We start from the raw sequence: 60,948 nt of genomic DNA, 5'->3' as shown, positions 1-60,948 counted from the left end.
TTCTGTTTCTATTTCTATCATTAAAATCCTCCCCTCTTCATATATATTTTTTGTGTTTATCCATTCTTTAATGCATATTGCAATTCCTCTTTTGGTGTGTGCTAGCTTTCCTAACTTTGGATATTCTAGTAGCTTGTTATATTGGCTTTTGATATGTACCTCTTGAAGGCACACTATGTCGATATTCATTTTTTGTAATCTGGTCAAAGTTTGCCTTCTTTTTTCCGGTGAGTTTAATCCATTTATATTTGGTGAGAGTAACTTAATTTCTTGTTCCATTGTGTTATTTGTGTGCCACCCTTAGTTTCCTTGCGTTTCTTGTCTCTGTTCCTATTCTACTACCTTCTTGTTCTATTTGTTCTCCTTCCTGTCTTCTTCTTTCTTCTCTTTCTCCCTCCCTATTTTCAACTGGCTGTTCTTCTTGGCTTCTACTCTCTCGTTCCTCTCTACTCTCTTGTTCTTCCTCAACGGTGAAGTGATGTTCAGAGAACTCATGCGCTTTCTCGACTGTGTCTATTTTATATCTTTTATCCTGCCAGGTAATCATCACTCCCTCTGGTTTTTAGCCATCTGAACATTACATTGTACCTTATTAATTGTTGTGTAAGGAACTGATATTATTAATTGTTGTGTAAGGAACTGATATTATTAATTGTTGTGTAAGGAACTGATATTATTAATTGTTGTGTAAGGAACTGATATTAGTCAGGCACATTTTGATAATGTTGCATGGTGATCCATTCTGTTGAAAGATGTATAGGCAGTCTGTTTCCTTTTTCCGGTATTCTGGGTTAATGCAGTGTATTTGTACTCATCTGAATAATGTTCTTATACAGCTTCTCTTGTGGGACATTGGTTGTTACCTTGGCAATAGAGCACTTGGTGAGTACGGCTTATTTTTTAATTGGCTTGTTTTACTAATTTGCTGTCATTTCTTCTGCTGGTCAGGATATGTAGGGAGGGTAGTAGTGAATTGTTGCTTTTATTCATTTCAAAATGCTGTTGATTGCTTTTATTATTTATTTATTATTATTTATAAAATTTATATGCCGCCCAATCCCGAAGGACTCCGGGCGGCTTACAAAAAAAGAGAGAAAAAAACGGTTTAAAATCGCATCACTACATACATTCATTCTAATCGGGGCTGGACCTCAACAGTGAGGTCAACAGCCCCAGGCCTGCTGGAACAGCCAGGTTTTTACAGCTTTCCTGAAAGCCATGAGAGTGGGTATGGTCTGGATCTCTGGGGGTAGCTGATTCCAAAGAGTCGGCGCAGCCACAGAGAAGGCTCTCCTCCAGGGGCCTGCCAGCCGACACTGTCTGGCTGACGGCATCTGAAGGAGGCCCAATCTGTGGGATCTTACTGGCCGCTGGGAGGTATGTGGCAGTAGGCAGTCTCGAAGGTACGCTGGCCCTAAGCCGTGTAGGGCTTTAAAGCTAATAACCAATACCTTGAATTGCGTCTGGAGACCAATTGGTAGCCAGTGCAGCTCACGGAGGACAGGTGTCACGTGGGTGTACCTCGGTGCACCCAATATCACTCGCGCGGCAGCATTCTGGATTAACTGCAGTCTCCGAATGCTTTTCAAGGGTAGCCCATGTAGAGCGCGTTGCAATAATCCAGCCTTGAGGTGACAAGGGCATGAGTAGCCGTTTGAAGTGCCTCCCGATCCAAATAGGGCCGCAATTGGTGCACCAGACGAACCTGGGCAAAGGCCCCCCCTGGGCCTTTCTGTATCTTTTCCAGTTGTTCTTTTATTATTATGAGGGAGAGGTCATCAACATACTGGATGTATCATCTACATACTGGATCCATATTTTTAGTTGCACGTGTTGGAGTGCTAGTTTCTTTCTTTTTTTAAAAAAATAGCAATTATAAGAATGTTTATTTAAGAATGAATTTGAAAGGAAAAATAAAAACCTTTTTTACACACACAAAAAAAAGAAAGACTGCACGAGACAATGAGGTGCCTAGAACTGAAAATCAGTAGATCACAAGACAGATGATTGTCTGACAGAAAGCAGAATGACATGTTGTGTTACACGTAAATGTTGTGCACGAAGATATCTTAAGATGTGAAATGCTGCTGTTAGAAGCGCAGAAAAATTAGTTTTGCTGTTGTTAGTTGCACAGTCGTGTCCGACCCATCGCAACACCTTGGACAACATTCTTCCAAGCCTTCCTGTCCTCTACCATTCTCTGGAGTCCATTGAAGCTCATGCCTACTGCTTTGATAACTCCATCCAGCCACCTCATTCTCTGCCATCCCCTTCTTCTTTTGCCCTCCATCGTTCCCAGCATGAGTGTAATGGCTCCTCTCCTAACTTGAGAAAGTAAAGACTCTCGAAACAGATTATTTCAAAAGGAACCTTTAATCAGGCAGGATGGAAACCATTAGAGGCAAAGCAGGCAAGAAAAACCAAATGCACAGGTATAGAATAGGAGTGCTAGTTTCTTGATGTTGGATTATGGCCTCTGCTGAGCCTTAAATGTGATGATCCCATGGGCGTTGCTCTGATCTGTTGGTCTATTTGTCCATCAAACTGAAAGTTGGTAGTGAGTCAAAGATCGATGAGGCGTATGATTCTGGTTATTTCAGTCTTAGTGTATTGGACTAAGTTGGTTCCCAGACCAATGGGAATAAAGAAGGCTGTGACATCAAATGAAACCATACTTTCATTTTCTGTTTTTACATCTTTGATTTTTCTGGAGCCACTATAGTAGGGAGTCGATGGAATATTTGTTCCCCTCTATGAGATGTCCAAGCTTTGGACGTGTCCAAACTGCTGATTCTGCATTTGGGAAGAGAACAAAGAATGCTAATCTGAATACAAACAGAAAAGTAGTTAAGGTTTTTTTTCAGAGTTATTATTTAGAGCCTCACACCTTACCCCCAGGTGATTCCACTTTTAGCTGCTTGAGAAATACAGCTCCACCTCAGCGTGATGTGAAGTGGACTTAATGCATTTGGTATTCTAGGCTCGTATACATAAAATCGGTCTTCTTAACTTCTGGGCCTTTCACGGCTACATGGAATGTATGACGTTTTCTTGGCCTCATATAGAAGTGATTTGCTACTGGATATTTTTTCCACTTTGTTTTCCCTTAAAACTCCAGAAAGGTTATGCATTACTAAGCACTATTACTCTGCCTTTTATTTGTGATTTAATTCATAAAATGCTGAATGCTTGAACAGAGATCAATTGCTTAAGAATCATGGCGCCTTTTATTTGTAAATCCTGGATTGTTTACACCAAAATGCAAGGTGTAAACTAAAAAAAAAGTTTTAGTTTTGTATACCGGATATTAAACTGCTCCAGCATCCCAAAAAGAATACAACGAATTGCTTGGGCCACGACTGGTTCAAGATAAACAGTAGGACAAATAGAAGTGACTCCCTGTAGTTCCAAAATAAAGTTGTGTCTGTAATTAAATACACCCCATTTTTCAAAAGGAGGCAAGCAATTAAAACACATCTATACAATTAGCTAAAAGTTAATGTTGTATCTCAGACGCAGGGTGGAGTTTAACTTGAAATGGTAAGGTCCAGGGAAACCAATTTTGAACCTGTAGTAGTCCAGTATTACAAGTTTAACTTGAATAGTGTAAAATAAAAAAATCTGACTAGGCATGACCGCTGTTCCACACTTATTTTATAACCTTAAAATACTACAGCAAGAAGAAGCCACTTAGGGCATGGAGCCCAGCCCTTCTTCAATTTAGGAGAGAACAAAAAGAACAAAATTCTAACAGAAACTAATACAGAATAAAAGAGAACAAAGGGGGGGGGGGAGAAAACCCAATATACAAAAAGGAAGCCTCCAATTTCCTTTTCAGCAAATGAGTACAAAGCTATCTCTTACCTGATGATTACAAAAAAACCCCACCTTTTTCTATCATCCACTTTTTTCTTTTTTTAAAGTTTTTATTTTACACACATAAACACATCAACAAGAACAAACACATGACTTAAGACAACATAGGAACAAGAAGTTCCATCGTATATCATACCGCAGTTCCGTATCGGTTTCTTTGCAGTTAAGTGTTTTCCCTTTCTATAATTAGCTATTTATAACCAAATATTATTTATCTCTAATGTGCTATATGTATATACAATTCCAGGTAAACATTCACACGGTTCTTCTTTTTCTTTGCCAATCTTATACTATTGTTATTCCATTTAAGAGATTATAGAGTACAGTTTGGGTTGTATTGTTTACCATCCCAAGCATCTATTGTGACATCACCTTATTTTCTCTTTCTTTTCTCTCTCCCTTCCTTCTCTACTTCCTTCCTACCTCCTCCTTCCCCTTCTTTCTTCCCTTACCTCTCCTACTCTTCCCCTCTCTTCCCCCTCCTACTCTCTCTCCTCTTTTTTCTCCCTTCCTCCCTCCTCTCCTTCTCTTACTGTCCCTTCTACTCACCTTTCCTTATCTCTTTCTTCTTCCCTTACCTCTCCTCCACTCTTCCTCTTCCTTCCCTATCTCTCCTTCTTTCTCTCCCTTCCATCCTCCTCTCCTTTCCCTTCTTTCTTCCCTCTTTTCACTACTTCCTTCCTCCTCTCCTTCCTTCTTCCTTCCCTTTCTTTTTCTATTGTTATAGGTGTCTCTTTCAAATCTCAATTTATGTTTTCTTGGGGATGGTATTTCCACAATCCCATATAATTTCATATCATTTCTTTTTCTCTCTCTCTTTCATTCTATAGTCTACATGCCAGCATTCAGTCCATTCAAATTTATCGAGATAATTGTTGTTTCTTGATCATCTTTAACTAGGGTTAAAGGCTTTAACTAAGTGCATCCACTTTTTTCTAATAATCAAAACTGAAAATCAAAAGTACATTTTTTGTTTTATGCAAAAAAATTATGAGATTTTTAATCAGCCATAATTCAATTCAATTCATTAAATTTATATGCTGCTCTTTTCCCCCGAAGGGGGAAACACATAAATGTAGATAAATGTATTCCTCTAATCAAAAAAAAAATTAGTTAATTTAGCTGTCTCTGCAAGTTCCACCAGCATGTGATAATCTTGTTGCAAGTGTCATATATAAGAACGAAGATTCATGCCTTTTTTCTAGTTGCCTATTAGTTCCGAAAGAAAGCCTCTGGTCTCAATTGTATTTTAATCTTTAAAACATTCTTAATTAATGTACTGTATGAATTTTGTATCCAATTTTTTAAAGCTTTTTTACATGATAAAATGTCCCTTCCTGTCCTTCTTTCTGCTAGCTCTTTGTATATTCAGTTCTACTCTCACTGATTTATTAGGATATTTTTTCCTTCTAGAATTTAATGGTTATCTACCTTTCTATTGTTTAAATTGTTATTCCAGGTCTTACATGATGGAATAATCTGTGCGGCATTCTTTCAGTGTTTGAAGAATCCCTTCAGCCTTTCTTTAACCCTATAGGTCCTAAGTTTATTTTATCTTTTGACAGGATTCTGTTCTTAGTCCTCATTGCCCTTCTCTGTACTGATCCAATTCATCTAACACCTTATTTGAAACAAGGCATCCAGACTACAGGGGCTGAGGCTGGGGATCTGACCAAATACAGAATAAGTGGATGATTTATTATGTCTAAGAAACAGGTCTTCTGTTGATGCAGCCTAAAACTGCATTTTCTGCTTTGGCAACCTCTGTTCACTCACATTCAGTTTGTAATCAACTAGCATTCCAAGTTCTTCAAAAGTATTGTTAGGGAGTGAAATATTCCTGATCCTCTCTCAAGTATATTTCATTTGATTCTCCTCTCCCAAGACAAACAAACAAACAAAAATCCTTTACCTGTCAATGTTATGGCCATCTTTAGCTGCTTTTATGAGTAACCTCATAAAGAGAGAATTAGGAAGGAAATGAGTCTGAAATTATTCGGAGAATCAGATTGAAAAGTCGAAAGCTGCCTCTGCATTTTGAGAGAAGGCATTGTAACAAACGGCCTTCTGTTTCATTAGATTCAGATTTATTCTTAATTTCCAAAAAAGTAACATTTCAATATATCAAGTTTTATTGTGTTCAGTAATAAATACACTTCAATGAAAAAAAAAATACAGAAGTATATAAAGAAAATATTATCTATGTTTATATTATACAATATAAATAAATGTATGAACATTTTACAACATCCTTGGTATTGCATAGAAAAAAATAAACTTTGGTAGTCAGATCTCATCTTTTCTACAATTTAACTGATGAATGGATGTGCAAGATTCAGTTCAAACGTATTACTCATCCAAAAAATTCAGCTTGTAAACTCAGTTTGTATGAATCACAAGCTCAAAGGTTTCCCAAACTGGATGTTTAGGAAATGGGGGTCTTCCCAGTATTATGTGCATTTTGCGGAAAACTGTTATTTAACGAACTGGTTCATCTTTTACAAAATAAAGACTGCTAAGCAGGAAGAGACCTGAGAAAACAGAGGTAGCGTTCAAACTCATCACTGATTTTTTTTTTCCTTCACAAAGCTTGGTTATTAGATTGGGCATTTGATTTCTGAAGCTGACCTAAATGTAAACTTAATTGCAGACAGGATGCCTCTATCTTAACCCGATGATTTCCATGGAATTAATGAGACGGAGCATGAAACTTAACACGGATTATTTTTGGTTATCATAGGTCTTCATTACAATGGACACTGGTCTTATGACTTCTCACTTTTTTTGAATTTTGAATATTCTGGACTTCATATGCAATTTGGAATGAAACAGTTTATGTTCTATTGTAGATACTTCTTCATGGATGAGATAGGGCGGGACTCTCAGGAGGAAGGAAAACAGATCTAGCACAAAGCGATAGGTATGGGGGAAATCTGATTCATTGTACCGTCCGTGAGGACTGCGCGTCCTAACAAAGAAAGAAATAATGTGATAAGAAAAGTAGCACAAATGTATTCTAAAATTAAAAAGACTAAATCACAAATACTAATCACTTTATGGGCTTAAAATAAAGAAAGATTCCCAAGTCAATTTCCTTGGAGGAAAAGCAAAATATAAATACAAATAAATAACAGACAAGATAAGTTAATTAAGACTGAGCTATCTATTTGGGTCTTAGTTTTAATGTTTATGTAGTAATTCTGAAATCATAGGAATTATGTCCAAAATACCTGCCGATAAAAGACAATGGGGAAGATGGCTCTGTTCTCCTGTCCATGTTTATTAGCTTTTTGAATGCATCTGCTTAGACATAATGCTAGACCAGAGGGCCCTCAATGAAACCATTACAGATCATCTGATGTTCTTTACTGCAAAACACAGTAATACAACGAAGAGTAGCGTGGCACGACAAAACTGCGGTCCACTAAAGCGCGCCTGATTAAAGCGCGTACCTGACGTCATCAGCAGCGCGACAAATACGACCGCGGAGAAAAAAGGGCGCTTTAAAAAGCGCTTTTAAAGCAAGCCGATTTACGTTAAGGTAAGGGTTAGGTTTAGGTTTAGGTTAAGGGTTAGGTTTAGGGTTAGGTTAAGCGTTAGGGTTAGGTTTAGGGTTAGGTTAAGGGTTAGGTTTAGGGTTAGGTTAAGGGTTAGGTTTAGAGTTAGGTTTAGGGTTAGGTTTCGGGGGGTTAGGTTTAGGTTTACGCGTTAATTTTAGCTTTATCGCTCACAGCGTGCTTTTTTCGTCGCGCTGTGATGACGTCAGGTACGTGGTTTCGTCGAGCGCGCTTTAGTCGACCGCGGTTTTGTGGTGGAACTGAAGATAGAGTCAGATAGAGGTCATTCCATCAGTAGAACAAATCATAATTTCAGATTCATGTTTCTTCCCCTAAAATATACATTTTCCAAAGCAGAACTGGGATACATTTAGGAAATGAGTGAAGGTAAAGTGAGTAATCCATAATACTGGATGTAGTCTATAATCTTTTGCATTGTTTGCCTTCAAAATAAATCTGTAAAGTCATACAGTCCCTATCTACACATAGATTGTTGACACTCTGAGGAAGAAACTTAGATAAGGATCCAGAAACATAAATATTGAAGACTGTAACTTCAAGTCAGTCAGAGTCATATAAACTGGGGAAAAGACGGAGTGGTTGAGGAGTTGTTTGAAATTCAAACCACAAGGTAAATACTGCATATAATTAGCAATATTTAGCTGCTTTTGTGTAGAAGTTTTCATTCTCATTTTGGTACTGGAAAGTATAAGCTGTCATTGTCTCTAATGGCAAAAATAAAGGAAACGAAACTACGCGATTCTCCTTAAAAACTGAACCTAATGACTAATTGGATTGACAGAGTTGTGTGAGTCTGATTGATTTCCAACAGTCACCATACTATATTCACGTAGACGTATCACAGGCATGGCATTTTGGTAGGACTGTTCTAACCAGGCAACCCTGTAAATTTCTCAAATTCAAGAGCTGGTACACGCGCTGTTTTTCCAATATTTTGGGGCAGCCAAAAGTCATAAACCTTTGGTAAACCTTCTTCTGAAAAACTGTTTGTTAAGCCTTGCAGACTGTGAATGAAAGGAATTCAGAGTCATGTAAATAAAAGGGTTTTTCCTGGGACCAAGAATCTGCTTCTTGCTTTTTAAGGAAGCCTCGGTCAGAACAAGAACATGCATTTTCAACAAAAGCATTAAATATTTACCTCTTGCACTTTTTAACTGAACACAACCAATAGTCTCTGTTCAGAGGGGTGAAGATGTCCCCTTTCTGTTGCAAAAATGCTCCGAGACTGTGACTATGAAAACAGTCCTTTTTTGTGCTTTCTTCAGTCCAGTTGAACTGGAAAAGGGAAAGTTTTCGCTTCTCAGTTAGTTCCAAGCAGCCTGTCAGGGTACGAAACTGCCTCTGAAGATCCATTACCATCTCTGCACAAAACAAAATACTACAATAATAAAGTACAACCATTCAAGATTTGTTTTAGGTGCACCCAAACATTTCAGATTGTATGAAGGAACACCCTTCACATAACACATTCAAATCCTTTGTAAAAGTTGCCTCGAGATTCAATAGCAATAGCAATAGCAGTTAGACTTATATACCGCTTCATAGGGCTTTCAGCCCTCTCTAAGCGGTTTACAGAGTCAGCATATATTGCCCCCACAGTCTGGGGTCCTCATTTCACCCACCTCGGAAGGACGGAAGGCTGAGTCAACCTTGAGCCGGTGAGATTAGAACCGCTGAACTGCAGATAACAGTCAGCTGAAGTAACCTGCAGTACTGCACTCTACCCACTGCGCCACCTCAGCTCTTGGGGGAAATAAAAGGAAAAACCTACTTGGTAGAAGCTATTCAATGCTAGTTCTTATATGTTAAGGAATTAAGGAGATAGTCTTCTAAAGTGTTCTTACTAGGGCGCAGAATGAGAAAGAGAGCCTAGAAATGGATTCCCTGGAAGGAATAGTTCTAGGACATGCTTAATGTTATCTACTCAGAAAGATTAGGGTGAGTGATCTAGGTAGAGAGGATCTGCTTCTGTAATCCTGATATGTCGCACATAGTCTGGTAAATCACCTCGCAAGTCCCCTGTGTAAGAGGAGCAGTCATATAAATCATATAAATCAACAAATATGCAAATGAATAAAATTGATTTTATAAGGAAGGGGGGAAGGAAGGAGGGAAGGAAGGAAGAAAGGAGAGAAGGAGAGAAGAAAGGAGGGAAGGAGAGAAGAAAGGAGGGAGGGAAGGGGGAAGGAGGGAGGGAAGAAGGAGAGAAGAAAGGAGGGGAAGAAGGAGAGAAGAAAGGAGGGAGGGAAGGGGGAAGGAGGGAAGGAAGGAAGGAGGGAAGAAGAGAAGGAGGGAAGGAAGGAGGGAAGGGAGGAAGAAGAAGTAGGATTGTTGTATATTGTCAACTGTAGGGGAGAAAAATTGTTACAAATACATATTATTAATAACAGTTATGAGATCATATAATTGTGAATGTATATATGAGAAATAAAATTAAAAAAATTGATTTTATAATGGAAGAGCAAGTTATTTTGGCCTCTCATTCTCTGAACAAAAAAGAATATGATGTGTATTTTAGGAAAGGGAAGTAACAGTAAGTATACTCACGTTTCTTCTTGAGGACAACGTATTTTTCAGAGGCTGAATATAGTAGTGGCTTCTCACATCGCCATAAACGCCTAAAAATGAAATACTGGCTGTGAGTGCATGGAGGAAACATCTAAATATCCCCAAATGGCCATGCTGGCTGGGGAATTTTGGGAGTTGAAGTCCAGACATCTTCAAGTTGCCAAGGTTGAGAAACACTGTGTTACAATCAAACCGATGTACAGGTCTCCCTTCCCTTAAGTTCTGAGAGCTGAGATACACTCACAGCTTACATTATGTCACCCTCCCACATACCCAGTTTTACAGGACTTCTAACTTTACCGTTCTCTCTTTAGTAGCATTATTCTTTCCTCAAATGGAAAATGTTCCAACTCGACTAGTTGAACAGTACTGGCCTTAACTGTTAACAGGGAATATTGCATGAAGGCTGGATGCAACTCATTTCATTTCATTTATTGAATTTCTATGCCGCCCAATCCCGGAGGACTCCGGGCGGCTTACAGAAATGAAAAAAAGAATTAAAAATAATTATTAAAACAATGGGACACAACAAGTTCAAAAGGAACACAACAGACACCCAATCAGACAGGGCTGGACCACCACCAACAAGGGGTCAACAGCCCCAGGCCTGCCGGAAAAGCCAGGTTTTAATGGCTTTGCGAAAGGCCATGAGAGTGGGTAGGGCCCGGATCTCCGGGGGCAGCTCATTCCATAGGGCCGGAGCGGCAACAGAGAAGGCCCTACTCCTAGGCGTCGCCAGCCGGCATTGTCCTGCTGAAGGTAGCCGGAGAAGGCCCATCCTGTGCGATCTTATTGGTCTGAGGGAGGTATGTGGCAGAAGACGGTCCTGTAGGTACCCAGGTCCTAGGCCATGTAGGGCTCAAGCTTATAACTTAGGCTACACCCTTCCAAATCACTGGAAAATATTTGGGGAAAGTTTAATTGATTAAAGCCATGATACATGGTAGAGGCGAGTATTTAATGGTCTACCTGGTGACTATGGCAAATGGAAGATTACCACATAGATCAGAGGTCCACAACACCATCCCATGGCCCACTATCAACCTGTGAGCTCTTCAGAACAGGGCTGCCCAAAGCAGTGTACAAGCGCACGCACACCCGCACTTATGCAAGCAGCGTGCGAGCGAACGCATGCGTGTTCCATTTGCACAGGGAGCAGGCGCGCATGCCTGCCACTCACGCAAACGGAGCTGTGCATGCATGCAGGTGCTTGCCCGTTGCTCACGCAGAATTATTCCCTTCCCACACGTCCGCAAAGCCAAAAAGGTTGGGGAACTCTGACATAGAGAATAAGTGGACTCAATGATAAATACCATGAATTAACAGAAGAAATTAAAAACCATTTTGATATGTTGGATGTATGTGAAACTAAGGGAAACCAGAAGAATGTCAATCTGAATGATCTTGATATTAAAGTTGATAAAAACAGGCACAAAAGCAAAAGTATAGGTCTGATTACGAATGAAACAGCTAACCTGTGGTTTAGAGTAAAACTCCAGAAGACGAGAAAAGCTGTGCGTGTTAGGACATTTATTTTATTAGATTATATGAATGAGTGGATATGAACAAAATGAGGGAGGACAAAACAAAAGTGCTTTTGGCCGTTCAGAGACTCCAAAATGAATACCAATGGTGAGAATTTGATGAGCTCCTTCTGGGAAAAGTAATCTTGGCCTCCTCCGGGTGCCATCTACCAGCCAATGCCACCTGGCTATTACCCAGGGGAGGGCCTTCTCTGTGGCAGCTCCGGCCCTCTGGAACGAACTCCCCGCGGAGATCCCTCACCTCTCTCCAGGCCTTCCGGAAAGCCGTCAAAACCTGGCTTTGCCGGTAGGCCTGGGGTTGATGAGTTCCCCTCCCCTCTCGACTTGTATGGTTGTGTGACTGTTGTTTACTTTTATTATTTGTATTTTGTTTTTTATGTTCCCCTTTTTCCCCCTTGAATTGTTCGCCGCCCTGAGTCCTCCCGGAGAAGGGCAGCATACAAATAATAAAATTCTATTCTATTCTATTCTATTCTATTCTATCTTCAATAGCAATAGCAGTAGCGCTTAGAGTTATATACTGCTTCACAGTGCTTTACAGCCCTCTTTAAGTGGTTTAGTCAGTATATTGCCCCCAACAATCTGGGTCCTCATTTTACCAACCTCGGAAGAATGGAAGGCTGAGTCAACTTTGAGCCTGTGAGAATTAAACCTCTGGCAGTCAGCAGAGTTAGTCTGCAGTACTGCATTCTAACCACTGCGCCACCACGGCTCATGTCTGTTTAATTGTATGTATAGGAAAAGTCAATAAATAATAAAAGTGTATTAAAAAAAGACTGAGTGCATTAATGAAGGATACGAGAACAATGAGAGTTTAAAATGTTAGTTGATACATAGGGAAAAACATGGAAAAAAAGAAATGAAAAAAAAACCCAAAATGAAAATTGAAAGCCTGCAGGAAGATAAAATATTAACCCCCATATGAAAAGGGAGTAGCAATATAATTTCCCAACACAATAAATAGAAAATATATAGATGCAAAGAAGAGGAAACCCTTTGGAATAGACTGAAACAAATTATAGTGCAGAATACCGTAGAAGAGTTAACGCCATAGAGTTATAGATATGAAAAAGAATACTAGGCAGAATGACTAAGCGTAAGAGTCTTTTGTGGATGAGGAACAGAGCAGAACAGACAGACTAGAATCAGTGAGGGGAATTTGTGAACTTTTTAGAATTATCCATAATGCTGTATAATATTATGGCTTGCAGGAATTGGAATTCATCCAGTTCCTGCTAATAGATATTCTGTTTAAATAAACCTCACCGAAAGCAGTGCACTTCATTGTTTAAGCAGACTCTCAGATAACCTCTGACACAGTAGTACAATATTACGCATAGTTCTGAAGAATTTACACTATAGTATATTAGCTAATGATTGCTGCAAAATGATAAAAGAAGCATATAATATACTGTGAAATACTGTATACTGTAAATATAATGTGAAATACAGAAGGTTGCAATGAACAAAAACAAACAGAGCAAGAATTAGTTAAACAAGCTAATGCTTAAAGCAGGCTGGGTAATGGAAAACAATTTCGATTATAATAAAATATAGTTCTCCAAGTGAATGAAAATGGCCAATAAGGAATCTTCAGCAGAATGAGTTGAATTAAAAATAAAAAACATAAAATAATTTGGGATAAAACCGACATGAGGAAATATTTGGAATATTTTTGAGTTCCTTAGGGGAATGATAATGATTTGCCAAAAAAATGGGAACAAAATGCACATCCAGGCAACACACTGATGAAAAGGAAACATAAATATAGTGGGAATGTTGAGAAATCAGAAGACTACATGTGTAGAATGTATATTAAAGGAATGTGAAAATACAGACATGCTTGTGAGGTGGAGAGTTGACATGTACGTATTAAAGACTGTGCCTGAAAACTGAAATGTAACACCAACAATATGGTTCACCGGCAAATGCACACTAGTCAAAATCGCACCGACAAAACCGCGCTGACAAAACCGCGACGTCAAAATCGTGCGCCAATCAACAATCAACAAACTAGGACGTGAAAACAACCTTATAACCCATCCACCCTAACCCTCACCCTAACCCTAAGCCTCACCCTAACCCTCACCCTAATCGCGGTTTTGATGTTGCGGTTTTGTCGGCGCGGTTTTGTCGGCGCGCATTTGACTAGCGCGCATTTGTCGGGTCATGCAACAATATCTGATAGGGAACTTCAACTTAGAGAACAGCAGCAATGGCAAAACTAATAGCGCATATCCACAACAGAAGTCTAACATGAATCCATATATACAACTTAACATACAACTAGACAAATACAACCATTTACAGTATGGCTTCAAAGGAGCTCTAAATGTTTATACTCACTGCAAATTGGTCTGAGTGCCAAAAAAAGGGGGAGGTTAGAGTAAGGGGGGGAAATCACAGCAAACAGTTAAATGTAGTAATATGTATTAAAGATCGAAAGTGAAGACATTTTAAGATGAGCCAGTGATGTTGTGTGACGTTGTTGCAAGGAATAAACATTTGTTGAAAAAGTGAAATGGCTACATTTAGGGGAAGGCTTCTGTTCACTTTGTTACCAGGAAGTGAGAGTTGGGTGTGTCAGGGAAACAAGTGGAACGTGGTGGAAAGCGGGTGTTTAAGAAGGCTGACATGAAAAATAAGAAGAGATAAAAGTCAGGACTGAAGAAGAGGGACTAAATATTAAAAGTGAATGATGTACACTAAGCCGGTTTGGTCGTTCAAACAGAATGAATGAGGGTCGAGTTCCAAAAGAAATATATGAAGGAGGAATAGGTTGAGAGTAACAGGAAGACCGATAAAACTATTATTGATTGAAGTTGATGAGAAACTGAAGAAAAGGGAAGATTAAAGGACTGAAAAAATGGATGAAGCAGTGTATACATGTGAGGGAAGCAAGATTGGTTCACATGGATATAAAGATAATGGAGAGATGCAATGACTGGTGTTGATATAAACTACATTAAGCTGTATTTTCTTTTCCTATAATGCCCTATTTCCTTTGGCTCACTATTTCTTACTCCTTTGCTTTGTTTCGCATAACTAAGAGAATGTATTTAAGAAACATACCTGATTCTTTCTTCATTATATTTTTTCTGCTCCACATCCAGAATATTCTTTACAACCATGTACCATTTTCTAATATCAAAAATCTGACAACCTGTAGAACAAGACAACTTGTAACTCTTCTCTTAAAAGCATTCAACAGAGAAACAAACTCGGAAAGAGACAAGCCTTATTACACAAACAAACCAGGCTAACTCTTTCCACTTTGCAATTAAATGTGCTACACTGATTTTCCGATATCCTAAGATTAAGCGCATATATTAACTAATATAAACAAGTCTACTTCCTAATGCAGATTTTCAAAGATAATGATTTAATCCCAAACAACCTACACCGAAGCCTATAAAATGATTTCACCAGCTTTGTCACCCTGTGACAAAACCATCTTCATTAAACCATAATAGTTTATAGTTTACAGTTTTATTGATTTAAACCATAATAGCTCTCGGAAACACAGCGCCCCACTGACCCAAAACATGTAGGTCATCAAAAAAGTTTAATATGGATCACAGCTACGGACAGCAGGAACGTTTGAGGGAACCTGCATCAAAAGAATGAGAGACTGTGCAAAAGAAAAGCATAAACTTGCAGCCAGTCTGTGAATGCCTGTGACTGAATTTTTAACTTATTTATTGACATAATAAATTTCTACTGCTTTTAAATGGTGTGTGGTTTTCTTCATTGCGGTTTTGTCGTCGCGCTTATATCAACGCGGAGTTGTGGGCGCGATTATGACATCGCGTTGTAGTCGGCGCTATTTTGTCGATCGCTGTTTTGTCAGGTCATGAACTGAAGAACTGGTTGATTCATATGATCTCTGAATTCACTGACTCAAAACTTATATCCTATAAGTAGCAACTGTAAAAATTCAGGCAATCCCTTGAATATTTTTAAAGTCATCTGCCAACATATTATAAACCATGCAGAGATTTTTTCCTAATTTTGAATATTTTTCAGACAAGTCTTCACAATTATAGATACTTTAAGAGGAATGGTTGAAATTACAAAACTTAATCTATATTGCTATTTTTAAAAAGCTTGGTTACCTTCTTCATTTTTTTTGTTTCTTTCCTCCGTGTAGTTTGCTAGCAACCTGAAAGTATAAAATGCTAATCAGATTGGCTTCTTTATTGGAATCGTGACCCTGCGTTTAAACTTATCAAATGTATTTAATATTTGAATTACTACCACTGGGCTGTTTAAAAGTACTGTAGTCTGTCAGCCTTATATTTACCCTACGTACAAATGAGCATCTGCTGCCATCAAAGAGGGGCATCGCTAAATTTTCACATGTAGAAATTCAGGTTGCCAGCGCAGCCCAAATATTAAACTTCACTGCGTCAAAACAATTTTTATCTGCCTGCACATAAGATAAATAATACTTTGATTAATACTAGGTTCAATAAATTCTGACGCTATTAGAGCTTTAATGAACACAATTTGTCGTAGGAAAATGGCAAAGGGAAATGCAAGTTGCAATTAATTTTTTTTATTTATTATATTTATTAGGTTTGCGTATTGTCTCTTGTATAGGAGCTCAAGACGGTACTTAGTGCTGACTCCCTTTTTCCAAACAACAACAATCTGGGGAAGAAGGCTGGGCTGAGAGAAACTGACTCACCCAAAGGTATCCGGTGAAGAGGCATGGGTGAAAATTAATATTAACCAAACAAGAAGCTATCTTTTATCTAAACCATTTTCAATTCTTAAAGATTTTTTTTATAATTAAGAACATTTGACTAATAACTTTACAATTCAGAGTTGCAAAGTTAAATATTCTCTTTTTTTAAAAAAAATAAAGATAAGGACACTTACCACTCATATTCATCATCCAACAAGAATAGAATTTTCAGCACTACTATAATAATAGCTACGGCAAGTATATCGTATTTCACTTTCCAAGTGGATTTATTGCCAGGATGAAGCGTCAGAAAGTCTGTTTCACCAACACCAATTTTTTTTATCACTTTACAAGTCCATTTATTCATTTCATCTGAATGGGAAAAAAAAATTGGGAGCAGCCTCAAATAGCAGTTAGACTTATAGCAGTTAGACTTATATACCGCTTCATAGGGCTTTCAGCCCTCTCTAAGCGGTTTACAGAGTCAGCATATTGCCCCCAACAATCCGGGTCCTCATTTTACCCACCTCGGAAGGATGGAAGGCTGAGTCAACCTTGAGCCGGTGAGATTTGAACAGCCGAACTGCAGAACTGCAGTCAGCTGAAGTAGCCTGCAGTGCTGCACTCTAACCACTGCGCCACCTCGGCTCTTATGTTACAGAATGCAACATTCTGAAATAGTCACACCAACCAATAAGCTACATATTGTCTCTCTGAAATAGTTACGTAGTTGCAAGTAAACATGTTTAGCCTTTAGGAATCAGTATTTCAGATAAAATGGAAAATCGTATTAGAATATCTCCTAGTACAAAGTAGACCAGGCTCAGTAAAAATAAAACTCTTTAACAACTGATTATTTTGGCATTACAAAACTAAAGTAAAACTCCATAAACTTCCAACGATTTTGTTAGAAAGTATAAGCAATCAGAAACTTAATACACTAAGTAAAATTAAATTACAGTTCATGGTCAGGTCAAAAATTAAATTTAAAAAAGTATGTGTTGAGGTTTTATAGATTGATAGTATGATTAACTTAAGTGTTCTTGGTTTTCTTTTTAAGTTATTACACTAAATTCAGAGCATAATGTAAGAATCTTTCTGACTTTTCGAGTTAGCAAGGATGTCACAAACCTTCACTAGATGCAGTGATTGTCTGAATAAATGTGATAGATGATAGACAGACAGACAAATATCTTTATTTTTGTTTTGTAAAGGTCCAATTGCTTGTTCATTGTACCCATTATCTTGTTTTACTATAGGACCCTCTGTTTCAAAAAATAAGGTTTTGACCAGAGGTGGGTTCCTACCAGTTCGCACCTATTCGGTAGAACCGGTTCGTCAAATCTACCGAACCGGTTAGAAGAGGTTCCACCAGTGGACCCGGAAAGCAGGCCACACCTACAGAAGAGGTTCCAATTTTTATTGAAACCCACCACTGGCAAGGATCTTGTAACTTGACAGCTTTAAGACTTGCATGCTTCAATGCCAGAGTTTCTGAATAGCTACTTGGACCGACCTAAGTACTAATTCATAATTTCATATCCGGTCACATGGGCAGCAAGCCACTCCCATCCAGTCACATGGGTGGCAAGCCACTCCCACAAAGGAGGCCACACCCACAGAGTAGGTTCCAACAATTTTTGAAACCTACCACTAGTTTTGACCAAGAACATATAAACAACTAGAAGATACTAAAGTAGACTACTAAATATTCCCTTACCAGGCAAGTTGATTTCCATCATGTATTTCATGCAAAGAATATTTGGATGAAGAAAGCTGCCCTCTGTTATATCTGGAAAACAAGGCAGATCGATGAAATCTGCAAGGGCATGCATTTTTTTATAAATATCCTCATACTTAGGCCAAGACTGAAAAACAAAATATGTTAACAAATATTAGAATGGACAAACTCATTTTCTACAGGATCTTTTCCTCATCTTGCTCAAAACAGATGCCCATGTTTTCTTAGCTACCCTACAGAGCCCCAAGTATTATGCAGAATTCCTCCAGCATCAACTTTAATTCATTATGCTCTTTTGAAAAATACATAGCCAAAACATAAATATCACAGGAACAAATTAAACTTTAATTTTAAATTATTTGTTCGCAATAGCTTCAGACTATATAATCATTATTATCATGCACTTACTGATATATACTATAGAAACATACATAGATACATTTACACACACAGAGGAACAAATTAAATAACTTTAATTTTAAATTATTTGTTCACAAATAATTGACTATATAATCATTATCATGCACTTACTGATATATACTGTAGAAACATACATACATTTACACACACACACACACACACTTTATATATACATATACATAGAGAGAGAGAGAAAGAGAGAGAGAGAGAGAGAGAGAGAGAGAGAGAGAGAGAGAGAGAGAGAGAGAGAGAGAGAGAGAAAGCAGGATAAATGTAATATTATTGTTCGTCATAGAGATGTTTAAACTGGATTTTGAATTTTTGTCTACCTGTCCAGGGAAAGGAAACCTTATAGGATAGATCCAGATTAGCTTAATTTCACAAAGGTAGAAGAGTTAGAATAGGAAAAATATCCCATGGATATTCACAAATGTTGCTTTTGTGTTTTTAGACACTTATTTTTTGTGTTGTCACACCATTTCTCCTTTTTTCTCTGACATATCTAGAGGGCTTCGGACACACAAGCGACCTGTTATTATAGTTGTGCTGGTCAGTGGACATGATAAAAACTCCTGAATTTCACAACACATGGACAGACTTAACATACTTTCCACTTGGAAACTCTGAGCATCTTACGCCAAGCCAACTTTCAAAATGCTAGAGAATTTCTGGAAACCTGGTGCTCAGACAAATTGGCCATCAACAGACACATAGAAATAAATAACATCTACATACCATTCAAGAGAGGCAACCAAAAAGCCATAAAGGAAACAAAGACCAAAATACTTTCTCACTAGCAATTAGTATCCAGATGAACAGACATTAACGCCGAGATTAACACTAGACAAAAATCAATACTCCAATCAAGGAAGCACAAAGTAGAAAATACTATTCCTAGCGACACTGGCAGTCAACCACTAGTACATAAAACAAGAGAAAACCCCATTCCCTTCTAGAACCGATGATGTTACCCAGCATGATAATGAAACATCTACAAGGAAACAACCAAGCTTAAAGAGCATCAAGGACCTTATAAGAGCCAGCTTCCCCTGGCCTTTTCCTACTCAAAAGATACGTATTGGTGTAGGATAAGCAGCAACGGAATAGAAGGCATTTCACTAAAGAATCTTCCATGTGCTGAAGATTCTTCATTCCCGTTTTACAAATTATTTGACTGAACAAAATAGTTACATTACTAAATTGGACCAAAAATGGGGAAACAATGCAAAAACGGGGTAAATATTTTTATCTTTGGCATAACAGTTTTTCTTCCCTTGTTTTTGTTTAAAAGACTGGTGATACAACATTCATTCAAAACATTTTAAGTTTTACCGCTCATTAAATAAGCTCAAGATTCCAGAGATCAGAAACACACAATGTATATAATTTAAAGAAAATTTTTATACCCGAACATAAATAGAAGCTGTATTACTATAGTCATGAATGTTCAGATCAGCAAGTTTTTTTTTTCAAAGTATCTTTCCTATCTGGAGGTTTTTCTTGAAAAACCAGAAATATTTGTATTACCAGACTTTTGTGCATTGAGTTTAGTCTGGCCTTCAGCATTTCAGGACACTAGTTTAAAAGCAGGATTTAATCATGGGAATTACAAGCTGGAAGCAACATCCTTTCCTAATATCTATGACATCTCTGTACATAATCTCTCCAAATTTTTTTAAAAAAATATAAGATTTTAATTAACATAAAATGAACCAAACGTGTAGGTTTTATTCTGAAACATATTAATTGAAATAGCAATTTTTCAACATTAAACGTTAATAATGAGGCATATAAAGATTCATGTGTGTAATGAAACAAATGGTTTAAGGAAGATGAATATTTTTTAATGGAGAAAATTATACGGTCATTTTCATGACTGTAAAGGTTTCTAGGCTCAGGCAAAACTGCAAGTGGGTCTATTGCTTTAAGTGGAAATCCCTGGAGTAAAAGTGACACCACTACACTGTAGGAAACCAAAATTGCCACCAAATTAATTTGTGCACATTGTAGGGAAGGCATATTTCATTCCACCATATTCCACCATTGGTGGAAAGAGACAGTACACATGAAAAATGTAGCCATTTAGTAGTTATCACAGTACCATTCTGATCTCATAGAAAGTCAATGTGAAAAAGTCTATAGGAAATTACAACAGGCCCCCACTCTACACACACACACACACACACACACACACACACACACACACACACTATATATATATTCAGAAATGCAATTTCTTACATTCAGCTTGCCTTAATAGGAGAGAACTACAGCAACATACAGTACATGAAATTTCTGAAATTTTGCTTTTATAGGTAAAGTTTAAATATACTTTAAAGAAACAACTCTCAACCTGTCTCCAGAACCAAGTTTCAGAAAACTCTACAACCTGTCATTAAGATAATTAATACAGTAATTATCTAAAGGCTTTAAAGAAATATTTAACGTAATTTTTAGGTGCTAAACAATTCTACTGGGCTAGAGCCATTCATTTAAAGAAAGCTAACTAAAAGCGATGGTGAACATTTTAACTACAAAAGGCATTTAGATATATACCAAGCCATATAATTTTTTAAAAAAAAAATGGTATATACAGGAAATGGTGAGGACCACATTCATCCCACCCAAAGCTACGTGAATAATTTTCCTGCTCACGTCCATAATACTGACATTTTCACTGACATTAGCAAAAATATTAGTCACATTTATAATGTGGCTGCAGACCACCACAGAGACAGGAGGCATAATCCAAGCAAATCAGAGATTTCTGTCAACAATATAATTTTTTCTGCAGCTATTTAGCTGCCAAGTCTTTCTCTTCAAAAACAATAGAAGCCATTTGGCCATCCAGGAGGGCAATGAAATATAGTAAGACTGTTCAGGTAAAGAAAGCATTTATACAAATTTGGATATGCCAAATATATGCACACCAAGATGAAATTCAGAACAGAAGAACTGTTCCGAGGTGGCGCAGTGGTTAAATGCAGCACTGCAGGCTACTTCAGCTGACTGCAGTTCAGCAGTTCGGCTGTTCAAATCTCACCGGCTCAGGGTTGACTCAGCCTTCCATCCTTCCGAGGCGGGTGAAATGAGGACCCGGATTGTTGTTGGGGGCGATATGCTGACTCTGTAAACCGCTTAGAGAGGGCTGAAAGCCCTATGAAGCGGTAGATAAGTCTAACTATTACTATTGCTAACTTTAAAGCCCAACACCAACATTTAGAGCAACCTATAAAAAATTGATTAGCCTATTACAAGCATGGAACTCTATTGACAAATCAGTTGGACTAGGAGCTGGAAGAGCCAAGTTCTTGTCCATCTTCAAACAAGGAAAATCACCTGAGGGCTCTAAATTAATCTCAGGGCCACCTTCCTCATAGGGTTGTGGGGGGAAAATATATATATACCACAGTTAGATATCAATGTATATTTTAAAAAATACCAAAATACTACTGACTAGACATGTCACTAGAAGCCAATCATAAGATTACAACTGATTTATCTTGGCATGCATGCAAATTCACTGGAGAATCAATGATGCTAGGAATAGTTAGTGGAACAAGAAGAAGGGGCGACCACAGAACATGCTGGCTTGGTAACATCAAATCTGATACAAAGGTGAACAGCCAATTACCTCCCATAGACCGATTAGATCCCACAGATTAGGCCTCCTCCGAATTCCATCCGCCGGCCAATGCCGACTGGCGACTACCCGGAGGAGAGCCTTCTCTGTGGCTGCTCCGACACTCTGGAACGAACTCCCCGTGGAGATTTGAACCCTCACCACCCTGCAGGCCTTCCGCAAAGCCCTTAAAACCTGGCTGTTCCGACAGGCCTGGGGCTAAAGAGCTTTTGCCCCCCTCCTCGAATGGTATGGTTGTTGTGTGCTTTTAAATTGTGTATTTATGTTCGTCTTTTTATCCCCTGTCTGTACCCCCTTCCCTGACCGAATTGTGAGCCGCCCTGAGTCCCCTTCGGGGAAAAGGGCGGCATATAAATGAAATAAATCCTAATCCAACAACTGAAAGAAGCTATACTTGACAGGGTAGCATGGAAAGTCCTTGCCTATAAAATCACCAAGAGTCAGACACGACTGAATGGTTAAAACAACAACTAACAAACAAAATGTGAACAGTAATTGTACCACCTCAGTACAGCCCTTCATGGTATTGGACCTGGGTACTTGAGAGACCGCCTGCTGCCAATTACCTCCCAAAGACCTATTAGATCCCACAGACTAGGCCTCCTCCAAATTCCATCCGCCAGCCAATGTCAATTGGCGACCACTTGGAGGAGGGCCTTCTCTGTGGCTGCTCCGGCCCTCTGGAACGAGCTCCCCGTGGAGATCCGGACCCTCACCACCCTCCAGGCCTTCCGCAAAGCCCTTAAAACCTGGCTGTTCCGGCAGGCCTGGGGCTGATGAGTTCCCATCCCCGCTTGAATTGTGTGGCTGTTGATTGTTTTTAAATTGTTTTTTGTATTTTGTTGCTTGTCCTTTGTTTTTTTGTTTTGTACTATCCCCCCCCCCCCTTGGTTTGTTAGCCGCCCTGAGTCCCTTCGGGAATAGGGCGGCATACAAGTGAAATAAACCTTTGAAACCTTTAAAAAGATTGTGTCATTATATTTGACAATCTTCGCAATTGCATAAGATAAGTTTGTAAGTTTAATTTTATTTATAGGCCGCCCAATCCCGAAGGACTCCGGGCGGCTTACAGAAGGGAAGAGAAAGAAAATTTAAAAAAAGTAAAAATAAAATAAGACAAGTTAAAATGACACAAATACATCAGTGCAGTGTCACCAACACAGCACATGTTATTGATGCTTCCTCTGCCAAAGGGATTCATAGACATAATACTTTTTAATTAAGTCTAGGTATGAGTCTTGAAAACTCTATTTTGTCGTACTGGTCAGATAGTTCTGGTTGAATATCCAGTGCACAGCCATTCCAGAGACCGCTTCTCTTTTGTAAGACTTACTACTTAAATACTACGAGAAATGTCGCAATGTTGCATTCTCTTAAGATCACCCCACATTATATTACTCAGTATTGATGTTTCCATCTAATAGGATCTGAGCATTTATAGCTCTACAATGTCTCTCTTTGTCTAGTTTACACTCGCTAAATAAAATTTGTTCTAAGTACAGGTAATCCTCCACTTACAACAGTTTGTTCGTTCAAAGTTACAACGGCACTGAAAATAGTGACTTATGACCCTTTTCCACATTTATAACCATCGTAATATCTTCATGGTCACATGATTTAATTTGGATGCTTCACAATTGACTCATATTTATGACGGTTGCAGTGTCCTGGAGTCATGTCATCCTCTTTTGTGACTTTCTGGCAGTCAGTGGGAAACAGATTCACTTACCAACCATGTTACCAATTTAACAACTGCAGTGATTCACTTAACAAACGTGGCAAGGAAAGTTGGAAAATGGGGGGGGGGAAATCACTTAACAAATTTCTCAATAAGCAACATAAATTTTGGGCTCAAGTGTGGTCATAAGTTGAGGACTACATATATATATATATATATATATATATATATATATATATATATATATATGTGTGTGTGTGTGTGTGTGTGTGTGTTTGTGTGTGTGTGTTTATTTGTGCTGATAAATAAATAAAGGGAGACTAGTATAGATCTATTTCAAGCTATTTAGTTCTCATCAGCTAGCCATACCCTTACTGGGATTTGAACCTGGGCTATATAACATACTAGGCAGACATCTTAGCCATTAGACCACAGGTTCTTATCCGTTATCAGCGAAGCCGATGGTTTCTGTCGTGATGGACTCGTGACGAGCCGATTGACAGATGATGGAAGCAGTTAGCTTCCTCCCATAATTGGGGCTTACCAGGGGTTGTAAAAATCTAATATATATGTGTGTGTGTGTGTGTGTGTGTGTGTGTGTGTGTGTGTATGTATGTATATATATATATATTCTCTTCAAAATATATATATATATATATTCTCTTCAAAAGTAAATCAACCTTCATTGCTAGCAGTAAAAAATTCTAATTTTCATACTTTTCAAGTAAGCCTTGGTTATGTGTATCAACTTTATGGAAATAACTGATAATTTGGGGGAGGGGGATTTCTACAGGTTTGCAGTATCTCCATTTCCAGCTTCTCTAGTGAGCAAAATACCGAGGACTGTGTGTTTTAGCGTACGTGGGTATAACTTCTCCTTTTTAGTCATACTACAGTACTATGGGAAAATGCCAGGGTCTTGGCTCAAAGGAAAGTATTCCGTTTCCTTGTGCCTTGAACCAATGTTTATTTTTTTCCTTACAGAAACACCACTTTTGTCCCCCTATGAATGTTTCTTTGTTTTTATTCTTTTGTGCCTTTGAGTCAGTGTTGACTTGTGGCAACTGCCTGCACTAATCCTTATAGTTCCCTTGGCAAGATTTTAGGAGGAGATTGCTATTGCCTCCTTCCTAGGACTGAGAGAAAGTGACTGCTCAATATCACCCGGCTGACTTTGTGCCCAAGGCAAGACTAGGACTCCCAGTTTCTAGTCTGACACCTTAATCACTACACCAAACTGGTCCTTGGATATGTTTATTTATTGTAGTACTGGAAAAGTCCATCTATAGAAAGCTGTGGTGCAGTCGGCTGACAATTAGGAAAAAGTGTATTGATAATATCATCGATGATTACACCAGATTTAACACTTACACCCAAAAGAATAAATGACTTTGTGACTTAAAGCTCACACTGTAAAGTATAGATCAGATTAAAATTCCTTTGCTATGCATGTCATTGTAATCTTATTTTTCTGTAGCTCATGAGCCTGATGAAATAGAAGGCAGCTTGTATTTTTTTTTCTTTTTTAATTTATAGGCCGCCCTTTTCCCTGAGGGGACTCAGGGCGGCTTACAACCTATAGGGAGGGGATACACGTAATGACATATACAGACAATACATAATTAAAAATAGAAGCAACATTCATTCATCATTCGGGTGGGGACGGATCCCAATCTTTAACCCCAGGCCTGGCGGGATAGCCAGGTCTTGAGGGCTGTGCGGAAGGTCTGGAGGGTGGTGAGGGTACGAATCTCCACGGGGAGGTCGTTCCAAAGGGTCGGAGCTACTACTGAGAAGGCTCTCCTCCGCGTAGTTGCCAGTCGGCACTGGCTGGCAGATGGAACTCGGAGGAGGCCTAATCTGTGTGATCTAATCGGTCGTGAGGAGGTAATTGGCAGGAGGCGGTCTCTCAAGTATTGTATTGTATTGCATGAACTATGTAACATCAAAAGTCAGAAGTGCTCAAATGATACACGGCTGTTTTGTAATTAGGTATACTGATCCTTTTAAGAACCAACTTTTCTTTACAACTCTTAATTAACTTTCAAAATATTCCTATATTTTATGTGGCAATATACCATTTTTCCTCATTACATTCAATCCCAGAATGGTTAACCAAATCATATTTTAATTTCTCTCTAATATGGATATTTCTGGAGGTTTTCTTTCCACTGATATATTGATGATGTTTTTTTTAATTATTTCTCCTTGGCCAAAATAGCAGAGTGCTGCAGGAGGCTGTCCTGGCCAAAAATGGGGTGCCGGGGGGGGGGGGGGATGCATACAGTTCCCCCCAACCCGGTTTGGCCAGCAAGGTGCTGCAGGAGGCATCCATCCCATCTCCCTTCCTCCAAGCTGGCCTGTTGAAAACTACAATGCTAATCCGGTTTGCGTGTTGGGCTGTTTTTCACCCTACCCAGGTTCCTAGAAAGCCTCTGGAGCCTGAGGAGGGCGAAAAACAGACGTACTGGGCCCACCGGAAGTCGGAAAACAGGCAGTTTCCAGCCTCCAGAAGGTCTCTGGGGGGAGGGAGAGGCTGTTTTTGCCCCCCCCCCAAGGCTCCAAAAAAACCTGTGCGCGCATGCACGGAGCAGGATCACACATTGCATGTGCAGGGGGCCTGGTGCAGGGGGGCATTAAATTTTTGGGGTGGGCACGTGAGCGCACGTGTGTATGCTTTTGGCACCCAAGGCAAAAAATGTTCACCATCACTATACGATTGAGAATGGAGCCGAGGTGGCGCAGTGGTTAAATGCAGCACTGCAGGCTACTTCAGCTGACTGCAGTTCTGCAGCTCGGCGGTTCAAATCTCACCGGCTCGAGGTTGACTCAGCCTTCCATCCTTCCGAGGTGGGTAAAATGAGGACCCAGACTGTGGGGGCGATATGCTGACTCTGTAAACTGCTTAGAGAGGGCTGAAAGCCCTATGAAGCGGTATATAAGTCTAACTGCTATTGCTATTGCTAATGAGGCTGCAAATATTGCCCACCACAACTGAATTCCTCTAATATCATTAATGTTAATTTTAATCTCAGCTCTAATTCACCCTCCTTTTATCCTTTATTGTTACTTTTACGGGGGATTGTATGTGTATTTTATGCATGCAGGTTGGTATAAGATTATAATAAACCTTATACTCCTTTCCCTTCCTGGCAAGTGTTTGGAATAAGAGAATAGATTTCTCCATCTTTTTCTTTTTTAAACATTTACTGTAGAAGTCTGCGTATATTAAAGTGGTCTTTCAGTAACCTAGATCCCAAGCCATAGAAGGCTTTATGGATTCAAACTTTGAAGTTGTACTTAAAAACCAGGAGACAGTGACATTCTTTTAGGAAGTCCTTAAACCTATAGCATTATTCTCTTTTTCCATTCATCAGCATAGTTACTATATGTTGGAAAAAATGTAACTTAAGTACAGGTAGTCCTCAACTTAAGACCACAATTGAGCCCCAAATTTCTGATGTTAATGAATTTTGCCCCATTTTATGATCTTTCTTGCCACAGTCGTTAAGTGAATCATTGCAGTTGTTAACTAACAATCCAGGTCCTCATTTTACCCACCTCGGAAGGATGGAAGGCTGAGTCAACCTTGAGCCGGTGAGATTTGAACAGCCGAACTGCCGAACTAGCAGTCAGCTGAAGTAGCCTGCAATGCTGAATTTAACCACTGCGCCACCTCGGCTCTTCCACCTGGAGGATTCCGGGCGGCTTACAACAATACAATTAAAATAGAAGTTTAAAAACACAAAAAACATAGTTAAAAAGACCACAACATACACCCAGTCTAATTGGGGCTGGAACTCAAACATGAGTTCAACAGCCCGGGGCCTGCCGGAATAGCCAGGTCTTAAGAGCCTTACGGAAGGCCATGAGAGTGGGTAGGGTCCGGATCTCTGGGGGCAGTTTATTCCAGAGTTGTAACATTGAATGATCATTAAATGAATGGTTGTAAGTCGGGGACTACCTCCTTGACTTAAAATCAATCCACAATTGCTATCAGGAAGGGATGTGTTCAACATAACGCATGAATATAGGTTTCAAACAAATGAAGAGTTTGCACCTTCCCCATTCTTACTCCCTCCACCCCAAAAACAAGCAAAAAAAAAGGAGGAGGGGGGGGGAACTGGGCAGAGGCAAAAATGAGCTTCATGACACCACCTTCAGTGCTTAGAAAATACTGTAATACAGAGCTACGTTTGGTATGTATACATTTTTTCATGTCATACAATTTAATCTGGCCAAACAGGTTTGGCAGATATTTGTAAGGCTTCGCAAATGTGGCTCATTAGCAATGACAGTGGAAGAAGAGAAATGAGCAGATGTCATGATTGCATAAATAGCCTCTCATACCACCTACAATGTACTTGACAAAAAAGAATCCCAAAAGTGCTACAAACCCCAAAGTGAGAATCCCGTAATATTTCGTGACCTTACATGATATTAAAATTAATTACATCTTTATTTTGATTTGATAAAAAAGGCTAAACATAAAACATTAATATTGCCTTACCCTGTGCAATGTGATGCTTTCAAAATGCCTTACAACAAATACTGACAATCTTGAGATAATTTTGATTGACCTGTTTTATTTATGACATGTCATGTTTTCTATAGTTTGCTTTTATTTCCCTTCTTCCTAAAAACCAATGCTGCTTACGACAACTACCAAAACACAACACAATAATATGATAGGCCCTTTGGCACGGGGGTTAATTCCTCTCTCAGTGGGACTGTGAATATTTTTTTTAAAAACCACTCATTTGAAATATTGCATTTATTGAGATTCATCTACCGGCAGAACAAAACTTGCTGGGAGAACAATTCTATCTTCTTTCCCAATATAACCTAAACTCCAAAGATGAATTCACCGACTTTTTATATATAGTTTAGTTTATAGTTAGTTTATAGTTTTATTGATTTGTATGCTGCCCACTCCCGAAGGACTCCGGGCGGCTTACAATAAAACAAGGGAGGGGGAATAATACACAAACAACATTAAAATATACAACAGTCACAATCTCCGGGTGGCTGAATATTACGAGAGCCCCCCGGCCTGCTGGAGCAGCCAGGACTTAACAGCTTTGCGGAAGGCCGGGAGGGTAGTAAGGGTCCGGATCTCCACGGGGAGATCGTTCCAGAGGGCCGGAGCTGCAACAGAGAAGGCTCTCCCCCGGGGAGTCGCCAGCCGACAATGGCTGGCAGATGGAATCCGGAGGAGACCTAACCTGTGTGATCGAATCGGTCTATGGGAGGTGATCGGCAGGAGGCCATATATATGATGGGGGAAAAAATGTATACAAAACCAGACAACATCATATGAATAAACTGTTTACTATTTTAAAAAAAATGTTGTGTCACATTTGGCTCAATATTGAAAACTGTTGTAGGTTTCTCATCGTCCAATATGATTATTTTAAAAATGCTAAATACAGAGCAGGTATGGATTACTTAAGGAATACAGAGAAGGAAAGCAAAGGAAGACCCTTCTAAGACTCGGGAGGCACGTGCTCACGCGATGTAACAACTTAGGGTGTGCCATGGATTATTAAAGCACAACTGAGGGTAGAAAAGAACAACTATGTGGGCGAAACACCTACTGCTTAACTTGGAGAACTGCTTAATATCCCGAATCGCTCCAAGGAAGAAGCAATATATATAGTACAAAGAGCGAGAGAAGTAGCTCATTGACAAAATTTTCTCAATGTCACAAATTACCAGTCCTGGCAATACCAGTGAAATGCAAGCGACAGAAGATGACAGTGGGAGAAGCAAACATAATTCATACAGATCAAGGCTTAACAAAGGAAAGCAACGTTTGGAGGGGGGGGGAAATGTTGAACTTAAAAGCAATTCAGTTGTGTTGGGCATGATAATCTTAATAGCCAAGTCTGCTCTCTCCCCACTTTTAACCCATTCTTGTTTTTAATCTGGAGCAGATGTTGCATCCTAATTGGGATGCTTCATCAGTCATGAGAGGTATCAAAAGACTAGGTTCCACCACAAAACCGCGGTAGACTAAAGCGCGCTCGACGAAAGCGCGTACGTGACGTCATCACAGCGCGACGAAAACAGCACGCTGTGAGCGGTAAACTTAAAATTAACGCGTAAATCTAAACCTAACCCCCCCAAACCTAACCCTAAACCTAACCCTTAACCTAACGCTAACCCTTAACCTAACGCTAACCCTAACCCTAACGCTTAACGTAACCCTAAACCTAACCCTAACCCTTAACCTAACCCTAACCCTAAACCTAACCCTTACCTTTACATGAATCGGCTTGCTTTAATTTTATTTTAATTTTAATTTAATTTATTTTTAATTTTATTTGTCGCGCTGCTGATGACGTCACGTTCGCGCTTTGATCGGGCGCGCTTTAGTGGACCGCGGTTTTGACGGGTCACGAAAGACTATCAGGGTCCAACTCACACTATGAAAAGATAACTGCTCTGTTTAAGGCTCGTTGTGTCCCTCACATGCTAAGCTTCCTTGTTGCCTTCAATTCTGCAATCCAAATCACAGATCCCTTAGGCCGGTGGTAGTCAACCTGGTCCTTACTGCCCACTAGTGGGCGTTCCAGCTTTCATGGTGGGCGGTACGGGTTTTGTCCGATGTTGAAGCATTTCCCTTTTTAAAATTTAATCGGCTTCCCTACTTTATAAATCACCGTTACTGTGGAACCGGTGGGCGGTTAGAAAATTTTACTACTAACAGAGATACAAAAGTGGGTGGTAGGTATAAAAAGGTTGACTACCCCCCTGCCTTAGGCAATCCGCACCATTAGGAAAGAGATGATGTATAGGGGCATCAGTTATGCCATGCAATTCTAAATTACCACCACAACCACATATGAATTCTAGTGAGCAGAGGAAACATGTAGATTCCACATGGATGTTTAGAGTAGCAGCCACTGTATAACTGGCTATTGACAATGCTCGGATTAACGTTATTTAACTAGCAAATATATTGGGAAGCCTACAAAGCCACAACAGTTTTTAAGGCAATGATGTAGCATCACTCCCTCAGACACACAAAGATAGATATTAAAAGGACACACGTCTCAGTCCACCCATTTTCCTTCTCTATTAAGCAACACTTCAACAGGTAAGGACAAGCAAGAGTTTCTGTTACACAACAGCAGATTCCAATGATAAACCTGATTAAAATAAATGTCAGAAGTGAACTTCCTCCTCAGCTCTTTTTAAAGAGCCTCACCCTTGCTCACTGTCATTTTTGAAGTTGCTTCAAGAGAGAGAGACAATGAAATGCTACCTTGTCCACCTTCTGATTTGACGATTATAAATCTCAGAAGATAAAGGGTCTTTCCTTTCATTACTGGTCTATATATTTCTTAAATACAACAATAGAAAAAATTGAAAATACATACAAAAAAGGTGCTTCAAGTGCCAAAATATTAATTGGACGGATGAGAAAGTTATGAAATGGCATGAAAGGAGGGAAAACAACAACAACAGAATTCTGATTATTTAACTTGCTAGCTCGTATAGGCATTACAAGAAAATAGCACTGCCCCAAAATGCAGATAGGCTCAAAGCGCGTAAGCATCTCATTAAAATGAGCACAGTATGTCGTGTTAGGGAGAACTTTAAACATTTAAAATGACAAACACCTGTACCCGGAACTTCCTGTTTATCTCCGTAGAGCCACCCCACATTGAGCTGGCAATCATGCTCTATTGACCTAACTTGCTAAATGCTATTGACTCGGAGCAGGAGGAAGGTATTGGGGGGAAAAAACTCAGCTAGATGCTGGCAAACTGGACTCTAACATAGACCTAAGATCTGACCATTTTTATAGCCCACCAAAATCAAGACTCTACATAGGTTATATAACACGTTAAGAATTGATTTTTTAAAAAAGAGCAACAAAACACACACACCACCACCACCACCAGGGGTCAATGTCAGGTTTGAAATCCCAGTGGAATGTCAAATATCATGGGAAAAACAGTTTAATTAACTGTTTGGAGTTACAGAGTGCCAAAGCCAGAGTTTGCCCCACAAAAAGTGTATCATCTCATCCACTGAGTCACTTCTAATGAGATGGGCAACTATAATAGATAGATAGATAGATAGATAGATAGATAGATAGATAGATAGATAGATAGACAGACAGACAGACAGACAGATAATAGATATCTAGATGATAGTTAGATAGATAGTTAGATAGATAGATATAGTTAGTTAATTAGTTAGTTAGTTAGTTAGTTAGTTAGTTAGATAGATAGATGATAGGTAGGTAGGTAGGTAGGTAGGTAGGTAGGTAGGTAGGTAGGTAGGTAGATAGGTGTTCTGACCCCCCTCGTTCCACACCAAAGCACACTCCGAGCCAGAGATAAATTACAGCATTTAATTAACAGACAAAACAGGTCCTTGGCAGTAACCCAGCACAGACAAGCTTGGCCAGCAATAAACACAGATAAGGCTTGGCAGCAATCCAGCCTGCCAATACAAAGTTCTCCAACATCCGATTCTGTGTTGACTTCTGCAAAGAGGGCCGTGTGCACAAGTGGCTTTTTATAGTCTGGAGAGGAGCCTAATGACCACCAGCTGAGTGCAATCACCTCCTGTAATTGCGTAATTGTTCCTGACACCGAGTAGCTCTTCGATGGCGTGCATCCAGGAACAACTCACTACTGGCCTCCGGCTCACTCTCCCTTGTCTCCTCCCCACTGGTCCAAGGCTCAGGTGCCTCCTGGTGGCCAACCAGCCTCTCTGTACCCTGCCCGGAGTCGGAATCCTGTCCAGGGTCCTCCACATCCTCCAGAGGGCCCCTCGCTGTCGGAGTCTGGTGGCAGCTCCAACGGCACCTGCTGGCCCACAACAGGTACATAGGTAGGTAGATAGAGACAAACTGCCTGCCTGATTGACTTTCAAGAGTCTTAACAACTCTTCCCAAGATGCTTTCATTGGACAGGGAGATTCAATTTTGGAAGTGGTGAAGCAGGTCATGCAAAAGAATCGACTTTTTTGGGTGGGGGGAGAGATGTGCTTTCTTATAATTTTCAAACAATCCTTTTTCTTCTCAAAACTCAACTCAGTGTAGAGAAAGTGAGTGTAAGGAACCTGTAACACAAAATGATTCTGACGGACAGGAAGGTAGCATGGAAGGTTCAGCCAGTTGTAGAATTCTTATAAAAAAATAAACAGAATAAATGAGAGGATGGGTGCTTTACTGGAAGAGAAAGAATGAACCAAGAAATGTGGGTGAAAACTAGATATCGTCTGTACAGCCTCAGCAAATCATTTTGTTGAAGGATTGACAGGCAGAATATTGTATATATAGTCCCTATTAAGCAACTGCCTCGTTTAGCAACAATTTGGAGCTACAACGAGGATGAAAATGAAACTGCACGACCAATCCTTGCATTTACAAACGTCACAAGTTTGTACAAGTAGTCCTTCAACTTACAACCACAACTGGGACTGGAAAATTCACCAGTAAGCAATGCAGTCATTAAACGAGACATTACATTCTACAACCTCTTTTGCAGCAGTCGCTACACAAGACATCCCGTGATCGTGATTTACAATCTTCCCTCCTGACTTCCCCGTTGACTTCGCTTATTTGAAAACCGGCTGTGAAAGTTGCAAATGGCGATCGTGTAACCCAGGACGCTGCACCATAATCACGTGATTGTGCGAATGCGGCAACAGTCACACGGGTGGAGGTCCAATCGTAAGTAATTTCTTTTAGTACTGTTGTACCTTCAGACAATTGCTAAATAAATGGTGGCAAGTTGAGGATGACTTGTAGAGCAAAGTTGAAGTGAGATCATGAGTACAGTGGCGGTTTGATTTAATGACTGCTTTGCTTAATGACTTGAGTTGCTGGGCTCAACTGAAAAAAAGACTGCCTGTAGTTTTACAAAAACCACATGAACAAAGTTGTAATGAGTTGACTTCTTGTATGCACTACAGCAAGAGAATAACACTTGGCAATAGCACTTAAGACTTATATACCACTTCACAATGCTTTACAACTCTTAAATGGTTTTAGAGTCAGCATATTGCCCCCCCCCCCAACAATCTGAGTCCTCATTTTACTGACCTCGGAAGGACGGAAAGCTGAGTCAACCTGGAGCCAGTCAGGATTGAACTCTTGACAGTTGGCAGAGGTAGCCTGCAATGCTACATTCTAACCATTGTGCCACCTTTGCTTTGCTGTATTTAGCAATAGCAATTAGACTTATATACCGCTTCATAGGGCTTTCAGCCCTCTCTAAGCGGTTTACAGAGTCAGCATATTGCCCCCACAATCTGGTTCCTCATTTTACCCACCTCGGAAGGATGGAAGGCTGAGTCAACCTTGAGCCGGTGAGATTTGAACAGCCGGACTGCTGAACTGCAGTCAGCTGAAGTAGCCTGCAGTGCTGCACTCTAACCACTGCGCCACCTCGGCTCACCTATTGGTTAGTCATACAGTTTTGCAAATGGAATAGCCACTGGATCCAAGTTGGTGTAATCTCGCCAGAACAAAGGAGAGATCATTGAGATTATTCATGTTATTCAGGCTAGCTGCTCCTCTCAAGTAGACCGCAGAAAGGTTTTCCTTTAGAGTTGGCTTACGAGTGAAGTGACTGAGAGTTACATCAATTTCCAAGTTTCAACTTGCAAAGTAGCTTTATGGATACTAGTCTTGACCTTCATCACTTTTTTGGATTATTTTCCGTACTATTTGCATTTTGCAATTTAACATCCTTCAGCCTGGCAAGATTCCATTGCATTCGTTGGATGAGTTTCCTTCTTAAAAGATTATGATGCAAATTTGATTTTGATGCACAGATTTCACAATAAACCTTCTTTTGTGGTGAAATATCTTTTTTTTCCCTTCTGCCTTGTTTTCAGTATATAAATTACAACACATAGGGATTTATGCATGTCACAGAAGCAACTGCGAGAAGGATCTAGGACTCCTAGTAGACAAAAATGACTTAAAATATGAGACAGCAGTGTGCTGCAGCCACCAAGAAAGCCAATGCAATCCTAGACTTCATTAACAGAGGGATAGAATCAAGATCACGTGAAGTGTTAGTACTGCTTTATAAAGTCTTGATAAGACCATAGAGTAGAATATTGCGTCCGGTTTTAGTAACTACACTATAAAAATGATGCTGATAATACTTTAGAAAGTGTGCAGAGAAGAGCAACAAAGATGATTAGGGGACTGGAGGCTAAAACTTAGGAAGAATGGTTATAGGTATTGGGAATGTCTTGTCTAATGAAAAGAAGGACCAGGAGTGATATGATAGCATTTGAGGGGCTGCCACAAAGAGGGGTGACCCTATTTCCCAAAACACCAGAAGACAAGACCAGAAACAATGGATGGCAACTAATCAAGGAAAGAATCAACCTAGAACTAAGGAGAAATTTCCTTAGAACAATTAACCAGCGGAACTACTTGTCTTCAGAAGTTGTGGGCGCTCCCTCCCTGGAGGTTTTTAAGAAGAGATTTGACAGCCATTTGTCTGAAATGGTGTAGGGTTCCGTGCTTGAGCCCTCCAAGGTCCTTCCAACTCTGCTATTTTGTTATATAACCAGTATACACTTCAGTAATAGTTGGATATATAAAAACCTAATAGAAATAATTCACATAGAGCAGGGGTAGTCAACCTTTTTATACATACAGCCCCCTTTTGTATCTCTGTTAGTAGTAAAATTTTCTAACCGCCCACCGGTTCCACAGTAATGGTGATTTATAAAGTAGGGAAGTAACTTCACTTTATAAAATTTATAAAGCAGAGTTACAGCAAACCCCTCCTGCCCGCCATGAAAGCTGGAACGCCCACTAGTGGGCGGTAGGGACTATCACTGACATAGAGGAACACTGAAAGATTATCATTGTTAACAAAATCAGTTGTTGACAGTTGTAAAAAGGGTGATCAAATGACTAGATTAAATTTTATGACCTTTTTAGGGGTGGTGGTAAAATGAATGTCATGGTCATTAAGTGAACCCATTGTTTACTAAAGGCTGGTTTTTGCAGAACCAGAAATAAATGTCTGCTTCCAGCAAAACTATCATAAATCACACTCAGGCTCTGCAAATGGCTGTAAACATATCTCAGTTCCAAGTGCCCTAACAGCAACAGTATTCGCATAGCTCTTCATAGTCCTTTATAGCTATAACCTCTGAGAGGTTTACAGAGTCAGCTTATTGCCCCCAACAATCTGGGTCATCATTCTACAGATCTCGGGAGGATGGAAGGCTGAGTCAACCTTGAGCCAGTCAGGATTGAACTCCCAGCTGTGGGCAGAGTTAGCTTGCAACACTGCATTCTAACCACTGCGCCACCATGGCTCTTTACCTAACCTGTAAAAAGATGACTGAGCCGAGGTGGCGCAGTGGTTAAATGCAGCACTGCAGGCTACATCTGCTGACTGCAGTTCTGCAGTTCGGCTGTTCAAATCTCACCGGCTCAGGGTTGACTCAGCCTTCCATCCTTCCGAGGTGGGTAAAATGAGGACCCGGATTGTTGTTGGGGGCAATATGCTGACTCTGTAAACCGCTTAGAGAGGGCTGAAAGCCCTATGAAGCGGTATATAAGTCTAACTTGCTATTGCTATTGCTATGACTATGCGGTACTTTCAATTCAATATCAAATCAGCTATTTTAACCTACCCCCCGTGCCCTCTGAAATGCCACCTAGAAATTGAATCCAAAATGCAGTAGAGTCCTAAGGGATATTCATATATTACGTTATCAGTCATAGTCACCTGCACCCGAAAGATCTTAAAGTCAGATCCATACATTTTCATCTCCTCTGGGAACTCTTTGAAAGCATTCAAGTAAGGAATGTGATCATCCATTACCAACCTGGGTTAAGGAGATTAAAGCAAAATCAATACATGCATTACAGTTTAGTTCCCAACACAAACTAACAAATGTTAGTTTTATAAACTTTTTAAAGATGTGCTCGTTTCTGACATTCCCTAATGCATGATAAATACTATATTGAAATATCTTAACTTATCAGGGTTAATCTTTCTGGCTGCATTCTAGGTTTAGGTTTATTCGATTTATATGCCGCCCTTCTCCCAAGGACTCAGGGCGGCGTACAACATTAAAAGAAACACATAATACAAAAGTTAAAAAGAAATTAAATAGGATATCCCAAACCCAATTAAAATTGACAATGACATTTTTTTTAAAAAAGAATTCAAATTAAAATTAACAGTAATCAATCATTTGTTTTGTTTTGATTCAGGCCAGGCTGGCTTGCTGGAAAAGCCAACTTTTTAGGGCGCGTCGGAAGGACCGGAGGTCGGGGATTATACGAAGCTCCGTGGGCAGCTCATTCCAGAGGGGTTCTACAAGCTGAGATAGCTCTACATGCCAATATAGGCATGAGTATTTGGAGACAGAGCAATGCAGAAATGTGAATTAGTTCAATGACCCCTTTTCAAAGATAAATTAAGGCGCTTTTGTCCTGCTTGGGGTTTGCCATTAATGACCAGTACTAGTTCAAACTATTTTGTTTGAATAGCACATAGGTGTATTTGTAATCGATCCTGTAAGTTAAAAAGGCAATCAAAGAATATTTTATGTACTGTAAATCTACTAATTCACAGCTGAATAAAGAAGTGGCATGTTTTACTCAGTGCAACTAATGATTTTCTACCTGATGCATAACACTGTACATTCAATGCAGAAGTAGAAGTAGGATTATAACCCAAATATTTATTAGACATACATGGGGCAGCCTTTGAAGAGTATTCGGAGACTTCAACTCATCCAGAATGCAGCCGCGCGAGCGATTGTGGGTGCACCTCGGTACACCCACGTTACACCTATCCTCTGCTAGCTGCACTGGCTACCGATCGGTCTCCGGATACGCTTCAAGGTGCTAGTCGTAACTTATAAAGCCCTTCATGGTATTGGACCTGGGTACTTGAGAGACCGCCTGCTGCCAATTACCTCCCACAGACCCGTTAGATCGCACAGGGTCGGCCTCCTCCGGGTTCCGTCTACCAGCCAATGCCATCTGGCTACTACCCGGGGGAGGGCCTTCTCTGTAGCAGCTCCGGCCCTTTGGAATGAACTCCCCGCGGAGATCCGGACCCTCACCTCTCTCCAGGCCTTCCGGAAAGCCGTCAAAACCTGGCTGTGCCGGCAGGCCTGGGGTTGATGAGTTCCCCTCCCCTCTCGACTTGTATGGCTGTATGACTCTTGTGTATTTTAATTACGTGTATTGTGTTTGTCTCCCCTTTTTCCCCTTTTGAGTTGTTCGCCGCCCTGAGTCCCTCTCGGAGAAGGGCGGCATACAAATAAACTAAATCTTAATCTTAATCTTAGACGTTATTTTTATTACCTTAAAAGATCTGCTAATGTAATGGATTCCCTCAGCCATAGCAATGCCAGAGAACAGAAAGCCAGAGTAAGCGGCATGGACAAGCTCAGATCCCCTTTCTTCTTTTTCTGTAAATATGAACCGCCGTCCACGGATCCGGACCAGCCCGATTTTGCTACAAAAAGAGTTTCATAAGAAAAAGAAAGTTAACTTTTCTACAATGCATCCAGGTTGAAAAAGGCTGCGGAAATAACACACCATGCCTGTTTTAAAAGGATCACATTAGCATCTCTTCACTGGTTTAATTTTTTCAGCCAAGCAGGTAGGATAGCAAAGGGGCATTCATAAACTTTAAAGATTAATTCACATAATTAAGCCTACACGGCTTCACTTGAAACACAGCTTGCATATTGCCAATTAAACTGATTTATACAGTTGAAAGTAAGGATCAGAAGTATTTATTGGTCAAAAATTAAAAAAAATAGCTATAGCTACAAATAATCATTTAATATGCATACAGCGGAGGAAACATTTCATCAATGAAATATGAGCATTCAATCGTAAGATCAGTAGGAGGAAAAGCAGTAATTCTTTCTTGCCTCTGCACCCACAGTGTAAAAGGCACTATAAAATTAGCATGTGTTCCACCTTAGGAACTCCTATTTGAAATTGCAGAGAGATCTATTGGACAGTCAATCAACAAGACACAAATCACACAAATAATGTTTCCAAATTATACCTGTACACAGCTTTTATAATAAATATATGGATTATAAGACATGCGTATGTGAATTAATTTACATATAGAAAGAGTAAGCTGAGAATCCAAGACAATTTCCAGATAGCGCATCAGACTTGAGAAGGAAGTGCGACCTTATCAAAGACCAGAAATAATGGAATTTTAGTTCAAAACATCTGGAAGGTATTCCTATTGCCCAATTTAGCAAATTAGCTATCAAGGCTCGTTTTTTTTTTATGTATACAGTACATTTAACCTCTACCATAACTAGTTTGAACATATATTTTATGTATCTTATGGCATATTTAATATTAATCACACTGAGAGACATTGCAATTTAGTCGTTAACAAGTCTAACCGTAGGGAGCCCAGGGACGTGCAGTCAGGGCCTCACCACTGTCATCATGAAAAGAAAAAAAAAATGTAAAAGGAAAAAGGCTGAGCTAGTTGCTGGCAGAGTCACCATGGATGACTCTGCTTAGTGCTTAACTGTTTAAAAAAGCGTCTAAACAGTGCCCTCTACACGGCAGGAGAACGACGTGCCTTATCTAGTCTGGCGTTTTATGATCACTCGAGCAGAGTTAAGAAAGGGTTAAAAGCCAAAAAATTCCTGATATAGATGCCTCCTGCAACTCTGTGTGTGTGTGTGTGTGTGTGTGTGTGTGCGTGTTTGAGAGAGGGGGGAGGGAGGGAGAGAGGGAGGAAGGAGGGGAAGGGAGAAGAAAAAGAAAGAAGGAAACTTATTTAGCAAAGGAGAAAAACAAATGCGGTTGCTTTAAATCGGAACTGAGCATGCCTGGATGCGGAATTCTGGGAGTTGAAGTCCACAAGTCTAAAAAAAATTGCTGCCTCACCAGCCATAAACCTCACTGCACCTCACTAAGGGAGCTCCATGTTCTAGTCCATCTTCAATCAATGGATTACTCTTACAGTTCAAGCCCAAAGCTGCTTTTTCAGTAAGCAACTGGACTTCCTTGGTTTTGTTTTTTTGAAGATGTTTCACTTCTCATCCAAGAAGCTTCTTCAGCTCTGGCAGGATAGTGGGGAATGGAAGAGTCTTTACAGACTCTTACAGTTCAAAGTCCCTCACACCACATGGTGGTGCGGGAGTAAAAAACAGGAGGAGGAAACATTATGCCTTATGCTTTTGAATGAAAGTCAGGACACAAATATAACAAATTAAGAGCTAGCAACATCTTACCCGGAAACATATTACAAAATCTCAATGGGACTATAATATAGCTTCCCATTTTTTTCCAAAATTTAGCAATGACGATTGCAACCTATTCATATGTTTTATTTTCAATGTATTTAATTAACTCCATTAATAGCAGCTCTATCACAATATCAATCTGCCTTTACTTGTTCTCTGTTTAAACACAAAGTCCCTTTTGTTTAGATTGAATATAGTTACTAAGAAAATATTCTCTAGATCATGGCTTCTAAAAACTAGAAGGAACCATAAGAATTGTTTTGGGTATGACGCATATATGACTCACAAAATAAAAACTATGAAGCTCAGTTAATCTTTTCAGTGATCTGTTCTGCCTTTTTTTTTTTTACACACAGGCTGTGTCTTAAAAATATTGCTGATATAAATCCTATCACTAACTCCAGATTAGGTTCAAAATGCAATTGTGCTCCGTTTGTAGCCATCATGCTAAAAACATCATGCCAACAGTCTTTCATTTTATTTGTTCTAGATTATATAAAATAGATTAGACAGCCAGCACTAAATCTAATTCAACATACTATATGTCTTGACAAACCACAAATTTAACGTGCTTCCCAAAAACGTCTACGCACCTGCATCAGGTGGAAAATTTCAACTTGTCATTTTTGTTAAGTTAAATAAACATTTTAAAAACCCAAGATCCCATAACACCTGTCTGGTAGAGAAATCTCCCAACCACAAGAACAGTATTGGAAAGATAAAATTAACATTTTGAGGATTCAGATTTAATTTTCCCTGCATTATATTTACCCATATAATTTACTTTTACACCTAGATCCTAATTTATTCAACCTACACAGTAAAAAGAACGATTACAGTGTTGACGGTCTTGCAGATTATATTATTAGAACTCCTACAGTAATAATTAAGACGGTTTACATGTATTTTTACACTACTGTTTGTTAATCCTATTGGACAGCCTGCATAATTTATCAATTAAATGAAACACACAGGTAAAAACACACATTTTGGGGCAGCTGATGGCAATGTAATAAACTACACCTTCAGGTGGCAGCGTGACCTATAAAACCTATCTTCTTCCTGGTATTTGCTTTAGAACGAGGTGAGCCACAAAACTGACTTGTTCAAGCCGTGGCACGACAAAACCGCGCTTGTCAAAATAGTGGTGATAAAACCGCGTCGCTAAAGCCGCGACGTCATCACTGCACGTCATCACCGCCGCGACAACAGCGCGGCGACAGAAGGGCGCTTTAAAACAGCACGGCGGCAGAAAGCCGATTTAAATTAAAGTAAGGGTTAGGATTAGGTTTAGGGGTTTGCTTTAGGGTTAGGTTAGGCTGAGTGCTTCGGAAGGCGCGGATTTGCCCTCCGCCCTTATGTCAGCGCGGTAAGGTCGCATTTGCTTTAGCGATTCCGACGGTGCGGATTAGCACTCACGCTTATGTCTCCGCGGATAAGGGCTTCGCAGTATTGTGGTGGAACCGTTCAAGCAGTGCTCGCGTGCCTTCCAAATGGGTTGGAATACGTCTTCCTTCATCTCTAGACAGATTGACCATACTCTGAATTGTGTGTCTAAATCTACTGAGAGAGTTCTAAAGGGGAAATATTGCTCAAGATGACTTTCCTGGAGCTTTCTGCAACGTACAGGAATTGCCAGCCTGGCAATCAAAAAATTGTTTCTGTATAATGTGTTTGTTCCCCCATTCTTCTTAGGATTCTTAGATCGTGTTGTCTATAATTTTTCTACATAGATATGAAGACTGTTTGCTTAAATCTCCAAAGGAATCAAATAGAAATATGTTTTCGTACCTCAAATAACTACACAAGGAACTAAATAGGGTACATTTGCTCTTACCTGATGCTTTACTAACAGAAGAAGAAGCAGCTGCGCTAAATTCTGATATCACATCTATATCACTTCTTGAAGAAATCAACTTAATCGGGCTAGTACTTTCAACTTCTGTCTCAGTGTCTGTGTGCTGTTTAAAAAATAGTTGAATAAGAATATTGTTAATCTAGAATTCAAAGGGATTCTTTCTTCTTTATTAAATCAAGACTTATTATTCAAAAACTTTAATTTGCTAAGCAAGATATCAATACAGAATGATTTCTGTAAAAACTAAAACTGTCCATGAGTTGCTTGCTTTTTACTGATTTTCTTACCAGATACAAGTAGAAATATAACAAAAACCATCAACAATTCAACCAAAGCTATATATTAGGAAAACTAAAGACATCAAAAAATATTGCTGATATAAATCCTATCACTAGCATTTCGGGTGCTTGGCAAGTTTTCTGCATTTAGGTTTAGGTTTATTGGATTTATATGCCGCCCTTCTCCCAAGGACTCAGGGTGGCGTACAACATTAAAAGAAACACATAATACAAAAGTTAAAAAAAATTAAATAGAATATCCCAAACAAACCCAATTAGAATTGACAATAACATTTTTTTTAAAAAAATGCAAATTAAAATTAACAATGATCAATAATTTATTTTGTTTTGTTCAAGCCGGGCTGGCTTGCTGGAAAAGCCAACTTTTTAGGGCGCGTCGGAAGGACCAGAGGTCGTGGATTATACGAAGCTCCGGGGGCAGCTCATTCCAGAGGGAAGGGGCTCCCACAGAGAAGGGTCTCCCCCTGGGGGTCGCTAGCCGACACTGTCTGGCCGACGGCACCCTGAGGAGGCCAACTCTGTGGGATCGCACTGGACGGTGGGAGGCTACCGGTGGCAGTAGGTGGTCTCGCAGGTACCCTGGGCCTAAGCCATGGAGCGCTTTAAAGGTCATAATTAGTACCTTGAATTTACAAATGGTTGCCAAGTTCCCAGGGATCACGTGATCGCCATTTGCAAAATCCTCTGCTGGCTTCCCCAGAAGGTTAATGAAGTTCAGCATGGGAAAGGCTGTTGTGCAACTGCGTAAATAAGCATGGGAGGAGGGCTGCATCACACAAGGGTGGGAATGTGTAAGTTACAGAGCGTAGGTGGTTAGGCACATGCTATGGAGCGCAAGATTCCTGAGCGCCTCCTCTGGAGGAAAAGCAAGGAAGCGATTTACAGGAGTGACCTGTGACTTTCCCTGCCAGCTTTCCATTGGCTCAGTTCGTGGGAAGCTGGCAAAGGTCACAAATGCAAATCATGTAACCGCAGGACACTGCAATCATCGTTTAAGTGTGAGTTGATGCCAAGCACCTGGATCACGATCACATGAACATAAGGGTGCTGGAACAGCCAGAACTTTGAGGACTGGTTATAAGTCCCTTCACGCTCAGCCCCATCACAATTTCAGTTGCTGAACAAGTGGTAATTAACTGAGGACCACCTCATCGTTGTACCTTTCATCACTAAAGTACCAATGTATTTAAAAAGCAACACCAAGCAGTATGGAATCTTAAAGGATGATAAACTATGCAACAATGTAAATTTTCATGGACTTCAACCCACCTATGAATTACATCGGATGATGTACACAAAAGGTTGTGCTTCAATACCTGTCAATACTTGAAAACATCACAAGCACTGCTGCTTTTGCTACATCAAATGAATAGCTTACCTTCTAGAAACACATATTTTAACTATTATTCAATAAGACTTAGGAAAATGTTCTGGAAACCAGAATATTTCAGAATTGCTAAAATTTACTATAAAGTTAGCTTATTTTATCAAATATAGTAGCAAATGTACATTTTCAAGGAACTGAGAGGTAAGCGTGATTTGTAATTTAAGCGTTGGATGGAATGTGTTTATATAGCAATAGCACTTAGACTTATACACTACTTCACGGTGCTTTCCAGCCCGGTCTAAGCAGTTTACAAAATCAACATATTGCCCCCAACGATCAGGCTCTTCATTTTACTGACCTAAGAAGAATGGAAGGATGACTCAACCGTGAGCCGGTGAGACTCAAACTGCTGAACTGCTGGCAGTTTGAGTCTGCAATACTGCATTTTAGCCACTGCTCCACCACAGCTCGTATATAAGTGCTATATAACTGTATAGGTGGAAAGAAGGCCGTTATTATTTCTCTTGAATGTTATACTTACAGATGAAATATCATGACTAACATCACTGAGAGGCTTGTCACCATATCCCTGTTTGCTCTTGTGAAGATATCGTCTCCAAAAATTATACAGAACTTCATCCTGATAAGAACCAGCATATTATTCATTAATATCAGTACAGAGGAGGCTTTCTCATTTATCCATTTTGATGAGGTTTTAATGTGGTGGAACTCAGATTAAACTATGGATTTTAATATTTTAATATAGGAAAAAAAAGGAAAAAAAAGTGGATATACAGTATTGCTAGTTTGCAATATTCCTCACTCAATAATTCAAATTGGTTAGAAATAGCGATGGGTAATAAGCTCACAAAAAGCATTAGTATCTCTGTTTTTATTTTTATTGCCCAGAGTCACTCTGTAAATGAGATGGGTGATCTCTAAGTTTGGTAAATAAATGTTAGCCCATGAATTTTAAAAGGTTGACACACTTGAGTGGGAGGTCCTTAGTTACTCATGTCCTAACCCTCTCTCAACAACTCCATCACCAAAACAGATTACTCTACATGGGGCTGCCCTTGAAAATCACTTTACAGCTGGCCCAGAATGTGATGGCGCAGACAGCAATGGACATGTTATGTTCTGGTTATATATCAACTCTGCTTCAGGAACAGCACTGGCTGCCAGCTGGCTTTTGGGTTCAATTCATGGGCCTGGCCTGTTTATTTGAGAATTGATCTGTGTCGGATAATTTCTGACTGCCCAGTGAGCTCAACCAGAATACATACATTGCAGCTCCAATCAATTAAACTGAGTTTTCTCAGGACCTGACCAAATAAATATTATTGTATTTTGTTGTCTGTTTGGTGTCTGCTTAGTTATTTATTTTTTCAGGCATGGATGCTTTTTTTATTGACTGATCTTTCTGTTTTTATTGTAAGCCGCCCAGAGTTTTCTGTAAGTTGGACAATGTCCAAATTTAATAATAAATAAATGCAATATTACATCCCAAATGTCAAATAATAATAATCATACAAACAAAAAACTTTTAGAAAACTTTATCCTTCACATAAAGCGTTCCTACAGGATATCACTTACTTGAAATGTGCATAACAGATATTTGGGAGATTTTTCCTTCTTATTCTAAATCAAGATTCCATATTATATATATATAAAAAAACCCTGGGCTTTTTATGTTTCGGTTTGCTTAGTGTATCTTGCAGGAACCTAGCCATAGTCTAGCAGACTGTGTAAACCCAGAAAAGTACTTTGTTTTTCAAATGCTTAAGCAAACCGCGATTAATTTCATTACTGAAAACAGCAAAATACCTTAATCTGAGAAGAAACTCCTAAAGATTGCAGCGCCTCAGCTTGTTTTCGAAGAATATACTGAAAACCTTCACATATAAACCATTCCCAGCCTTTATCTGAAAATTAAGAAAAAGTGAGATCTTATGAGTAGCTTATATTTGTCAGGGATCAAATTGTATCAGTTAGAAACTTTAAGAATAGGTTCTTAAACATGCTTACTAGGGGGCAAATATTGAAAACAGACAAAAGATAAATTGCACAATCAACATCTACCTACCAGATAGATCTAAAAGATGACAATGACAAACCACCTTTGTATCATACCAAAAATCCTACATGACGTGTATTATCAGCATACTGGTTATACCCAATCCCAAAATGGCAGACGATCTTATCCAGGAGATTCATACTGATTTCAAACAGAAGGGGCAAGAGTTTCTAGCCTTATGGCAGTGTATTTCTCAGGGGCGTTAAGCCCAATTTCTGCCTTCCAACAACATCTGAAAGCAACCATGAAGAAAGGAGAACCCATGTACCAGTGTCTCTTATACCTTATACCTGCAGGTGGTCCAGAAGGATACCTTGATCTATAGTTAAAGCCTTTGAAGAGTCTTCAGCCATCAAGAATTAAGGTCCTTGCACCACCCCGTTCCCAGCTCCAATAGAAATAACTGAAAAGCATGATCAGTGCTGTTTCAGCTAACACAGGTGGTCCTTAGCTTACAACCACTTATTCAGTGACTTTTCAAACTTGCCCAAGGGAGACTTCTGATAGGTCCTGAGTTCTGGTTGTTGTAGCAAGCTGCCATAATGTTATCATGACTGCCAACATGCCCTGCATCATTTAGCAATGACTGTTCCAGGCCCTATTCCTATCGTAACTACCTGTATTCCAATCCAAAACACAACTGAAAAGATTTGAGATAATCCATTTTCCGGGGGGAGGGGGGAATTGTTTTCTGCATATACCTGCCATTTGTGAAAAACACCCCCACATGCACACACACTGCTTGCACAGGCCAGTACTCAATGGGCCACAGCCTAGTAGCCCTGGTCTAGTTTCATAAGCTGATGCTGAAACTCCAGCTACGAATAAACCTATAACCCACAGATTATATTTATTATAAATTTATAACCTACAGATTGTTTTTATTACCCCCACTGAAGAACTGACATAAACAAGCACAACATATCGGATGAGAAGGCTGTAAACTTGCTCAGCATTAGCTGTATATGATGAGAAAAATCAATATTTTATACTTTTATAACAAACTGATAAAAAATAAATCTTACCAAATTTATTCTTCCTTTTTCTTAATCCTCTAGAGATAGACTGTGCCCTTGCATTAGTAATAACATCACCAGTTTGAACTTCTCTAGTCTTCTGCAAGTTTTGAAAAGATGTATTATTAATACACATGCCCAAAATTATCCAGTTAAAAAAACAAGACCAGGTCTACAACTACTGTATTTAAGTTCATAGATTGCATTCATGTATTTGATGTTAATAATTAATATTTAAAGATTTACACTCAAAGTGAGTTTCAAAATTGGGAAATAAATAACCGAAACCTTACTTCTATGACAGTGTGGCAAGATGTGCAGTAAAATCTGCCTTCTTCTGTTACGCTCCAGCTGACAGCAGAACAATATCCACAAGGTTCATTGTAGTCTCTCTAAAACAATGTGAAAATGTCCATATTTTTCATTTTATCCAAATGCACAATGCAATAAATATTTAAAGGGGAGGGGGAAATCAGTATTAACAACAAGCATCCTATTTAGTCCTAATATACTGTCTGCATGTAACATGGCTTTTTAAAACTACTATTGTCCTGCACATCTGCAAATAAATTCAGGGCCATTTCCTTCAACTAAGCATGAATAAAATTACACTTGATTTTGCAACATACAATCCTATGAATGTTTACTAGACAAGGGCCCTTCATTGCAATGAAGTTTATTTTATAAAAACAAAGCCCTACCACCACTATTATGCAATTAAACATTTACTCTCACAACTGTGCTTCTTGGCTTTGCAACTCAAATCCACAAAAACCTGTGTAGCACAAAATTGGGGGAAGGCATAAAACGGTAGAGAGGAAATAGGCGATAGATACAATCAATTCCACTCCACTATTAAGATGCATGACTTCATCACACAGGTGTACATGGTTCTGAACAAATTTTATTCTCTTTTCCCTGGTCCAAATCATGCAAGGAATAGCAGCCTAGGAAGAGGTTGGCAACCCCAACAACCTCTTCAGTTATGTTTAATGCAAAAACAGTGATGTTATTCTTAAACAAGAATAACAAGAGCCGAGGTGGCGCAGTGGTTAAATGCAGCACTGCAGGCTACTTCAGCTGACTGCAGTTCTGCAGTTCGGCTGTTCAAATCTCACCGGCTCAGGGTTGACTCAGCCTTCCATCCTTCCGAGGTGGGTAAAATGAGGACCCGGATTGTTGTTGGGGGCAATATGCTGACTCTGTAAACCGCTTAGAGAGGGCTGAAAGCCCATGAAGCGGTATATAAGTCTAACTGCTATTGCTATTGCTATTAAATCTTAAGAATTGATGCACAAAAACTTGTAACCAAACAACATGCTTGATGAAAGGGAGGAAAGTTGGTTTTTTTTTCTTTTCTTCTTGCTTTGCTTTGTATGTGTTGTTTTGTTTAAAAATTATAAAAAATATATCTATCTATCAATCTATCAATCAATCTATCTATATCTATAAAGAATGTTATTCTGTGCCTCTTTACTGCTGCCATTTGGGTCTTCCACAGTTCTATATCCAGATCGTAGTTCCTAGATTAAATATGCCCTCAAAATGTAACACAAATGTAACAACACAAATGTAACAAAGGCAACAGTAAAAATATTGGGCTTCTGTCTGGATGGACTCTTGTGACGAGCCGATAGACAGAGAATGGAAGCAGTAAACTTCCTCCCATATTTGGGCATACCAGGGGTTGTGACTCTAAATACATATATATATATATATTGTGTGTATATATACATGTGTGTGTGTGTGTGTATGTATGTATGTATGTATGTATGTATGTATGTATATATATATTGTTGTATTTGTGCTGTAACAAAAAGGCAGCAGTAAAAATATTGGGTTTCTGCCTGGATGGTCTCTTGTGATGAGCCGAAGGACAGAGAATGGAAGTGGTGATCTTCCTCCCATATTTGGGCATACCGGGGGTTGTAAAAATCTGATAGATAGATAGATAGATAGATAGATAGATAGATAGATAGATAGATAGATAGATAGATAGATAGATGTGTGTGTGTGTGTGTGTGTGTGTGTGTGTGTGTATGTATGTATGTATGTATGTATGTATGTATGTATGTATGTATGTATATATATATTGTTGTATTTGTGCTGTAACAAAAAGGCAGCAGTAAAAATATTGGGTTTCTGCCTGGATGGTCTCTTGTGATGAGCCGAAGGACAGAGAGTGGAAGTGGTGATCTTCCTCCCATATTTGGGCATACCGGGGGTTGTAAAAATCTTAGATAGATAGATAGATAGATAGATAGATAGATAGATAGATAGATAGATAGATAGATAGATAGATAGATAGATGTGTGTGTGTGTGTGTGTGTGTGTGTGTGTGTGTGTGTATGTATGTATGTATGTATGTATGTATGTATGTATGTATGTATGTATATATATATTGTTGTATTTGTGCTGTAACAAAAAGGCAGCAGTAAAAATATTGGGTTTCTGCCTGGATGGTCTCTTGTGATGAGCCGAAGGACAGAGAGTGGAAGTGGTGATCTTCCTCCCATATTTGGGCATACCGGGGGTTGTAAAAATCTTAGATAGATAGATAGATAGATAGATAGATAGATAGATAGATAGATAGGTGTGTGTGTGTGTGTGTGTGTGTGTGTGTGTATGTATGTATGTATGTATGTATGTATGTATGTATGTATGTATATATATATTGTTGTATTTGTGCTGTAACAAAAAGGCAGCAGTAAAAATATTGGGTTTCTGCCTGGATGGTCTCTTGTGATGAGCCGAAGGACAGAGAGTGGAAGTGGTGATCTTCCTCCCATATTTGGGCATACCGGGGGTTGTAAAAATCTTAGATAGATAGATAGATAGATAGATAGATAGATAGATAGATAGATAGATAGATATAGAGATAGATGTGTGTGTGTATATATGTGTGTGTATGTGTATATGTATATATACACAAACACACACACATATATATGTTATTCTGTGCCTCTTCACTGCTGCCACTTGGGTCTTCCACAGTTTTTCATCCAGATGGTAGCTCCTAGATTAAATATGTCCTCAAAAAGAGTCCTGAAATCAACCGATTAAATTTTTTCCACCTTGGCGGTAAAATTAAAAAGAAAAAGAAGTCGTGCTTTTAATAATATATATATGTATGTGTATATATATTAAAAAAACAGATCCCACCTACATTATTCGTCCGCAACCGAATACATTATTTTCTGGCCTTCCCCCCCCCCCTCCTCTCCCCATGTGCCTGTCCGGCGCTGAAATGCCGCCGTCTCCCCCCCACTCCCCCCCCCCCGCTACACCCCAGTCTCACCGCGTCCTCTTCCTCCATCGCGCGCGCCCCGTTTCACGCGGCGGCGGTCATCGCGGCTGCGCCATGGCAACCAACCTCGGGGATGCCGGGGAGCAACGGAAACAGCTGCCGGCCGGGGAACGAGACCTCTCGCTCTTGGGTTCCGGGGTTGGGTAAATAGCAGCCTCCCGCTTTCCCTGCTTGAAGATTCAAGATTTTTTAAGCTTCTTGTTTGTGGCTCTTAAATCGGAGCCCGACTTATCTTGGTTGGGTAGACCTGCAGACGTGTTTATTCTGAGTGGAAGAATGGATAAGTGGCTATTGGACACGTGTCGTTTAGCGCAGTGTTTCCCAACCTTAGCAACTTGAAGATGTCCGGACTTCAACTCCCAGAATTCCCCAGCCAGCATTCGCTGGCTGGGGAATTCTGGGAGTTGAAGTCCGGACATCTTCAGATTGCCAAGGTTGGGAAACACTGGTTTAGCGAAAGCCAAGTGTCAGGCAGTAGTTAAGTTACAAGCAGGGAGGCTTAGTTAAGAGAGAGAGAGGGTTTTTTAGGGCTCCCACAGGATCTTCTCAAGAGACCTGCAACATCGAAATGATTTGCCAGCCTATGTTGAAAAATAACGCAATATTAAAATCCCACAAATTTTAGCAGCAGTGGCATGTTTAAAATTTTTTAATATGGTGCATATTAATAAAATAACTCATGAACATATTGAAAGAAATGTCCTTCTGGGTTCAGCTCCAAGTGGGGAAGAAGATACTGGAGACATGGAGGCTGCTTGGAAAGATGGTTTATTGTTGGACAGGGCCACATGGCTTGAGCCCTGAACAGAAAAGGTGATCACGTGCTTCAATGTTGGTGGAGACGAAGAGAAGGGCTGAGGGAGGGGCTTGCTAGGCTCTTTATACCCTGTTTACTCCCACCTCTCTGTTTCCTGTTCCTGTGTAAGAAATGTATTCTGATTGGTTGTCAGACTCCCATGGTGCCATGCAGGGGGCTACTCTCTAGGCTGTTTTGAATCCATAGATGAGTTCTCAGATGCCATGTGGAGAGTTGAGTAATATCCCTTCCCCCTACAGCTGGAGTGGAGGAGTCTTTATTATGTAAAGTGGGCTAGCCTGGCCATCTTAATGGCCCATTAGCTGGGGATGGGCAGAAAGTTATAGGCAACTATTCTGTCTTTTAAAACATGTTTCTTTTCACATCCAGAGAAATATTCTGCCTTTTCAATATTTCCTAGGATATTTCATTCCTCCGGGAGAGGGCTGGATGATAACTTCCCACAAACATAAGCTGTTATGGAGTCCTCCACGTTTTTTTTTTTAAAAGCAACCAGCAATCCCCGAGAGAGAAAGTTTAAGAAACACAGAGAACCAAGTTTATATTGTGTGTGATTCCCTCCCACACATACACACATTTCATTACAGCTGCTTTAATAGGGAGCAATCCTTGCTCCTCCCTCCCTGCCAGATGCCCCTGAATTACAAATCCTGGCCTATGTCACCATTAGCCTTACAGACTGAAGTGCTGGGAATTGGAAGTTTAGGAAGAATTAGAAAAATGCTTATTTCTGCTAGAGATTAAAAGCATCTGATTCTATTTATACATTAGCTAGTGTTGGGAGAAATGTCCATCTGGGTTCAGTTCCAAGTGGGGGGGGGGGAAAGAATACTGGATTCATGGAGGTTGCTTGGAAAGAAGGTTTATTGATGATGGACAGGAGGACCACATGGTTTGAGGCCCTGGGGGAGAAGGGCAGAGATGCTGAGAGTGCCCTGGTTTTATGCCCTATTTGGGCTTTTGAATTTGAGCTTGTATTCTGATTGGTTGTCAGGCTCCCATGGGGCCATGCAGGGACAACCCTGTAGGCTGTTTTAGGCTTTAAGTAGCCCCAGGATGAGCTTTGCTGGGTGATGTAATCTTCCCAGGTGCCATGTGGTGAGATGGGTAGAGGGCTTTGGGCAATTCCTACTACAGCTCTGCCTGAAAGAGGTAGACCTTTGTTATGTAGAATAGACCGGCTCAGGCCTTAATGGCCCATTGACAAAATGTTGGGGGGAGGGACTGAGTTTCTGCCTGCCTTTTAGGGGAAATATTCTGTTCTTAATATTTCCTAAATATTTCCTTTTTCTACGAGAGGGGTGGGTGCTAATTTCCTATACCAGTTTTGTTTGAACAAGGGACTACAGTTGGTTTAAATTATGGACTATCAATAACGGGTGTATTATTTGGCTTTCTTGGGAAAATGCAAAGTAGTAAACTGAGTTTAATTTAAAATAAACAGATACTTCTAATGATTAGAATCTAATCACCTCCTTGCAGCAATATTGTAAGCAAGAAAGCGTACAATGGCTCATTAGTATTTTACAGCTACAATCCAAACATTGCTGTCCCCCTACAATAGGCTAAATTTTATTTACATTCATTTAGGCCATTTATAATCCGCATTTCTGGCAAGCAGTGAATATTCAAGGCAGCCAAAAACATTAAGATAAGGAAAGAATCTGAAAAAATACAAATGTAATTTGATCCTAAAAAGTAACTAGCAATTAAAGGCCAGAGAAGGAGGTATATCTTTAAGCTGTTTCACTATAAGATACTGATGCATTTTTTTCAAACAATTATTGTTGTGATAGTTTATAGCACTGTGTATTATAGAACTTGAATAGAAGATTATGTCTTTTTATGTTCCTTTTCTTCCTTTTATGATTTTACTTCTAAGAGCAGAAATTGATTTCACCAGTTCAAATGTAAAGGTACTTTCTTAACCATCTGATATTTTAGGCCTCGAGTACCATTAACATGCAGCATCATTTTATAATTAGTAATCAGTTTTTGCCTTTTGTTGGAAGAAAAATCCAGGTCCAGGTTCAAGCCAGGAATAAAATGGAGGCTGCTTAAAAGAAGAAGGTCCATTTATTGATGAACAGAACCAGCAACTACCCCAGAATCATAGGCTGGTTCTGTTCATCAATAAACAGAATCTTTCTTTCCAATCAGCCTCCAATTTATTTCCAGCGCCTTTCTCCCACCTTGGAACTAAACCAACACTTTCATGCGTATTAATATTTTACAGATGCAATTAAAATCTGTATATTTATTTTAAAAATAAAATTACAACTTTGTTTCCTTTTCCTAGTTAAGAAGTCAAAAAAATGCATTGGCTGTTGGAAATGTGAGTGTTCTCAGAATTATATTCTATAATACACTACATTTTGTGCATTTGCTTCATATATTGTCAGCTTTATCAAACAAAAAGTTCAAGTCATAGATGTTAACTATGCAACTTTTCTCCTGCACTTGTCAATATGAGATTAGTTTTTCTGAATCCTGTTTTTTATACTGCAATTCTATTTTTATTTCTTAGATATTGTTGAAAGAAATGTCCTTCTGGGTTCAGCTCCAAGTGGGGAAAAAGACACTGGAGACATGGAGGCTGCTTGGAAAGATGGTTTATTGGTGGACAGGGCCACATGGCTTGAGCCCCGAACAGAAAAGGTGACCACATGCTTCAATGCTGGTGGAGAAGAAGGAAGGAAGGGGCTTGCTAGGCTTTTTATACCCTGTTTAGTCCCACCTCTCTGTTTCCTATTCCTGTGTAAGAAATGTATTCTGATTAGTTGTCAGACTCCCATGGGGCCATGCAGGAGGCGACTCTCTAGGCTGTTTTGAATACAGGTATGAGTTCTCAGATGCCATGTGGAGAGTTGAGTAATATCCCTTCCTCCTACAGCGGCAGTGGGGAAGTCTTTATTATGTAAAGTGGGCTAGCCTGACCTTCTCAATGGCCTATTGACAAAGTGTGGATGGGCAGGCAGCTACAGGCAACTATTCTGTCTTTTAAAGCATGTTTCTTTCTTTTCACATCCAGAGAAATATTCTGCCTTTTCAACATTTCCTAGGATATTTCATTTTTCTGGGAGAGGGCTGGATGATAACTTCCCACAATATGTTGTTTGGGTTTTTACAAATTAACAGACTTAGTAGCAGGTAAAATGCATTGCTTATTGCTCATCTTGGTCATTGTACCAGAATTTGAATTACTGAACTACTGCACATTTTTTAAAAATTTTCATTTATTTTACCAAGGTTATTTGGAGTCCCAACTATTTCACAGTCTGTTTCTTGGCTGGCTGGCTGGTTCCTCTTGATCCATTACATATTTTTAAAGGGGGATCAGAATAACAGAGTTGGAAGAGACCTTGGAGGTCTTCTAGTCCAACCCCCTGCTCAGGCAGGAAACCCTATACCATTTCAGACAAATGGTTGTCTAATGTCTTCTTAAAACCTGACAGTGTTGGAGCATTCACAACTTCTGGAGGCAAGTTGTTCCACTGATTAATTGTCTTAACTGTCAAGAAATGTCTCCTTTACTTCTAGTTCTTTCTTTTCCTTGATTAATTTCCCTCCATTGCTTCTTGCTTTGGAGAAGAGGTTGACTCCCTCTTCTTTGTGGCCCTTAGATATTGGAACACTGCTATCATGTCACCACTAGTCCTTCTTTTCATTAAATTAGACATACCCAATTCCAGCAACTGTTCTTTTTAATCCTATGTTGATATAGTGTTTTCATTCTTTTACAGCAATTAATATATCAAAACCTGAAACCCGCCATCCTGGGCCCAACATTTGGGAAGCCAGGCTCTGCCTGTCACAAGCCAAGACAAAGGGTGAGTGATGGAGGAGTAACACCTCTTTAAAAAAAACCTTGGTCCAGCTGGCCCGGCTGGTAGCACCTTGTAAGGGCCCCTTGCCAGGGTTACAGAAAACAGTCAATGGTTTTGAAAGTAGAAGAGGACCCTATGTCCCAACAGCAGAAAAAGCACCAGAGGTACCTCCACTTAGCAGGGGTTCCACCACAAAACCGCGTTCGACTAAAGCGCGCTCGACGAAACCGCGTAGCTGACGTCATCAACAGGGCGACAACAGTGCGGAGACAGAAGCACGCTGTAAACGCTAAACCTAAAATTAACACCTAAACCTAAACCTAACCCCCCTAAACCTAATCATAAACCTAACCCTAAACCTAACCCTTAACCTAACCCTAACCCTAATCCTAATCCTAACCCTTAACCTAACCCTAACCCTAACCCTAACCCTTAACCTAACCCTAACCCTAACCCTAACCCTAACCCTAACCCTTAACCTAACCCTAAACCTAAACCTTAACCTAACCCTAAACCTAACCCTTACCTTAAGTTGAATCGGCTTGCTTTCAGAGCGCTATTTAAAGCGCCCTTCTTTCTCCGCGCTCCCTGTTGTCGCCCTGTTGATGACGTCAGCGACGCGGTTTAATCGGGCGCGGCTTAGTCGAGCGCGGTTTTGTCGTGCCACACTTAGCAGGATCTGTACTTCAGTGAGTGGCTGCAAAAGGCATCTTCTCCAGTAGAACCACCTCTTGGCAGTAGGTATAAAATGCCTTCCACAATAGATGGAGTGACATGTCAGTTAGAGTTGGGGTACCTCAGTCGTATCAGTGGCAATGTCTAGTCGAATTCTGAATCTGAGGGTGCAGCCTCAGTAACTTAGGCAACAATTTGGAAGGGCAAGGGTGATGTGGAAGAATGCTTGGGTTATTGGCTGATTCGGCTCTTTTTTTTCCCTGTGAAAAAGGTTTTTATTTTCCATTTTTTCATTTTCATACACTCACATACTGTGCATAGCCGGAGCCATACCACATTAAACAATAATCGCAGCAATTCCTCTTGTCAACAATACCCCCCAAAATAGAAACCCAATATACCTCTTCCCCTCTCTATACACCTCTTTCTTCCACCCCCCTCCAACTTTCTATCTTCCCTCCGTCATCCCCCTCTACCCTACTTCTCCTCCCCCTCTACCACTCCTCTCTCCCGATCCACTCCCTCCCTTCCTTCTCACCCTCCCTCCATACACCTCTTTCTTCCACCCCCCTCCAACTTTCTATCTTCCCTCCGTCATCCCCCTCTACCCTACTTCCCCTCCCCCTCTACCACTCCTCTCTCCCGATCCACTCCCTCCCTTCCTTCTCACCCTCCCTCCATACACCTCTTTCTTCCACCCCCCTCCAACTTTCTATCTTCCCTCCGTCATCCCCCTCTACCCTACTTCTCCTCCCCCTCTACCACTCCTCTCTCCCGATCCACTCCCTCCCTTCCTTCTCACCCTCCCTCCATACACCTCTTTCTTCCACCCCCCTCCAACTTTCTATCTTCCCTCCGTCATCCCCCTCTACCCTACTTCCCCTCCCCCTCTACCACTCCTCTCTCCCGATCCACTCCCTCCCTTCCTTCTCACCCTCCCTCCCATCCTCTCTCCCGCCCTCTCTACCCATCTTTCTTCTATCCCTCTACTCCTCCCTTCGGTGTATTTCCACTATATGTCAATGTACTTAACTTATTCTATTTTTACAGAGAAATTAAAGAAAAACAGTATACATGTGAAGTCGCATTACATTGAATCTAACACATCGTATCTAACCTAGTATATATCCCTCCCTCCCCCCACCCTCCCCCCCAACAACCCACCTCCCCCCCTGACTTCCCAGAGCCCGCTGATTCGGCTCTTGTGTCACACCATGAAAATATTCGAACGTGTTATTGATGCTAGGCTCTGCAAGATCGTCTTCATCACTCCGAATCAATGCGGCTTTCTGAAAAGGAGTGGAATGATGGACGCCAGCACTGTGAGATCACCAAGCCCGTTCACATGGCATTCCTTGTCCTGGCCTTCAGTGACATCCCACACAAATTAATTTGGCATGCCCTATAATCCCACAATGTCCCTGGATCCTACATTCAACGGACTCAACTATTGTACTGTGGCGTCACTAGCATGGTCTGATGTGCAGTAGGAACGTCGCCTCCCTTCTCCATCAACATCGGAGTACATTAGATATTGGCGCTTTCACCTCTACTCTTTGTCCTTTGCATGGATACTGTGACACTTGACCTCCAATCCCCCTCTCCATGGTCACTTCTCTATGCCAAGGAAGCCTTGTTGGTGATTAAGCAACATGAAACACCTCCGAAAGCAGACATGGCAACGGAATGAATGGCTCAGCGAATATGGCCTTTGCACAGCAAGAAAACAGAGTACAGGGAATGCGTCCCCCCCCAAACCAATGGAACCATCATATTTGGGGGGGGGGAGAAGATCTGAAAAAAGTAGAGCAATTCAAGTACCTTGGCTTCTTCATAGGCAACAACAGCAATAGTTTTCCGGATGCGCGCGCCCATGCCAATGCCCCCTGGATGAAGTGGCCCCAGGTGACTGGACTCCTGTGTGATGCCCCTATGCCTCAAGTCAAAGATTTACATAACTCTAGTGCGCCCAGTCGCCCACTACAGATTGGAGTTTTGGCTAGCAACAGCAAAGCATGAGTGGGGCCTACATGTGATGGAAATGTGAAGGCTCTGGTGGTATCTTGGAGTAATGTAATTTGAGCACGCCATGAACTATGATATCTGATGTTGACTGGGAGTCTCACCAGTTGTAGGAAAACTGCTGGAAAAAAGACTTAGATGGTATGGAACACATCATATGCAGAAAAGAAGACTCAGTGGCAAGGACAGCCAGCATCTGGACCCTGGTGGCCGGCGACCCCTTGAAAAACCAAAGAATCAGTGGATCGATCGCATCAAGGAGAACATGAAATACATGGGTGAAGATGCCCGGGATTGACCCAAATGGAGATGAATATGCTGACACACAGACCCTACCATAGAGCAGGAATGCTAAGATATATTAATGAGCCGAGGTGGCGCAGTGGTTAGGGTGCAGTACTGCAGGCCACTTCAGCTGACTGTTATCTGCAGTTCAGCGGTTCTAATCTCACTGGCTCAAGGTTGACTCAGCCTTCCATCCTTCCGAGGTGGGTGAAATGAGGACCCAGACTGTGGGGGCGATATGCTGACTCTGTAAACCGCTTAGAGAGGGCTGAAAGCCCTATGAAGCGGTATATAAGTCTAACTGCTATTGCTATTGCTATATATCAGGACTTAACAATATGTAATTTATCAACATACGTAATTACTTTTTTTTTTAGAACATCTTTTTATTACAGTAATGATACATATATATGTTAGCCATTCTGAGTGTAATGTAAAGTTTTAATATGCATGGTGATTATTTATCACATAAAACTCTCATTAAGGCATACAGTAGAAGGCATTTCTAGAGATAAAATAATAAAAAATTTAAAAAACTGATACACCAAGTTTTCTTTCCAGGAATGCTTTTGGGATTTTACTGAATTAATTCTTTATTTTAGAAATTTGAATATTTGTGATTTTGTAAGACTTCTTTTAACCCCTGCTACATTTGAAAAGCTATTCCGTGGTAAATACATTGAGGTTTTATAAGATGAACCATTTTTAAAAATGAAAAATAGAAACAATAATAACAACAACAACCACAATGAAAACAATATTAATAACAACACAAGGTTCAAAATGAAACTGAAATTAGAATCAAAATATGTAACGATTTCAATACAAATATCAACAGCCTAATATAATTTCGTAATTACTTTTCATAGAGAAGTTTCACACAACGTAGTAACTAGTCTTACTCACAAACTAGCCTACCATATTTTAGGCTGCTGTGTTGCATGAATATAGCCTGTGTAATAAGTTTATGGTTTAATGGGTCCTGTGTACAGTACCCAAGTTTAACTGAGTAAACCAGTGGTTAATAGAACCATGCAAACATTTGTCATGCAAATACAACCTTTTGAGTAGCAAACCAACTAATTACATATCAGGTGACTTGTGCAGAAAGATTGGTATCGTATTGTCTAGTGTTTCTTCCTTTGGATGAAAGCTGGACCAGATAATTTGATTGAAAAGGATACACCTATGTTACATCCACCCTTTTTTATCTATTTGCTTAATTGCATCTTCAAGGAAGCATTTAAACTGTGAAAATAATACGGAGGAAGTGTTTGGTGCTGGTTTAATATGCCTGGAAGTACCCAGGGCATAAAGCCAGTCTCACGTCATCAATGTTATAAACTTCCAAGCATTAAAAATGCCAAGTAAACAATTGTGCATCTTGAAAAAGGGGTATTTGTATTATCATTTGATAACCACAGAGATATCTATAAAACTCAACACATCACCAGAGATGGGGAGCAAGCTGATGCAGTTGGTTTCATGGTGACATTTTCCCCCTCCCTCAAAAAGAAAAGAAAAGACATACTTAATTTCATATTGAAAAGTGCTTATGAGTGAAGAGACATTGAAATAGTTGAAAATATTTGTCAAACCGAAAAAAAATAAAATATTCAAATTTGAAAGGCAAAATAAATGCATACGGGGGAAAAATAATCCTGAAACAGTTACATAATTATTGGAAATCAAATTAATCATTTCAGTTCCACCTCCATTTACTCATCTGACCTAGTGTGAGTAGAGACTTACTTTCTGCCTTACATACTCACAAGGCTTCTGGGGAAAGCAAGTCCTGCCTTTGAATTATGGCACAAATATAACTGGTTATTCAACATATAAAATTATGTGTTAACCTTTGTCCCTAATTATAAGTTACCCAAGCATACTGAGGCCCTGATAGGAATATGATAATTTTGGAGTTAGGAGACAGGCTGACTTCTCGCTTCATTTCAGTTTCTAATTAAAAGCATTGCACGCAGCATATTCAAGTTGATGCACACTGTGATAAATATATGCCCGGTGGATTCTAACTAGCTGCATTTCTAATGAGCGAGGTCCCATGGATAATATTAAATTTTGATCTTCGTTTTCCCAAACCTGAATAAGCATGTATAACTTGAATACAAAATCATTTATCGCCTTCGGCGTAACGAAAGTCTCCTTTTGAGCCATATATTGTTAAACGTAGCATTTGCTTTCAGAATACAGTCAGGCTCCTTCAGATGAAGCTTCAAAAGACGAATTTCAGGGAAGAGTCCCCCAAGGATCATACCAATTATTTCTTGCAAGTCCCTGACAAAGAAGGGTTACGGATAATCTCATCAGAGACTCCCGAGTTCTGTACGTCTTTCTGATATACGGAGACGCCATCTTCTTTGCCTTGCAAAGCAGGGTGTATTTTTCACTTTCTAGATTGCAGAACGCGGAGCAGAAAGACTTCTCATTTTTTTTTCATTTTTCATTTTCCCTTTATTTGTATGCCGCCCTTTTCCCTGGGGGGACTCAGGGCGGCTCACAGTTCAAAAAGGGGGGGGGGAAGGACAAACATTTTACAACGTAAGACACTACAACATTTAAAAACACAACAGTCACACAATTCGAGTGGGGTTAGGGTCTTAACCCCAGGCCAGCCGGGACAGCCAGATCTTTAGGGCGGCGCGGAAGGACTGGAGGGTGGTGAGGGTCCGAATCTCCACGGGGAGTTCGTTCCAGAGGGTCGGAGCAGCCACCGAGAAGGCCCTCCTCCGGGTAGCTGCCAGTCTACACTGGCTGGATGATGGAATTCGGAGGAGGCCTAATCTATGCGATCGTATCGGTCTAGTGGAGGTAATTGGCAGTAGGCGGTCTCTCAAGTACCCAGGTCCAATACCATGAAGGGCTTTGTAGGTGTTAAGTAGCACCTTGAATTGCACTCGGAGATCAACAGGCAGCCAGTGCAGCTCGCGGAGGATAGGTGTTACGTGGGTGAAACGAGGTGCACCCACGATCGCTCGCGCGGCCGCATTCTGGACCAGCTGAAGTCGCTGAATACTCTTCAAGGGCAGCCCCTTCTCTTGCAGGCTGGGCTTCTTTCTGGCTGATAAGTAGCAATTGCTGTCACTACAGACTACTTCTGCAAACTTATTGGATGGAATGCCAATATGGGGTATCCCAAAAGCTCTATGTATTTATCAACTGAGTGTGAACCTTGAGTTTCTGTCTAAACAACAACAGGCATTGAAGAGAGTTCATAATAGTTTTTTTTTTAAACAAATTGGCAAGAGACAACAAACCAGTCAAGTTTACTATTAGTAGTAAGAATACTATTAAAAACATAGGAAACGCTGTTAAAACATCGGTAACAGAGACTACACCCAACCAATTTTAAGCCTGATTCACCTCCAAACCTTGCTTACTCACCAAAGGCTGAACTGAATTTTTTTAAAAAAACAAAACAA

The 60,948-nt window shown here is 40.0% G+C and overlaps 1 protein-coding gene across 2 annotated transcripts; it reads right to left on the bottom strand.

Annotated features, from left to right (window-relative positions):
* Positions 1 to 2,386: 2,386 nt before the first annotated feature.
* TAF1B (TATA-box binding protein associated factor, RNA polymerase I subunit B) lies at positions 2,387 to 49,955 on the bottom strand. Of its 2 annotated transcripts, none has more exons than XM_032214480.1 (15): positions 49,874 to 49,955; positions 46,869 to 46,967; positions 46,585 to 46,675; positions 45,310 to 45,407; positions 44,024 to 44,122; positions 41,836 to 41,959; positions 38,068 to 38,221; positions 36,473 to 36,572; positions 17,977 to 18,124; positions 16,451 to 16,628; positions 15,682 to 15,728; positions 14,639 to 14,729; positions 10,002 to 10,072; positions 8,593 to 8,815; positions 2,387 to 2,793 (listed from the first exon to the last, which is right to left on the bottom strand). In XM_032214480.1, exons 1-15 carry the CDS (start codon positions 49,889 to 49,891, stop codon positions 2,691 to 2,693), a joined length of 1,644 nt encoding a protein of 547 aa, XP_032070371.1. In that variant the 5' UTR covers positions 49,892 to 49,955; the 3' UTR covers positions 2,387 to 2,690. The 2 variants fall into 2 exon arrangements, with proteins under 2 accessions (XP_032070371.1, XP_032070370.1); XM_032214479.1 differs by lacking the exon at positions 2,387 to 2,793 and adding an exon at positions 6,612 to 6,844.
* Positions 49,956 to 60,948: the final 10,993 nt, after the last annotated feature.

The sequence above is a fragment of the Thamnophis elegans genome, chromosome 3 (assembly GCF_009769535.1).
Source record: "Thamnophis elegans isolate rThaEle1 chromosome 3, rThaEle1.pri, whole genome shotgun sequence".
NCBI classification, from domain to species: domain Eukaryota; kingdom Metazoa; phylum Chordata; class Lepidosauria; order Squamata; family Colubridae; genus Thamnophis; species Thamnophis elegans.
This window is presented reverse-complemented; position numbering and strand designations above follow the sequence as displayed.

Excerpts from the sequence above, each read along its gene's own strand:
- TAF1B (XM_032214479.1), bottom strand. Across the intron at positions 44,123-45,309 it reads GAGTTTCTTCTCAGATTAAG|GATGAAGTTCTGTATAATTT; the intron begins GTATTTTGCTGT and ends GGTTCTTATCAG. Across the intron at positions 38,222-41,835 it reads TTCTGTTAGTAAAGCATCAG|CAAAATCGGGCTGGTCCGGA; the intron begins GTAAGAGCAAAT and ends CTCTTTTTGTAG.